The sequence below is a fragment of the Xyrauchen texanus genome, chromosome 21 (genome assembly GCF_025860055.1).
Source record: "Xyrauchen texanus isolate HMW12.3.18 chromosome 21, RBS_HiC_50CHRs, whole genome shotgun sequence".
NCBI classification, from domain to species: Eukaryota; Metazoa; Chordata; class Actinopteri; order Cypriniformes; family Catostomidae; genus Xyrauchen; species Xyrauchen texanus.
This window is the reverse complement of record NC_068296.1, coordinates 14,627,760-14,699,848: the sequence shown is the minus strand read 5'-3', so window position 1 is coordinate 14,699,848 and position 72,089 is coordinate 14,627,760. Positions and strand designations below refer to the sequence as shown.

The window sequence follows — 72,089 nt, the reverse complement described above, 5'->3', positions numbered from 1 at the left end:
GTGGGTGGGACGTGACAGTGAAAAGTAGAGAAAAGTCTAAGGAAATCGTTTGACACCTTCCCTCCATTTTTAATCTGTAAATGTGACAGGCTCACTGACTACGAGGGCAAGATTAGTGAAAACAGTCATTAAGTGTTGCACTCCCCACCCAATTCGAGTTGCTGAGTCTGCTAGTGTAGAGCCAGTCAAGCAGCATATTGTTGCTATAGTAACATGCTCAAGCAAACACAAGTTCTCTTTGTGGCGCTCCCAGAAAATATACACTTGCTACCTTTGTATCTAATCTTTTTTGGTTACTAGAATTTTGTTTAAAAAACGTGAAACGTTCCTTAATTCGAATTTAAACTGTTTAGCATGAGTACTATTTAAGACTTTTGTTTCCACAGGTATAATTTGTAGTAGAAACTCCGCCCACATTCATAATGAACCGTTAGGGCAAGCCCCACCATGAATCCCACCCCTTAAAAGAGTAGCATGCATGCATATTATGCTTTCTAAATCCTAACACCATTGGACAGCAGCCATCATTAATTTACATTTTCGCATTTGGCAGACGCTTTTATACAAAGCGACTTACAGAGCACTTAATACAGGGACAATCCCCCCGGAGCAACCTCGAGTTAAGTGCCTTGCTCAAGGACACAATGGTGGTGGCTGTGGGGATCGAACCATCGACCTTCTGATTAACAGTTATGTGCTTTAGACCACTACACCACCGCCACTCCCTGTGTGAAATGTGTGAATTTGACACCTTAATGACTAATTCATAAAGACCTGATGACTAATTATGAAAAAAAAACATACCTTGGCAGGCCAGTTGGTTCAGTGGTCCAGCTCAGTGTTGTATAGTCATTGGCCTGTCTGCCAAGACCACCACACCCACACAAATCAAAGGTCTCAGGCATGTTGGGTTATTCCTCACATAGGGTGTTGTTACACGTCCAATTATAGAAAAAATATCATCCATCCACGAGGCATCTAGAGTGGCAACTGGCACCAAGTGAAACTGTGCACACTCAGTGACAAACACTGACATACACCAACAGGGGCGTCAAAGTGCGTATGTCAACTGCAATCAACTGCCATACCTAGGTTCAAGGCCGCTGGCAACGGGGGCGATCTGCCTTCAATCTTTTTCAGCACTGACACATACCTGTCTGCGAGGACAAGACAGACAAGTCTGACTCAGAAAAAGAACCAATGAAAACCTTTTTTTCAGACAAGGCGAAATTTTCCAGCCAATCAGGTGTTGCGTTTCATCTGGGGGGCGGGATATTTCCCGAAAGGTAAGTGCGAGAACTTCTGACCGCTGCTTCTTACAAACTCTGATTTTCACTATGATTAATAATAATTAATAATAATATATTATTCTCTATGCTAGTACGCTGGAGTTTTCCCGAAATTGTATCACATTTAATTTTAACGAACATCTTCCAAAGTGTTTCCAAAATGGTGACAGCTAAATTAATAAATGTGTGAAGAATAAAGTGTCACAAAATCTGTCCAGTACACCCTAATGGTGTCTGATAAACACTGCCATGTGTCTGCAGGCTTTATTTTTAACCTTGAGAAAACATATTGAAAAACATATAATTAGTTTAGTGTAGCTGTTTATTTATGTATTCATAAGGATAAAAAAGATCAAGACATAAAATGCAAAACATAGGATAAATCGAAACATGATTGAGTACATATTGGTTCAGAGAAAAGCGGCAACCTGTGCAAAATTCAGCGTAACTCTAAACAGTTCACATTGGATGTAACTATTGTATAAATACATTATGCCTCTTGTGTATCTAATAGCACATCCAGCCTAACCTAACTTTCCCATTAAAACAATTACATAATTTTTAATTCACATTGAACGTCAACAGCACAGGTATATCACAAAAATATAGTTCATTGTATGTTGGCAAAACTATCACAATAATTCCTTTTTATAACAAATGAGAACAAATAGAATAGTATTTAATTCTTGTTTAATTTATGTGTCACCCACAGTATCTCCGCTCTCAGCTGAAGTCTCATTGCTCCCACCTGCAGTTAAGGATCTGCATTATGTTAACCTCTATGTTGACTAAAGATTGCCCCTCATAAGGTTATTTTTTAAATGTGTCAAAAGCAGATTTTATATTGTAATTAGAACAGCTATGCTGCACTAATCTAATAAAAACATCCCTGAGTGCAAATGCATGCTCATTTAAAGGGGTCATTTCATGAGGAATAACATTTTCCCTAATCTTTTGAGATAAACAAGTTAATTATGCTATGAAAACATACTGTAACTGCCTGAACACAAAACTTTATCCTGGGTGAAGAAGAAGAAAGAAAAAATTATTGAAACTAAGCTAAACGACTAGCTTTGTACTTCCCCAACTTTCTGACGTCAGACACATTTGAACACATGAAAACCCACATTAACATGCAAACGATGCCTATTCGTCATTAAGAAACTTGGCCCACCCAGTAATAGTGAAGTAAAAGGCAGTAAGTAGGATAGATACGTTTTCTCTACATGAGTAAATGTGGAAAAGTCTTTCAAATATTGTGCTGTTCATGGCTGTGTATAGCACCTGCTGCTCTGCATATCCTCATGAAGGATCCCAGTGTTAAAAAGAGTTGTGGTGTTTAACAAGGCCACTGATCATTTAAATGTGATCTTAACCATTTTGTGGCCTATAAAAGATTGTTTTCTAAACCACAATGTAATGCCAGATTTGCAACGAGGCTGTTATTGAAGAATTGGAGTTTAATTCTTAGAGTCAGAGAGAGGTTGTAATATGTAATAAAAATGTGTATGTCAACGTAAAATCGTTGTTAACATTATTTGGAAAAAAATGACTGATAATGCATGATATGACCCCTTCAAAACCTTTTACTGTTATTACTATATGTTTTAGATCTGGAATATACATTTATATTAAAGATCCTGAAGATATGGTGAAGACCAATAAATAAGACTTTTACATTCAGAATGATACAGTAGATAGATTTTTGGGGGGCTGGCTTCAGTCATCTAGAGACACAGTGGACACAGTTGTTCCATTGTGATTAGCAGTGCTGCTGGCGGTGGAGAGAGATACAGAGCTTCCATTGACGGCCATGTCACGAGATTTAGGTCTCGGAATCATCATCTCCTCTTTGTTCCTCTCTGGCTTGATAAGCAGAACATAGCACTTCGGGATGAAGATACATGCCAGCAGACCGAAGCTGGAGGCCAAAATCGCAAAGATTTGCACCGCCACCATGAATTTCCCCCGTGTACTCAGGTAGGCTGGCACGAATGAGATCCAAACGATGAAAAAGACCAGCATGCCAAAGGTCACACATTTGCCCTCGCTGAAGTGGTCTTCTAACTTTCGTGCCATGAAAGCAAAAGCGAAAGTCAGCAGAGCCAAAAGAATGTCATAAGCAAAGATGGAGCAGATGAAGATGATGTTTCCAGGGTCGCACTCCAGGATGATCTTAATGTTCTGGGCAGCTGTATTCTTCACTGGTTGTGGGGGAAGCAGAATCAGCCACACGGTGCAGCCCACCACTTGGATCAGTGTGCACACGAACATTATCGCTCTCTGGTGCCTGGGATGTATGGGATCCACGTCATTCATCTGTGGCACAGCTGGGGCGATGACGGCAGTGTCAGGGCTCTGCTCAGAGGCTGTTGCTGCCGCTTTGGCCTTCTTGGCAGCAGTTTTGACAGCTTTTACTGCTCTGGCTCTCAGCATAAGCAGAGCGGATTTTCCCATGAGTGAGGAGAGGACTAGAGCAAAACCCACAGCCAGTGCCACCTGACTGGTCATGCAAGACCACTTTTTAGGCTCTCCCAGGAATGCAATGGAGCAAAGGAAGGTGATCACCAAACCCAGTAGCAGGGTGAAGCTAAGCAGTGGGTCATTGACTTTCACCAGAGGTGTGTTAAGGTGCATCAAGAAGACAATTGCAACTACAATTGTCACAAGAGCCCCAAAAGCAGATATTATGATCAGTGTGATCCCAAGAGGTTCGGCAAAGTCCAGGAATTCAATGGCCTTCGGCACGCACTCATCATGATTGGCATTGGACCAGTAGTCCTCACCGCACTGGATACAACCTCTTGCATCTGTTGGAAATGCACAAGTGATTGAAACTGACTATTTAGCACATTTTCAAAAGAATAACTTCTTTAACAAAATGTTTGGTCTTGGTACAGATGTATCCAAATCTAAACATTTTAATTAAAAAGAAATACAAGATATTAAAGTTGAAGTGTATACATTTTTCAATGTTAAAATTCTTTCTCCTTTCCTAAATTAATATGCATAGTAATAATGATGTGAGTTTGGGGTAGGTCTGTTGTCTATTGTTCATCTACAATAACACCATCCAAATGGTCAGAAACATATAGGTAACCATAGACAACCAACTCAATTTCACCAACCACATTTCAAAAACAGCCTGATACTGTAGATTTGCGCTCTACAACATTAGGAAGATAAGACTCTTCCTCTCTGAACATGCCACACAACTGCCTTTTTCAGTCTATTGTCATATCTAGACTGGACTACTGTAATGCTCTTTTAGCTAGCCTTGCTGCATGTGCAATTATGCAATTTAAGACTATTAACAATTTGACAAGTTGAAAAAACAAGGCAATGTGAAGGGGCCTGTTTAGTTCAGTCAGTATTGACGCTGACTACCACCCACAGAGTCACGAGTACGAATCCAAGGTGTGCTGACTGACTCCAGCCAGGTCTTCTAAGTAACCAAATTGGCCCGGTTACTAGGGAGGGTAGAGTCACATGGGATAACCATTAGTGGTTCTCGCTCTCAATGGGGCACATGATAATTTGTGCATGGATCACAGAGAGTAGCATGTGCCTCCACATGCGTCATGCACGACATGCCATGGGATAAGATGCACGGATTGACGGCCTCAGAATCAGAGACAACTGAGACTTTTCCTCTGCCACCCAGATTGAGGTGAGTATCTGTGCAACCACGATGACCAACTTGTGGGAATTGGGCATTCCAAATTGGGAGAAAAGGGGATAAAAAGAGACAATGTGAATCAGGAGATTTTAAACAGGTGAGGCAATCGTGTCATAATATATGAGGAGTCTCCAAACACTGCCTAGTCCTTCAAGAGGAAGAATCATCTGAGAGACATTTAAATTTGCCAACAGATGCTTCAGCAAATAATCCAGCACTTTGAGAACAATGTTCCCCAAAGACAACTTGGAAGGATTTGGGGCACTTGGAAGGATTTGGGGCATTTCACCCTCTACAGTGCACAATATAGTTAGAAGTACTGGTCAACCGATATGGGTTTTTTAATGGCTCATGACGATTTCCAGGGAGCAGGGTGGCTGATAGGCCGATACATTGCCGATATATAACACAATTTAATATAGTAAATAACATAAACATAAAATTGCTAAAAAAACAAAACTCTTACTTAGTACTTTATTTACTCAATTTCACACAAAAATTTGTGGACTGACTTGCATGAAAAACTTTGGTATCCTTTGGAACTTTTGATCCTGAAGTTTTGATTCTGGCTGACAGAATACGCGCTTCAGAGGATAATATTAGTTGAGTGCTCGATAGGAAGAAAACGCTAGATTTTCATGAGGTTTGTGAATTACATCTGTTTAAATGAGATATCTGCATATTTGCAAACAGTATATAATAAAAGTTTTATTGATATTTGCCTTTTATCATTAGAAAAGAAAGTTAAACGTTACAGGGAACAGCTGAGGAGAGGTTGATACAATACGTGCTTTAGAGGCAAATAAATGAGTGTTCCACATGATGCTGGATCTGCTCAAGTTGTGTGAGGTTGGTTTATTACATCTGTTAGACGAGATATGCACATATTAGCAGATGGTGGATGATATTAGTTTTATTGATATTTGCCTTTTATCATTAGACAAGACAGTTCAAAGTTACAGGGAACTGTTAAGGAGAGGGAGGGAGAATGAAACAGGCAAGCACTTTAACATCATGTGCTCAAACGCGTCTCCTGCGGCTCTGATATGTGGAACGTTTAAATGAGACTATTGTAGTAACACGATGCACGTAACAACAAAACTAACCATGACTCGAGGTTTACATGTCTCAGTCACTTTTTTGGGGCCCTCAAGAAAAAATTTGCCCAAACAGGAAAATGTATCAGCCGATGTCGATAATTAAAAAAAAGTGTGAATATGGGCCGATTATCAACATTACATCAACACTGTCCAGAAGCGTTGCTGACTTCTCTGGGCTCGATCTCATCTTAGATGGAAAATAGAACAGTGGAACCGTGTTTTTTGGTCAGTTGAGTTCACATTTCAAATAGTTTTTGAAAAATACAGCCGTCGTATTCTCCGGGCCAAAGAGGAAACGGACAATCCAAGCTGTTATCAGCATCAAGTCCAAAAGCCAGTGTCTGTATGGGCCAGGGGTGTATCAGTGCCCATGGCATGGGTAACTTGCATATCTGTAAGGGCACTATTAATGCAGAATAAGCAGAGAATGTGGGTGCTATATTGCACCTGTCTGCAGTCCTGACCATCTTCAATTGAGAATGCGTGATGCATTATGAAGCGCACAATACGGCAACGAAGACTCCGTACAATTGTGCAGCTGAAGTCCCGCATAATGGCTGAATGGAGGAAAATTCTACTTTTTAAACTTAACAAACTTGTGTCTTCAGTGCCTAAATGCTTAATAATTGTTGTTAGAAGAAATGGTGATGCTTTACAGTGGTAAACACTCACCTGAGTTTCAAATCATAATAATTTTCAAATCATCTGATTTTAAATTACTGTACATTAAAAAAAAAAGTGATCATATCATGGTTAGTTGTATTGCTTTCAATATAGCAAAAAAATACATATATATATATATATATATATATATTAGGGCTGTCGATTTAACGCGTTAATTCAGTGCAATTAATTTTACAATATAAATATGTATAATCATTATATATTGAGTTATTGTTATATGAGGGGCTTTCTCAGCAAATATTTGTATATGCGATTAATCGCGATTAATTAATCGGGATACCATGTAATAAATTCAATTAAAAATTGTAATCGATTGACAGTCCTAAATATATATATATATATATATATATATATATATATATATATATATATATATATATATATAAAATGTTGCACTCTTATCTCTGTCTTGGCTACTACTTTTCTAATACAATAGAAACTTTGTAATGTAGCACTTTTCATATTACTGTCTCCTTAGGATGAATCACTTATGTTGAATCCTTCCTCATTGTGCAAGTCACTTTGGATAAGTGTCTGCTAAATGAATACATATGAATGTAAATGTCTTTCAGTCATACCGACCAATGGTAGAAGGGGGGGTGCTTGAGGCACAGAAATTACACATTTCACCTTTAACTAAGTGTAGGTGTTCTCCTACCCCACCCAATGATTCTACTTAATCATTGATTAATTAACATAATGTTGTTTTTATTTTTCACAAGGATGCTAAAGAATTTGTTTTAAATGAAAGTGTATTTTTATTTTAGGTATTTAGGTCAACCAAAGTTCTGAAAAGGTTTATAACAAAGATAATGTAAGATATTGTTGTAGTCTGCATTTGTAACTACAAATAAGGAAGACTACAACATTTCTCATTTGTTTTTTCTTTGTCTAAAAGTGTCTTCTAAATTAATAAAGGTAAATAAACTGTCATATAAACACATGTTTATTATGATTGACTCATGACCTGTTGTGTTAGAGATCTCGCCATCTGCACAGGGGATGCAGTCAAAGCAGCAGACAGGTTCTCCCTGCCGGATACCCATCCTGGTGCCAGGCTGGCACCGCTCACTGCACACAGAGCGCGGTATCTATCACACAACAGCAGAAGACCACATGAAGCATCACATCAGTGCAGTGGAGACATACAGTTTGTTGTCAAGATTCAACTGCTGACAATGAGGGGAAAAAAGGGGGAAAAATGATCTCAACACTTGAAACAGAATGCTGTTAAAGGTAAAGCTACATTACAAGTTGACTTTGGTTTATGGTGTATCTTGTTCATGTTCCTTTCATTATTAAAGTACTATTACATGATAAAACTAATTGGCCCAAAACACCACACACATCACAAAACCTCCTCACCTCCAGAACATCATTGTTCCATATGATAGAGGCATTGTCGATTGCCATCCTCTCATCTGGGGGCGCTGTGCTGTTATAGTAACCAATGTGGTTATATATAATCCCTCCGTCTGAATCACTCTGCCAATTTAAGATTTCATAAAAGCCATCCACATCGCCATTATTGAAGAAAATCTCTTCCCCAGTGTGAGGGACATTGAATCTGAGATTTTTCAGGTAATACATCAGCTAAATGGAGAGTGCATAGTAGACATAAATGAGACAAGCCATAAAGTATAATCTATATTATTAAAATAATTATTCTGTATAATTGCAATTATTTATAAACAATTCATATATAAATCAAATTAATAGAGTTAAAAATCAAAACATAAAAATAATTCAGCAATAATGTTTATGTAAATATATAATGACTAATTAATAAATCATTATAAATACATTATACTGTATAAAGTCTGAAATAAAATGTAAATCTGTGGCCATCTGTGCACTTACCTGCCAAGGTTCGAAGTTGGTAATATCAGCACATTTGCCGCTCTCAAAAGGGCTGTTCTTTGGATCACAGTGCTCCAGGTTATGTAGGGCATGTGCCACGGCGTATACAGCCTTATACACATTATATGTAAGCCTTAACTGCGACACATCTGAGTATGTATTATTTAACTTCTTTATAATCTCAAGTCCATTGCAGAGGCCTTCTGGTGCCATTCTCGCAATGTCATGAGCCAACGTAATATTCCCTGTTTCTCTGATCAGTCTTGCTTTGGTGTTTTTCATTGCCTTTGCATAATCCAGAGTACAGTTGAAGGCTGTCTCCCAAAACTCTTCTGTCAGAGGGTCCTGATAGGGATCAATGCGCAGTAGGTGGTCTTCCAGGCCGGGTATTTCTGCACGCTTGACTGCAAACCCTAATGTGCCTCCCAGGACAGGCAGAATGTTGGGGTGGCGGGAGATGGCAGCAGATGTGATCCAGGCCTCACTGGCGATCCAGGTGCGGTTGGTGATGTTGTGATTCAATAGTTCTACCACAAGGGGGCTCAGATCCACATCAGAGGAGAACACAACAATGATTTTAGCAGTGGACTCCAGTACACTCTTCACAATGCCCTGGATGGCCTCTGGGTTGCTGATCTTGGGGAGGGTTTCAGAGAAGGAAATGCACACTCCGGCTTCCTCAACCACCTCTTTGAACCTCTTGATGCCGTATTTCCCGTAATCGTCTTCAGCAGCGATGGTACCCACCCAGGTCCAGCCAAAATGAAGCACGAGTTGTGCCATGGCCACAGACTGATGCTCATCACTAGGGATTGTGCGAAGAAAGGTGGGGTATTGGAACCTGCTTTCTAGAACTGAGCATGAGGATGCGTAACCTACCTGGAAAAAATAAAGCGTTCAGTTTAAACATGGAGAGGGAGAGACGTAGTTGTTGTTGGCTTTCTAGCTTCTACGGCCACTTAAAATACATGTTTTACCCTAATACACTACCAGTCAAATGTCTGGACACACCTACTCATTATTTTTTTTCTTCACATTTTAGAATAATAGTCTACAAATCTATGAAACAACACAAGTAGAAGTATGAAAATTATTTAGTGACCAAAATATTAAACAAATCACACTTTCTTATATTTTAGCTTCTTCAAAGTAGCCACCCTTTGTCTCGATTACAGCTCTGCACACTCAAGGCATTCTCTCATCCATCTTTTAAACAGTAATGTATGCAGGGCACTTGTTTGCTGCTCATTTATTTATTTGAAATACACTAATGAATTCGTTTTAACAAATAAGAAACTTATTTGTAGGTATAGTTTATATTTGTCCATAAAGCTAATTTCAAGCATTTAAGCATAAATCTTTAAATCAAAAGATTTTATAATAATTAGAAGTGTCATTTACAAATAAGATTGTCCGATGTGATAAAAATTTGAAATCTTAAAATAAATAAATAAATATTTTAAAACTGTCGTAAAAAGTTGAATGTAAACGTTTCGTACATTTTTTAAATGTTATGTGGCGTATCCTTGCACCTTGAATGCATCAGAGTGTACACAATGCATTAATCATTAATAATAATAAAAAAATATTCAAGGTAATATTTTTGTTTTTGTTTAGGGTTACTCTATATGTCCTGAACAAAATGTGCATTTTCCAATTAAAAAAAATATTTACATTTTTCTCACTTGACAACAAAATAGCAATCTGCATGTTAATTACAACGCATGATTTGGTGTACAAACATTTTTCAAATATTCTTACTATTTTAAAAAGAATTTTTTTACATCTTATTTTTTAAAGAAACATTAAAAATAATAAGTGTCACGTCATTGACCCAGAAACATAAATTCAGTCAAGTGTGTATAAACGTTTGACTCTTAGTGTACATTAAATCCAACAATGCATGGGATCATTAGTGATCAAACACAGTAAAAACTGAAGGGTACTTGTGGGAAATAGTATAGGCCCAGGATCCTGGCTGTGGCGATGGACAGATCAGAGCTTCCAGCCCCCACCAAAGCAGCAAGAGGGGGCCCATCCCCACAGCGATAGTTGGGCACAGCCTCGTCCTGGCCTGTCAAGAAGGTAAGGGTCCCCTCCACAGCCTTGGAAATGGTGAAGCAGGAATCATAGATGACATAACCCAGATCAGTGTTGGGTAACAGGTCCACCCTTTTGTTGATCTCTTTAATGGCAAACAGCATGGTTTGAGCCCAGCGGAAAGTACGGAAGTTAAAGCTGAGGGGGAATTCACATTATAAAAGTTATAAAAAACACAATGGGCCAGTTCCCCAGACATAAATGAATAATAGTGCTGGATTGACAGTCTGTGAAGATTATTTGATTTTCTTGTTTAATTCAACAGAGACTGAAAACAGCTCAAAGGAAAAGTTCATCTTAAAATTCATTTATTCTTTTCTATCTATCTGTCCGACCGTCTGTCTATCTATCTATCTATCTATCTATCTATCTATCTTTTCCAGTCATCAATTACTCAACCTAATGTAATTCCAAACCCATATGCTGTTATTTATTTAATAGGAGAAGATTTAAAGCATCATCACGCAGCCATCAAAGTACTGATCATAGTGACATGGCTGTCAAGCTTCCCAAAGGACAAAAAAAGAAAAGAAAAACACCATAAATATATCTCTACAGTATATTCCAAGTCTTCTAAAACATATGATAACTGTGTGAGGAACTAACTGAAATTTAAGTCGTTATTCACTGATAATCTTCCCATCCGCTGAAGCTCTGAAATATGACACAATCGTATTTATATTTTTTTTAAAATAGCGCACTGATGCGTTGCACCAGGTTTGACATCATTGGGGACAAATGCCATTGTTCCTCATATTTGTCGTACCCAAGCATAGCATACCAGTTATAATACATGGAATAGAGAAGAAGACTTGATAGCTGCAATCTAGGGGAAGATTTTCAGTGAATATCATTGGATTTCAGAAAGATTAGAATATGAAGCACAAGTTGTTAGGATTACATTTATAATTGATCTGTAGTTTTTCTGTAGCTCAACTGGTAAAGCATGGTCATTGCAATGCCAAAATCATGAGTTTGATTCCCAGGGAACATACAAACTGATAAAAACGGATTCCCTGAATGCACTGTAATAGCTTTGGATAAAAATGTCTGCCAGTTACATAAATGTAAATATAAATGTGATTTTTTTTGTTTTGTTTTTTTTTGTTCTCCTGTTTGGAGCTTGATAAGGCCCATAAGAACATTGCATGGAAAAGTGCTGCATGAACATTCTCTGAAAAGTCTCCTTTTGTGTAGGCTACCTCTAGAAAAAAAAAAAATCTTATAGGTTCAGAATAAGATGAGCGTGTGTAAATAATGCCAGAATTTAAATTTTTCATGTGATCTAGTTAAAAGTAAAACTCTTGCAATGTTATTTAATATTTTTGTATTTATCGCAATATAGTATATATATTTTCAAACGATGATTATAACCTTGTTGATGTGTCTTTCTTTTTTCTCTTAGTAGGTATCTCGATCAGGTAAAAAAAGGAATCCCTTAAGGTGTAATACCATATAATGCCACTAGATGTCCAGGCAGGCTGATTGGCACAATTAATTTTGACAAGCGTACCCACCAGTTTATGGAACATAAAATTCTCTCGGGATCGCAAACTCTAGGCTAATTATTCCTCAGACAACAATTGAATTATTTTATGATGAAAAATTATATTTATTATCACAAAGTGAAGATGCAAGAAATACATTCAAGTAGTTTCTAATTAACGGTTAAGAGTCTTTTTTCTGTTTACTTGCAGAATTATGTATTTCTCTTATAGCGGTAGTTCCGTATCAACAAGCACATCAAAAGTAGTCTATGCATTTAGGCTAGTTAAAAGATGTGAGTGCACCATTGTGACAACAAGGGTAATACAATCTCGACTTCTCTGATGATACTCTCGCTCGCGCGTGACATTAAATTTCATGTTTAAAACATGGAATCTTACCCCTCACATCCAGTAGACTCTGGAGCAGTTGAGGTGTTGCTGTCAGATGAAGCCAGACGTTGATGAACAGGGAACATACCACCAACAACTACTGTCTTCTTCAAAACATCTTTATAACCACTCAGGTTGAATTTGGCCTTGAGTTTGCAACTCGCCTCAGCATCGGTGGAGACACAGAAGAAAGAAATAACACACAGAAGTAACAAAAGTCGTCCTTTTGAACTCGATCCCGTTAATTCCATTTTAGTGTAGGAACATGGAAAAGGCACACTGCTTTGATGTGCTTGTGTTAGGAGAGGTACAGACACTATGGATTACTAACGCCTGAGTTCCCATCGTCTCTCCTGGGAATTCTAAAGATTGCGTAAGACAACTGATCAAAGCATATTTGGAATCATTGTTTTATTATGCTTTATATGTGGTTTGATTTTTTTCCTTAGTAGTACACTTTCACTAGCACAATAAAAAATAGCTCTCAATTTTTCAGTTTGTACAATATTTAAGATTCACACATTTCAATTTCATAACCAAATTACAAATTGAGTAGCCTACTCTTTAAAAAAAAAAAAAAAAAAAAAAAGGAATAATCAAATATTTTAAGTTTTATGTCATTTGTTTAAAATTAAACAATTCAATATGGTGGAATTTTATTTAAGACGTCCACTTATAGCTAGAAATTAAAAAGCTTTAAATCATGACATCTACTTGAATAACTAATTTAGTCCTATGATACTGTATCAAAATTATCACAAAATATGTTTTTCTTATTCTTATTGAGGACTATATATATATATACACATATATATACACACACACACACACACCAATCAGCCACAACATTAAAACCACCTGACTAATATTATGTAGGACTCTGCCATGCCATCTCATTCTGAGATGCTATTGTTCTCACCACAATTGTACAGAGTGGTTATCTGAGTTACTGCAGACTTTGTCAGTTCGAACCAGTCTGGCCATTCTCTGCTGACCTCTCTCATCAACAAGGCATTTCCATTCACAGAACTGCTGCTCACTGGATGTTTTTTGTTTTTGGCACCATTCTGAGTCAATTCTAGACACTGTTGTTTGTGAAAATCCCAGGAGATCAGCAGTTACAGAAATACTCAGACCAGCTCATCTAGCACCAACAATCATGCTACGCTCCAAATCACGGAGATAAAAAAAACTTCTCCATTCTGATGGTTGATGTGAACATTAACTGAAGCTCCTGACCCATATCTGCTTGATTTTATTCACTGCATTGCTGCCATACGATTAGCTGATTAGATAATCACATGGATGATTGCTGGTGCCAGATGAGCTGGTTTGAGTATTTCTGTAACTGCTGACCTCCATTTTATCCACACACAACAGTCTCTAGAATTGACTCAGAATGGTGCCAAAAACAAAAAACATCCAGTGAGCAGCAGTTCGGTGAATGGAAAAGCCTTGTTTGAGAGAGGTCAACAGAGAATTGCCAGAATGGTTCAAACTGACAAAGTCTGCAGTAACTCAGATAACCACTCTTTTCAATTATGGTGAGAACAATAGCATCTCAGAATGCTCTTCTGAGATGCAGGTTGGCACTCTTTTGGCAACACGAGGGAGATCAACACAATATTAGGCTGGTGGTTTTAATGTTATGGCTGATTGGCATATATATATATATATATATATATAGGCCTATATATTGATTTGGGGTATCAGGACATTTTATTGACTGGTTTCGTGAGAAGCATCACCCATTAAAGCTCAGGTTACAGACTGGGATAGTAACTGTAAAGACAAGTAAATGTGTTATGGGTGAACAGTAGCAACAGCACCACCATGTGGGTTGATATGTTACAGGTGTGCATCAGCTTGTTCAGTGACTGTACCAGTGCTTGAACCTCCCCTGCCAGTTAGCTCCCTAATACTGTATCTTTAGCTTCCTTTGGGACGATGCTGTTTGTGGATGTGCTTGTCACTACATGTCCTTCCATCAGCACAGAGTAACACACCTGAACCCCTTTCCCAGGTGGAAATAAGAACCCCACACAAGCTCACTTGACTTCACAAACAAGTGCCTGTCACTATAAAAAATAACTGCTCAGATGGACAGATGAACAATAGCTATACTTTTTTTAACAGTTACATTAAACTAACTAAAATTATATTATATATATATTTTTTTTAAATTAAATGTAATAAGAACAACTTCCCAATACTGTCATTAGTAGCACAAGAAATTACAAAAAATAAAACACCTACAGGTGAAGATCATTCATTTGTCCCGACTTGTTCCACTAATCTGTGCATTTGTACACATTTACAAACATTAAGTTGTAGTATGCCCTGAAATGCAGAGGAAACATGGAAAAATTCCACAAATCCCACATGAAAGTAACAGCGAATGGGAATATCAGGGCACATGTGACAGATTCCTTTCAGGGATGCCAGAAAACAGGCCCACTTGAAAAATAATAAATAAGCCATGAAAAATACAGCATTTTCAGAGAATCTATCAGAACATTGTCTAGAAGGAAACAGTTGTAACAAGCATTATCTGGCTTCATATATTTAATTAAATAAACCAAACAAAATTCAATCTATATAATCTTTAATGAGAAAGAAATCTGAACATGGGAGTCCTTTATTAAAGCTCAGTTTGCATTATACAAATATTGGTTTCAAACTGCATGCGTTGGCTTGGTCTGAGGCACAATACTAAAACAGCCTTTTTACACAAAAATGGGGGCAGAAAAATCAACAGATTTGCATAAATGAAACTGAATATCATTTAATATTGCAGTTTATTTGTATTTTAATAGACAAGTAAAATATACATATGATAAAGGTGACACTGAGAAAAAATACATTAAGAACAAGGTTTGCAATTAAGACAAAGAGGTTGTTCATCTTGCATTTCATTTTTTGCCATTGTGACAACAGAGGGTTTAAAGACAATAAATACCAAGCATGTTATTTATATCACAACAATTCTCTACATCATAAATTAGACAGAGGGCTGGACATAGATCTCCATTAGTGCCCAAATGATCCCCTTTCTCTATGTATTGTATATAAGAACACGCTTCAATTAAAGGAGTGGAATATTAACGAGGCCAAACCCACAGGACTCCTACATTGACACAAACTCATGGTCCAAATTCTGTTAAGCTCAAACTGACTCAAAGGGAAAAGACCTATATGGGTGTTGCCCCACAGGTAAAGAGTCCCATCAATCTCCTATTCCTTATTCCTCTGTAATAATCTCTTTTCTTTTGCCTTTGGAAACACTATTGCTCTACCTAGCACAAGAAAATACCAAGGCCTTTATTGGTGAAAATAAGAACACTGCTGATCTCACTCGTATACAAGACCAGCCCAGGCAAACTCATAATATTGGTGTAAAATGCAGACATAAGTAATTTTTTTTTCTTCTTTTTCTGACATGTCACTATTCAAACGTCAATAATCCTTTTCTTGAAAAATTAAAAACAATGCAGCATAAAATAAAGTTTCACATCCCTGAAAAACAAAATAACCAAAAATATAAAGATAAAACAGGCACAAGTTCCAGGAGGCCTCCTACGTTTGGAGTCTCCTTCACAGCAAAAACCTCTGTGTTATAACAGTGCCTTCCACAGCGTTAGCGGCAATCCAAAAACAAAGCCCTCTGATCTTACTGTCTGAACTTATCTGTACTTGGCAAATAAAGTTGAAAACATTGATTGGTCACGTTTCAATGGGTGTGTGCGCTACTACTGCTATTCTTCCCCTGCCACTTCTGTAGAAGAGATCAGGTAAGAAATCAAAACCAAAAATCAACACTGCACGATCCGGTTTAGTAAAAGCAAGCTAAAAGAAGGCAAAAAGCAACAAGACATTGAACTTCATCCTTAATGCAGAATCAAATTCGATAAAAAAGTTGCGTGTGTGTCATGCTGCGCTTGGACAGTTAACTGCCCTAATATGACCTTAGACCTTCGGTGGCTACAATATAGATTATGGAGTGACCCGTCACAATGCATTAAACACAGAGAGCTGAAAAAAAAAAAATCAATGTGTCATCAATGAGGATAAGAACAATAATAATAGTAATACTAATATTACAACCAACCCTAGAAAATGAGGCGGAACTGAAGTAGTGGAGAAAAATTTGTGGCAATCACAGTACAGCCTGCCATTGTAGGGAATGTTCCGGTCTTAGTGGGACAATGACAGGGCAGCGTGCCTAAAGGGGGGGGTCGCAGGAGCGGATAAAATGGGGTTGGAGGGGAATGTAGCAGTACTGGGTAAGGGGGAGGTAGAAGAGGTGGCGACAAGAAGTCAGAAGGTTGAATAGTCCTCTCTACTCCCACTCAGTGGTTCCTGGTGGTTTGGATGTCAGGTCATACATCACCCTTGAGATGCCTGGGATTTTCTTGATTTCGTTGACCATTTTTAGAACCACCTGTGGCCAGAGAGAACGAGTTAGTGGATGGAAATTAATAATGGAAATGAGGAGCATTATATATATAGATTGTTGACATATGGGAAAATTGTATTATTATTGATACCAATATTGGAATTACAGCAGATAATTTCATGATCCTTGGGGTGTTGATCCATTGCACACTGGGACACTATTACTCAATTACCTGTGACACAATTACGAGACTGCCCAGTAAAGCTTAGCTGGTATTAAACAACAGTGCTGTATTTAAACTCCATCAAACATTTTCGTTGTAGATATTTAAGTGCACCTATTATGGTTTTTAAACGTGCGTAATTTTGTTTTAAAGGTCTTATACAATGGATTTACATGCATCCAAGGACAAAAAAACACTTTAATTTGCTCAATTTAAATTGCAGCATTACCTCCCCCGTGTCAAAAACGACTCGTTCAATGATCCATTCTAAAGGATTCATTCTAAACTCTTCCTTTCAGAGAGCCTACTCTGTTTCGATTGGTCTAATGCTTAATGTAGTGTTTGAGGGCAGGTCAAAGATGTTCACGAGCATCCAATGAAGACCAGAAGAGGGTTTTTGGTTACCAAATTACTAGGTTAGTACAGGAAGTCTGGAATTACTAATGACTCATTTCAGGCGTTCAGAATCAGTTCTTTCTTTTGGAAGTCAATAACTCCATTTGTCCTGCACTTTGATTTTTGAAACTTTGCAGACTTTTTTTACATTCACAAACACACTAAATGAAAGGTAATATTTGAAAAACCATAATAGGTGCTCTTTAAAATGAACAGTGATATTAAGAATTGTTAAGAAATATAAAGAGAGTGTATTTTTAATCTTACAACTAATATTTAAGAGATTGTTTCCCTTTCAAGCACATTATGCATGAAAGAATTGCAAACAAACTATTTTTAAAGAGAAAATAAGGCTTTGACCTCATCGTTTCAGACTTGCGGTCATCATTTAACCAACTGAGAGAGTTCAGAAGACAATACCATGGTAAAGCCCCATGTATACTTCAATTTTGATGTATTTTACAGTCGAATGCGAGCCTGTCGAAGTATACTCTATATAACAGTGTTCGCAAACACAGGCCATTGGTGCATGCATGCTACAACTTGTATGAGACCCTTGACTTTTTCTCTACAGGAGTTTAGACCCATAAAGATGTCTTTATTGTCCTTCAGACATGAGTTATACAAATACAGGTATCTCCTGACCTCCTCACACAAGCACTCTTGATCTCTTCATCTCCTGTTGCTTAGTGGCGATTACATCTTCTAGCACTTCTTTGTGACGGCTTAGCTGTGAGTGTTGGCAACATTTGGACCCACTAATTAGTGCAAATAATTCCAATTGCATGCGCATTCTGCATGTTCAAAAATGCACAGTTCGAAAAATCGGGTTGCACACCGTTCAGTGCTCAAGAACAGTGACAAGATTTACGTCAAGTGTGAGCATCCTGCCGAAGTATACTTTGGGCTTAAGGGAGAGAAATGACCAATGAGTATAGTAAGTAATGAGGTTTCCAATTTTTTTTTACAGTATTTTGTGTGAATATTTAGGGAGCAAACATTTCAATGCACTGGAATTAATTTGTTAATGGGTCAGCCCTAGAAATTGGTGACTCCCTGGCCAGTGCCCTGACTACTGAACTAGAGAGATGGTGGAGCCACACACAGTGTTTTTAGCAAAGTCCTGTTGCTCTGAGGATTATTTCAAGATTTACGCACAATTATGTGTTTGTGCTAATTTTAATCAGGATCACCCGCTGCAAGTTACAAAATCACTTTTTTTGATAGCATTTTTATGTTTGGTGCCCCATCTGTGTTCAAACAGGACATGTTCTCATTTTGGTCTAAGTACACATCCATCAGATTAACACCTTTTGCCATTAAACGATCGTCTATACACAAGTCCTCATATCCACGTAAAAAGTTTAAATTATTTATGGATGGAGGATCTGTCTCTCACCTCTTCAGGGATTTGGATGTCTGGAGTTGCAGCAATACCGGTCATGAAGTCACTGGTGATGAAGGTTCTGATGATGACAGATCGTCTGCAGGATGGCTGCTTCTGCAGCGGGTCACGATCAAAGTGCATTGGGGTGAGGATGATTGGCATCTGACTGATCTTACTCGAGTAGCCTGAGGAAAAGGCAGAACTTGTCACATGCTGATCAGGCCCAAGCAAATCTAATTGAATTCAGTAAATAAATAACTACGCTCAAAGTCCTTTAAAGATGATTTGGTCAACTATTTAGGATTATTCACACAGTGAACAAACATTTGCAGTGTACAAGACTTTAAAAATCAAACAAGGCATTTATAAGAGGAATTTATTGAAAGTCAATAATGTTTGTAGATTTTATTTAGCAAAAAAGCCTTGATCAGCAGTTAGCTTAGATTTTCATTTTGCTCTTGGTATGAATAGTCCTTTATTCAGTTGTTGTGAACTCCAGATAATCAAGATGTCATTATGTATACATGTTCTACATTCTCTTTACAAAAAGCTATACATAACATTAATAAAGCTAAAACTGTGAGGAACATCACAAGTCCAAGTCTTACAATAGTAAAAGAATTGTCAAGCCAACCAAATTTTACTTGGCTCTTTCAGTAGCCATAGCTGTGGTAGGAATGTTTACATGCATAAACGCTATGACAATAAGGAAGCAGACAGAGCAAGTGTCTGTCTACCAACTCTTACCAGACTCCCTCAAAATGGTGTGTGCTACAAAGTCTGCCTGTCTTAGTGTGCTCAGTACACCAGTGGTCAGGAAGGTGGGTGTGATGTCAGTAGGCGGCTCCTTCACATATGACCCAAAGACGTAAACAACTCTGCAAAGGAGCAGATTAATGGGGGACACAAAAACAAACATTTCAATATTTATTTTTCTATTTCATATAGAGAATGTAATAACACATTAAATTAAATAGTTTTTTTTTTTTTTACATTAAACACAAAAGGAGATAAAAGGAAAGGCAGAATATCTGAGCTTCAGTTTAACATACAAGTGGGTGGTGATTTATACTGCCCAGCTCCAAAATAGCACTATAAATGTATTATAAAAGTTGACTTCCAAGTCTTTGAGCCATAGGTTAACTTTGTGTGGGGAACAGACTAAAATTTCAAGGAATATTTCACCCAAAAATGATAATTCTCATCACTCACCCTTATGTAGTCTCAAACTCTTACTACTTACACGGAACAAAAAAAAAATATTTTAAAAGGAGATATTATGTCTGTTTATCCATAAAATGCAAGTGAATGGTGATCAAATGGTCCAGCTCCAAAAAGCATAAAGATAATCCATAAAACTCCATGGCTTTAATAAATGTCTTCTGAACTGATACAATCTATTTTTTGGTGAGTACAGACCAGAATGTAACAAGTTTTTACTGTACATCATGTCATTGTGGTCTCTAGGCACAATAATGACTTCAAGCTCAATTAAGGGTTCTATGCACAGAACCCTTCATGGCACTAGGATGTGTAATCAAGCTTGAAATCATGATCGCCAAGGATACTGCTGATGTCAAGATTTAAAGTTAAAAGGAGTTACATTTTGGTCTGTTCTCACCCAAAAATGCTTGTACCGCTTCAGAAGATATGGTTTACACCACTGCTGCCTCCATGTGCTTTTTTGGAGCTTGAAAAGGCTATCAACATTCACTTGCCTTGACATCATATCTCCATTAAAATATCTTTGTTGGTGTTCTGCTGAAGAAAAAAATCATTCAAGTTTGAGCCGGAATAAGGGCGAGTAAGTGATGAGAGAATTATCATTTATTGATTGAAACAAAGTTGGCATGGTTGTTGGGAAGGGGGCTGGTGGAAAGTGATGATCTAATGATATTACCTGTTGATGGAGTGGCAGATTCGAGGAATGAGTCTGGCCAGGAACATCAATGAATCCCAGTGAGGAGCCTCTTTACTGCTCACACCACAAACATAACTGTATGACCGAGAGTCACCCTGTACAAACGGGATCATATGGAATCAGTGTTAGATCATGTTCTGCCCTCCAACACTCTCCTGCAGATCCATCTTGGGAAAGCTAAAAATATTCATTCTAATTACATCTCTATAAAGTGTAAAGTCTATTAGGTTTGTAGTGAACCTGTACACAAGGGCTGCGTATCACAGACTACTAGTTTAATTCACTTTTATACAATAGTTTGCTCACATCCTCCAATCTGGTTGGACAAACCGCATTCCAAGCATGCTAATATTTAGTATAAATACACTGGGATGCATCACTGTTTGTATCAATCTGCTTGTCTGTGTTCACAGCTTTCCAAACAGGCTGTCAGTCTGTGCATTGCTCTGCAACATGCACCAATTGCTCCAGCTTTGGCTTCATCTGGCAGAATTTTCACAAGCGGAGGAAAAAACAAATAAACTGCCCATATTGTGTCCAAGACATAAGTTACTTGATATTAACTAAAAATGGCAGCTTCACAGCCTCTGCGTACACTGTGACCTGCTTCTTCATGACTTGCTGTTGGAGATATTAATGCACACATAAAAATAAGGATCTAAAGTTTAAATGCAATATAGTGAGAAAAATAACCACTAATATATAAAACACACACACACACACACACACACACACACACACACACACACAGTGGGGGAAATAAGTATTGATCGCATATTTTTTTTCAGTAAATATATTTTTAATGAGGCTCTTATTAAAATTTCACCAGACATCAGTATTAACTCAAGAAATCCGCAAATTTAAAGAATTCACAACATTAAAGTCCATAAAGTTATGTGTAATAAAGTGGAATGACACAGGAAAAAAGTTTTGAAGATGCAAAGAAAAAGCTGTTATACACGGCAAGGAACCAGTTGAAATCAGTAAGTAGTTAGGAAGTAATTATACCTCCTAACTGTGCAAATTAATATCAGCTGGATTAGTAAATTGATGGTCTATAAAAAAGGCTTTTCTTTACCAAGGTGTCACAAGAAACATCTCATGATGGGTAAAAGCAAAGAGCTCACCAAAGACCTTCGCAACCTTATTGTTGGGAAAAATATTGATGAATCCGTTACAAAAAAATATTTCAAAACTTCTGAATCTTCAAGCAAGCACCATTGGGGCCATAATCCGCAAGTGGAAGCAACATCACTCCGTCATCAACAGGCCATGCACAGGAGCTCCTCACAAGATTTCTGACCAGAGAGTCAGTAGAATAGTCAGAAGAGTAGCCCAAGAGCCACTTGGAAAGAGATCCATAAACACTGAGGCAGCAGGTACCATCGACACAGAGAAAACAAAAGGCAATGCACTCCACCAAGATGGTCTCCATACACGCTCACCCCACAAGTCTCCATTACTAAAGAAAAGGCATGCCAAAGCTAGAATAAAGTTTGCTACAACTCATTTGGACAAGCCTATTCAATTCTGAGAGAGTGTAGTCTGGTCAGACGAGAGCAAAATTGAACTTTTTGGCTGTCATTCTACACACTATGTTTGGAGAAGAAATGGCACTGCACATCACCCTAAAAACACTATACCAGCAGTGAGGTTTTGAGGTGGAAGCATCATGGTGTGGGCCTGTTTTTCATCGCATGGTACTGGCAGACGTCATATAATTGAAGGAATGATGAATGGAGCTCTTTACCAGGAGATTCTGAGAAGAATTTGCTGTCATCCACTAGGATGATGAAGATGAGATGTGGGCGGACCTTCCAGCAGGACAACGATCCAAAGCATACAGCAAAGGAAACTCTCAATTGGTTTCAGAGATAAAAAACAATCAAGCGTTAGAATGGCCCAGTCAATCACCTGATTTGAATCCAATTGAACAGATGTGGAAAGAGCTAAAGATCAAGGTTCACAAGAGGGCCCCCGTAATCTTCAAGATTTAAAGACAATATAATTAGAAGAATGGGCCAAAATCACACCGGAATACTGCGGCCGATTAATTTCCTCATACTGGAAGTGTCTTGAAGCTGTCATTACAAATAAAGGATTCAAAGTATTAAATAAATTTCAGTTCGCATGTTCAATACTTTTTTTCCTGTGTCATTCCTCTTTATTAAACATAACCTAATTTATGGACTTTAATTTTTTTGTGTGTGAATTTCTTGAGTTAATACCAAAGTCTATTGAAAATGTCATGTGAAAAGCCTAATTGGAAATATACTTAATGATGCATTCAATACTTATTTCTCCCACTGTGCATACACACACAGTTGAAGTCAGAACTCGATCCACAAAAACACTTAAGTTTAACGTGTACATATTTAAATAAATTATGACTAACCAATTTCTTGCAAGTTCTTCAAGATAAAGTACAAAGTTTAATGCTTGTTTTAATATAGCATGTACTATTATTCATCACAAAATCACAGAAACCTGTGTGATTAATTAAAATGGTTTAATCCATTTAAAACCCTAATAAATATGACTGTATCAACACTACTGTACACCATTCTTTTGGAGAGCACACCAACTGTTAAATTATTAAAGGTTAAACACTACAAATTTTAAATGCAAGGATAAATGCATTATGTAAAACGTATTGCCCCACTGCAGGTCAGCATGTCCCAGCTTAAGAGTCTGGAGACAATGTTAATTTTAGCACAACATGGTATAGCAATAGGCCTTCTGTAAGAGGAACACCCAGCCATGCAAAACCCAGCAATGCGGTGAGACAGTGACTGACTCTGTCTGGACGCGTTCTGTCTAATGGCTTCATCTCACAAAAGTAAACCAGCCTAATCTGGCTGATCATAAATCTGTCTGTAAATACAAACATCATGAGACTCACACACAGCAGCAATAGCAACAAGATATAGAATCTATTAGTCTGTACGCTGTATATACTTTGGCACTATAGCTCCTTAACATTTTCAAAAAAACATTGTCTTACTCAACAACTCCAAATTGTGTGTGTCAGCGAGTGAGAGAGAGAGAGAGAGAGAGAGAGAGAGAGAGAGAGAGAGATATTGTGTGCCAAAGGCTAACCACAAAAAACACAGGTCAAAGAATAAATGGAGCTTAGCAGCCAGACAAGTATTCTGTTTTCCAGACAGAGTTCATCATCTTGGAAACAGTATAAATTTAACATAGAACAGATGAGCCCTGAGCAGTCACACTAACCTTACAATTAAAATGGAAAATGAGGACAAATGGGAGCCGAAGACAGAACTGATAACTGTTTGCTTCACTAAGAACCTTAAATTTAAGGAGCTTTACTTGCTTATTGATGAGGTAGGTCAACAAACACAGCACTTCATAGACCTAGTCAGAGACACGGGTTCAGTCATAACCCTTTTCCACCAAAATGGCAATGTTATATTGCTGAGCATTTGGGACCTATGCTGAACCAGTTTTCACTACTGAATGGCTTTTTCTGCAGTGGAAACGCACAGAACAGTTCAAGAATTCGCACCGGCCCAAGAACCCACACATATCGGTGGAAAAGGGCTGTCAGAGACTTATGAATTGCAAAAAATTCAGCACCAGTAGTTGCACCAAATGGAATTGCAAAACTAATATTTCCAAACAGATTACCCAAAGGCACCTATATACTTATAGCCAAAACGGATCCATTTTTTAGTTCAATTCGGTGGTTCGAAACTGCTCACTTGTGCAAACTCTTTAGAAAAACTTTGTAGCTGCTATTAAACACCTTCATATTGACATTGGTCCATGTCAACAGTAGGTCTGACCTGGAGTTCCACCTACTTTGTGGCTAACAGCTAATTGTGTTTCCATTCTTCAGTCAGTAATGATCAGTCAACATGAACACTCTGGCGTAATTAAAAGAGCAAAGTTACCTACATCTGTATGATTGTTCGCATAGAGACATTTTCCAAGACCATGTCATGTGATTTTTTTTTAATTTGTATTAGTCTACAGACTAATTTGGCCAATTCTACTAAAATTCTCTCAAGTGCCCATTCACCCTGTTGTTTGTTATGCTGCTTCATTCATGTGGCTTCTGCCTAAAGTTAGATATGCAAAAGTCCCTTTCAAGGCAAGTCAGTCAAATAGGCGGCCATCTTTAGAACGCTCATAGGCAGATCTTATCTATGAATACAAGCAGCATAGAAGTACAGCTCCTATCTACTTAAATGGGGAAAGCACGAAATGTCCAAGATCTTGGTCAATATTATGATGAACACATTTCAAATCAGCGGTTAAATCTGACAATGGTAACATAAATTGTACTTCTTTGGCTCAGACCATACTAGAAAATGCTATTTTTCAGGCTGGTCCAGCTAATGCACGTGCGTTCTTGAGTCTATTGTTAGGTTATGTCTGTATCTAAAAGGTGATTGGCTCTACAACCTGTAAATCTTTTCTACATCTGCCATACAGGGCATTCCAATTTCTCCCATTCATTGTCCTTCTTGGACTAAACAGTCTTTGGATATGCCTATAAATTAATACAAAATATTTTCTCTATGCTTATTTATGCCTGTATCAGTGTCATAATGAAATACAATAACAGATGTTTAACAGTGCATATTATGGCTGCGTATAGTGCATTACATGAATGCAGAATGTAAACATGACAATTTACACATTATCTCATTTGAATTCTACTCAAAGAACGTGACATGTAGTCAGTGATAACATGTAGGTGTGTGAGTCCTCATAAAAAATTATATGCCTGATAATAGCTACACCATGAGCAAATGTTACATGAAAGCAAGGGCAGAAAATGAAGCTCACCTGGACACCAACAGTTTTGATTGGCAGCAGAAAGGCATTTAGTGAATGAAGGCTGGTGATCTGCATCAGTTTATCTTCCTCCTCATCTGATATGCAGGACTTCACTCTCTGAAGAAGGGTATGTGGCTGAACGAAAAAACATCTGAGATTTTATAAATGGCATGATATAATCCACAGGGTACTGTGAGCTTCAAGTATCTACTTTTAACTATCAATGAACATACTGACGTACATTTTGGATAAAGGTCAGTGCCAATAATTCAGCAAACAAGACAGCACAATTTAAACACCTTTTTGACACTGGCAGAGAAGTCTGTGATGATTTTCAGGATATTACTTGTTTCAGCAGAGTCTTTACTGTTATAAGGCTCATCAGCACAGATCACTCTAATGGCCAGGCCTGGACCTGCAACACGCATTACAAACAAAATGACAGATAAGTGTGATGGTCTACACAATCCCATGAATGACTTGTATCTTACATCAGACTTTCTGCTGTGGAACACAAAAGGTGATGTTATACAGAATTACTAATGCCCAAGTTAACATTCGCTTTCATTGTATGGAAAAAAAAGATGCAATGAAAGCAAATGGTGACTGAAGCTGTAACTTTGCTTAACGTCTCCAACTGTGTTCCACAGAAGAACTTGAGTCATATGGGTTTGGAATGACAAGGTTAGTATATGATGAAAGAATTTTCATTTTTGGTTGAACGGTCTCTTAAATCAAAAGGCTAACAGGACCCAAAATGCACTACCCAAAAATTTATGTAATTACTTTTTACTGATAACTATTTGAATCACTATTCTTTAATTAGAAAGAAAAAAGGTTTTTGAACTCTTTAATGGTCTCACCAGGAAAGGGGTGTCGAGAGATGATCTCTTCAGGAAGCCCTAGCTCTCGACCTAGAGCTCTCACTTCATCTTTATGGAAATCTTTCAGCGGTTCAATTACTTTTCCCTGAAGGGCACAATGGTCACAAGAAACAGCAAATAACAGTTAGTATGAAGAAATCATTTAGTTTCTAGTTTCTCTAATGTTAAGAGGGAGAGACTCCCTACTGCGCTCCTCTATTCTGTTACACCGCAGGGGGTTCTGAATACACTTCAGCCAAATGCCTTTTAAAAACACTTTCCCTGCTTGAGTTCACCAATATTGACAAAAGGAACGCATTACAACTATTCCTTCGTTTATGTGCTTCAATGCTAAAATTAGACATTTTAATCCAAGCATACATACACCTTTTAAAATAAAAATACAGAAAGCAATTTCCAGTTACTTTGATAAAAAAAAGGGAACAGGGATATTTATATATACACACTCATTGAGCACTTTATTAGGTACATTAAGTACCTGATGTGGTCTTCTGCTGTTGTAGCCCAACTACCTCAAGGTTCAATGTGTTGTGCATTCAGAGATGTTATTCTGCTCACTACAACAGTACAGAGTGGTTATCTCAGTTACCGTAGCTTTTATGTTAGCTCGAACCAGTCTGGCTATTCTCTGTTGCCCTCTCATCATCATCCGCAGAACTGCCACTCACTGGATGTTTTTAGCACCATTCAGAATTAACTCTAGTTGTCCGTGAAAATCGCAGGAGATCAACAGCTACAGAAACACTCAAACCAGCCTATCCGGCACTAACAATTATACAACGGTCGAAATCATTGCAATCACATTTTTCCCCCATTCTGATGGTTGATGTGAGCATTAAGTAGGTAGGTGTACAGGTTTTCCTAATAAAGTGCTCAGAGTGTACAGTATATTTCTATTTATATTCTTTTAAAAGTCAAAAGTTTGGATATATATAACAACTATTCTTTATAACTACTATTTTCCACATTTTATAATTAAAGACATTTGAAAACTTTGACATGACCATAAAGTGTATATTTTGGGAATAGGATTTGCAGAAAGGGCTCAAACCAGCATCATCCATCTGAGCACCATGACTCCACAAGAACTTGGCCGAAATTAATCTTTACCTCATCTCGGAGTTTGCGGATAAGCTCGGTGTCGTTGTGGTGTGTTTTGATAACTTCTGCCTTCCCGCTAGCAAGGTGAGAGGCGCTCTCAATAAGGTCTGGTCTGAGCGTGCCTTGTGCCAGGAACACATCCTCTGGCTTCAGATTCATCTCTCCAATCACCTCATTGGCCACCTGAGAGAGACAGCACATTAGAGCCCCGCCATTCTGTTGCATAATTCTCCATATTACATAGTCCATCGTCTGCTACACATCCTCTTAGATCACTTTGCAACTTTGAGACTTTAATGCACTATAATTGGTTTATTCTCCAGGCAAAGTCTTGTTTGATGTGTATACACAAGATTTTAAGGCGAATCAATATTAAAGTCAGCTCCCTACTCTAACATCATTACTGGACCATCTGATAATAATGACGACATCAATTCAGTTAATGCTACAGGCGGATGTTAATGGTTCCAGTACTTGAGGCAGAGAATTGGAACAGAGTTATTTGCAAAGCAAAGCTACACACTTTTACAAACGTATCCCCAATGATCTTTCTCTTCTCCTCTGGATTTGTGGTCATGTTGAGCGTCTTGCTGATGCGTTTCCTGGGTGTGCGGTCCTCCTCTGATATTGGCAGGGTCGTTGTGCCATTGTAGAAGGTGTGTGCTGCATTTACCACTGTGAAGTAGAAAGAGAGAGAAACATATTTAAGTCACATTGATGACTATTTCACTTCATATTGACACAAAACAGATTTAGATTATATTCAGATCAAAATTGAGAGATTAAGAAAACCACGGGTAAAACACTGAAAGACAATAAGTAATTGTTGTTTCTGTCCAAATCCACTGATGAACCTATTTATAATACATTTAAATGCAATTTGTGAAGACATTGACTTGACTACACCTCTTATAAGATTAACATTTTCAATTTCTAAATTAAAATTAATGAAAATTTGTGTCAGTCATTTTGTGTGCCCAGATCATAACGAATAAGTCTCATTAAAAGGATGACATTTTTGAAGAAAACAAAACAAACATTATAAAAGTCTATCCCAAATTATAAAATTGTTATTTAAAATAGGCAATGAAACATTTTTGTTTTAAAATTCACCAAAGCAATTTGTGGTGTAACCAAAACGCATCAAGTCAATTTGTTGTCATGTGACAAGAAAATTATAAAACAGGAAATGTAAAACAAAATATGTTTTTAAATACGTATATGAAAACCAACCGTAATATGAACATTTCATTTCTAAGAACTTGACACATTTTTATATTTATTGAATTTCTGTAGGTTACCTTTGAGATTGATGCCAAGTTTAGTCAATGCTTCTTCAACACTCTGACTCTCTCGCTTTCTCATAAAGCCATTATCGATGTGAACAGCAATCACTTGCTCCTGATTCAGGGCTTTATTCAGCAGGGCTGTGCATACAGTGGAATCTACACCACCACTCAATAACACCTGCACACATTCATACAAACACAGCACATAACAGAGATCCAGGTTTAGTAAGGACTCATATCAGATTGTAACTGCAAACAAGATACACAAACCCAAATACACAGGAAATGCTTGGGAATAGCTTTTTTTTAATACATAAAAATTTTCTAGAAAAAAAAAAGAAAGAGAACAGAGTAATTCGAATTTTCTATTTACTTACCCTTACACACACTATATCCCACCCAATAACTGCCTGGAGTGAAAATTCAACAAAGAGTATTCTGATAACATTCTGATAATGTTCCTTCAACCAAATAAAAAAAATATTTAGTAAATCAAAGTAGATCTATATATATTTGTGCCCACAACAATAGTAACATTTACACCACGCACACCCTATTAAATCAGAGTTTTCACTCTGTATTTTTTGGTCCTTTAATTAGACAATGATTGACCTTAAACTGATTAATGGAAACCAAAAGGAGATGATTGGCAGAATATTAGCCTCAGCCACCATTCAATTTGTTTGTATGGCAGAAAGATGCAATGAGAGTGACCCTGCCTAAACATCTACTTTAGTGGTTCATGAAAGGAATTCAGTAATTTAGGTTTTATATTTGGGTTAACTATCCCTTCAGTTGGCAGGTATAGGGGTACTGTACTCACCAGAACTTTGGATTTGTCCACTTTCTCTCTGATCTCCCTGATGCAGTTCAGTTCACGGTTCTGTACAGTAAAGTTACTGCTGCAGCCAGCAATCTCAAACAGGAAACTGCGGAGCATGTCCATCCCTCTTTCGGTCAGATCCACCTCTGGATGAAACTGAGTCCCGTACAATTTTTTCTGCTCATTAGCAATGCCTGAGACAGTGATGGGCACAGGAAATGTCTTAAACCACAAAACCCACAGGCTTGATGAAACATTCATCTACAGACAAATGAACATCTGGAACAGGGGCGTCAAAGAAACGATTTCAGAAGAAAACAAAAGAACATGCTCAAAAAAAAATTATTCACATCCATTTAAGCTGATGTAACATTTTCAGTGTTAAAATACTTTCTTTTATCTCAGCTTTAAGGTATAGTGCACCCAAAAATGAAAATTCTCTCATCATTCATTACCCTTTCTTTAGCAGAACACAAAAGATTTTTAGAAGAAGGTCCTTACAAATGGAAGTGCACGGGTGCCAGCACTTTGACGGTCCAAAAGTCATATTTAGGCAGCATAAAAGTAATCCACATGACTCCAGTCAATCAACGTATGTCTTCTAAAGCAAATTGCTAAGTTTGTGTAAAATAAAGATAATTAAAACGTTATTAACTTTTAAAAAGCGCATTACGCTGCTGACACGACACAACAGAATTTACAACGAAGAACGAATGTCACGTGAGAGTTTGGCCATTTGAAACCGCGTTAGAGCCCTGGATGGAAGCACCGATTTAAAGTTAAAATGTTTGAATTAATCAACTTGCTCCTTACATAAATCTATCGATTCGCTTCAGAAGACATTCATTGATCGACTGAGTCACATGGATTACTTTTATGCTGCCTAAATGTGACTTTTGGACAGTCAAAGTGCTGACACCCATGTACTTCCATTATAAGGACCTGACAGAGCTCAATCTTCTTCTAAAAATCTTCATTTGTGTTCTGCTGAAGACAGTACAACACATCTGGGATGGCATCAGGGTAAGTGAATAAAGAGAGAACTTTCATTTTTGGGTGAACTATTCCTTTAATATACAGAGAAAACTGTAAGCTATTCATAGGTTAATTCTCAAACTGTAAACAGTGTCTCTGTGGCACTATAAAAATATTTTGAGAAACCTGCTTAGACCGTGAATCAACCTATAGCGCAAGTTGGGGGTGGGGCTATCTGACTGTTTGAAAAATAAATAAATGCAGGTGAGGACCGTATTCGGAAAGCTGATTTGAAAACATTGTTTATTTTTGCTTTAACTATATTGCTTTAACTTTAACTATATTGGCACAGTGTAATCATAACATTCTAATTTTAGCTAAAGCAGGACAGGTAAACTATTTAATTTGTTGTGTAACAGTAGCACAAAGCTTGTGTCTTAAAGAGATAAACTTTAATTACATGTGACATTCAACACGTGCTTTTCAGCTGAAGCTGGATCTGTGGTTAACAATGTCCCAGGTCAACACAGTTCATTTTCCTACTTTGAAGTTTGTTCGAGTTGCTCAAGGTAATTATAACAAGATGGACAATATAGGGAAAATATTAAGGGTAGAAAATATATTTCACAGCTGTTTCCAAGTCTCAACTGCATTATTAGTATTGATATATTAATACTGATTCACAGAGTACAGAAAAAAAACATGCAATTAAAGTTCTCTTTTTACGTTGTGTTTGGCCTTTAAATGGCATATTAAAGCTAAAGTTACACTGCCAAGAGCAGCAAGTGGTTTTCTGTCAATGTTGCTTGATTAATATTCCCTAATTTCCTATTTAAAATGTATATTTAATCTAAAGGCCAAAATGAAATGGGTAAATTCCTGCACAAAGTGACATTTTGGTCCAACTTTGCCCAACAGTATGTTCTACCTGCAATAATGTTTCCAGACTGGGCGACAACTTTGAATCCATCTGCTACTTTGTCGACACTGTCACCATGTGTCAGCAGAACGGGTTCTTCCTTCTGCAATCCCCTGGAAACAAGGGTTTAAGCAAAAGGAAACTCAATTTAGAATTACACACATACATTTTAGACCTTTAGGAAGTGCATGCGCATATGCTACATGGTGAAAGGCCTTATTGAGGGGACTTCTACCTGAAAAGAGAACAGGAGTTGTCCAACACAATGTTAAAAACACCATCCTCCCTCACGCTCTTTCTGTGCACTGTGCCACCAAAAACTTTATTCATCATCTGAGAAATGCAAACACAGCTAGTTAGTGTTTTGACAGATTATGTATTAGATCAAGTATTTGTTTAAAAGAGAATTCCAATGACACTATTCTCATTTCAGAACTGATGGGTTTCATCTCATGAAAAATATATGCTAGTTGCAATAAATGTGAAATGCAAACATACTGTTGAGCTACAGAGCAAAGCATTTCTCACCTGCATTCCATAGCAGATTCCAAGAACTGGTTTTCCGATGGTAAATATGGCTGGGTCAAACCAAGGTGCATCCTCAGCATAGACAGAGTTTGGCCCTCCAGATATAATAATGGCCCTAACATCAGAGACAATAATTCAATATACAAAATACAATCCATCATGCAACAGCTAGTTCACGTCTTACAATTTGACCAACCAAGTGGTACTCCAAGAGTGCTAATATTTAGTAGACTTTAGTAGCCACTGATATTCAGTATAACAGCACTATTGCTTGTAAGATATTGCTTAAATATAGCTATATTAACCAAAATACACAACCCAAACAAGAGAGAGAGAGAGAGGCTGCGAGAGATAGGAAAAGCCTGTCTTGTATCACTGGGATGGAGAAAGCTCTTATGCAGTGGCAAGATCACGTGAGCCAGTTATCTAAACAAATGTTGGGTTTTTCTATCAGGCATATTCTCTCATTGCTCAACGCTCTAGGAAAACATAACAGCTTTGTTTCCTTTTATGTCCTCACAGGTGGGATGCACAGCACTCCACAAACTCACACTGTGTTCTATCAAGGTCAGAATATGAAAATAAACCAACCCGCCTGTTTATCATCAACTCTAACTGGTGTTTTACAAATATCTAGGACATTTTAAAAGAGCTTGAGATTTCAGAACACTTTACACAGAATTGAAAAAACAATACTTTGCCTTTTAACTTTTACAACACAATGGCATTTTCCCCAATTAAGGACAAAAATCAAAGTTTCAAATATGTAGCAACCTGATCAAAGAAATCAAGTTTAATTCTTACAAAGTTTTCTGTTTTTAAGGGAGAGGGTCTTTGATTAAAAAAAGTGTTAGTTTAGATATGAATTCCTGTTGGTTACCATTTCAAACATTTGCTAATTCAATTAGGCTTCCCTGGCACTTTTTAACATGGGAACCTTCTAATGAATGAAAAGATAAGCAAGACTTGGCTCTCTTATGGGCTCACCTGAAACCCTGTTCTCTGATGGCGAAGGCTGGTGTCTCCAAAGGCAAAATCTCTGACTGGACAAAAAGCTCTCGCACCCGCCTGTCAATCACCTTCCCATATTGTGCACCTGCATCCAGGATCGCCACGGCACCCTCATAGGAACATAAACCATCTTTAGGCTCTCCAACGATATCCAGCTATAGACAAACACAAAAAAAAAAAAAACACTATGAATAACACAAACCTCTAAGTTCTCCAAGTTGAGCAATTAAAATGGCACTAATTGAATTTGGGATGCATTTAAAGGCATGTGTGCGCATGTGACCAGAGACTGCAGATGTGCTGCTTCTGATCATTGTAGTCACATGAATCCCAGGGAAGGAGGTGGACATGTGCACATGTAGCACACATAACCATTTCTGAAAGTGAATGGGGCCAATCCATAAATGCTAAAATACTCACCGTTTCATAATTATAGCCACAAAAGTACCCGGATTGGTATCAGCTCCGATACTGAATCTTTTAGATGAATCGGTATCGGTCAGATTAGCCCGATCCAAATCTGATACGCCGTGTTAGTCATGGTCGTTACTGTCAAGCTCCAAATGACTTAATAGAACCATAAAAACACCATTGAAGTAGTTAATATGTCTTGTGCATTTTATTCAAAGCCACTTGAAGATGTGCGATAGCTCTGTGAATCACAAAAGGCTGTGTTTAATAAGTAAATATATAATATTTAGTTAGTGAATGGTGCTGCTATGTTGACAAACTCACACACAGGCTGGAGATACACTTGCAGCTATTTGAGCGCTACTCAAGAACAGCATCTCAGATGTAGATGCTCATTAGTTCGGTTCACTTATAATATGCATTTAGAATGGCACCGGAGGTGAATTTTACCAGAATTTGAATAGAAGCGAATTAAACTACTGTCAAACAAACACATACAGGACTTACTGTAGAGTTTAGAATGTCAAAATAAAATTGTGAGGGCTTAAAAAGTGCACGATTTAAACATACTACAGTTGTATTTCAAATTAAAAATCAATAATATTAATAACAATTTATTATTATTATCATCATCATAATTAGTAGTATTTGTTTACAATTTATAACAATATTTAAGTTGAATGTGTTCCAAAAAATAACTGTGTTAATGTGTCTTACAACTAAATTGACCAAAAAAGTCCAGAAGCAAGGTGAAATATTTTTGGAAAATAATGCGAATAAAAACAGTGAATAAAACACTGGTTTCTTTTCTACTAAAACTTGAAGACTGGACTTACTGTTAATTTTGCTGCTAAATTATCTAGTATACTAGTTAATAATAAAGTGTTTATTAATAAGCTATTCATTTATATTGAAATAATGTGTAGTTAGAGGTTTGTGTTTCTTTACATATTAAAGAGTACACCCAATTAGTTCCACACAATAATGTGAAGATATTCTAAACTGATTATGCAAAAAAAACAAAAACACTAGTATGGCTGATACTGAGATTTCCGATATCGGAACAGAGAAAAAAAGGTATCTGTGCATACAAGAGACAAACAACGAGTGTTAACGTGATTTTAGTGTGATAGTCACACACTAACCTTTTCTGTGTAAAGTTACATTCAATTTTACAACTTTGTTGCCATAACGCCATAAACCTTAAAACAACCATAAAAATGACGATTTAAACAACTTTACACCTCAAATTCATTGGGTTTTAATAGAATTAATTTGTAGTGCTTTTATAACATTATAACCTTCACAGTTCTGCATTTAAACCCTCCAAAAATTGGCCCCATTCTCTTTGTTCTCTTCCCACTCTAACCTCGATTTTTGCTTCAAAGAAAAAGAAGGATGAGTAAAAATAGTTTGTGGTAATCAACATTATGCCAGAAATACTGTCGACTGAGCTAAACTTGTACAGAACCCAGAATATTCCTTTAATACATAATCAATAAAATGGCCTAAACCTTCATTGACTTAGTAGTATATATCATAAAACAGGGCAACAGTGCTAAAGGGGTACAAAAAGGCTCCAGGGGGTATTGGGTAAGTGATAGTACAAAATTGGTCACATATGCAAATAATAATATATAACACATATGAGCAACATTTAAGCAAATACATATTTCAAATCACATTTCAGAATATATCAATTAGTCTGCATCATATCTATCAAACAAAACTTTGCCTACTAAAATCAAGTAGGCAAATATATATATATATATATTTTATTTATATAGTCATCAGGCTTTTACTGCGATGAATCCAATGTGGTTTGTGAGAGCATTAAACAGTAGTCACTTACTCAACTCCAGCACAACTGGTACAGCAACCAATCAACAAAATGACAAAAGATAGTTAAGCAGTGCAAACAAACAAAACCTACAAACAAACAAAATATAAAAATCACACCTACAGCTAGCAAAACCCTATATCCACTGAGAATATGCATTGGATTGCAGAATGTAAACACAAAGCTCAACTTTTCAGTTAGCCCTTGTTACATATGTACCAGAGGAAAATACTTAGTATCTGCTAACAACTTGTCGCTGTTCGTTTCAGCCAAAGCTCGGAAACCTCACTAGCAACGGAGGTTCAGCATGTCACATTGAGTGTGCGGCTAACTAGCATTAGCTTAGCCTCATGGACAGTCCTCGCGAGCCCGGCTCAGCGCTCGAGCTTGTGTTTCTCAAGATTGCCGAGCCCGCTGTGCTCGTCTCGCCCTGGGCATCTAACGCTCATAATTTATCATACACCACGGCATGAAATAAGTCAGGTGGAGTGCAATAGCACGAATAGCCAGCATGCAATTTCCAACATGGCAAATGTTTTAAAGGTACAACAAAACCACCTAAATAAATACACGCTCTAAGTTTCTCAGCACGACAGGCCGCATGTGAACTGGGACTCTCAGAGGCGAATACAGGTGATACGGACAGAACATGCTTTTAAACACATTATGGGATGTATACTTAGGCCGGTGTACTGACCTTGCTATCCCCGTTACACAGCGCCATGGATGTGAGATGTGGAGTAAACACTCCTGTCTTGCTACCGATGGTGTGATTCAGTATATCAGCGTGTTCGAGTAGCCACAGATTGCAGTCTGGTCTATGGGGCAGGGCGTCGCCCCGCCCCTAAATACCGAATAGCTCCGACAGAACGGGCAGATAAAATTTAAAACAGTGGAACGATTTAGGAGGAGGTTGTCGTTGACGTGAGAGAAACGGGTCGGTGTAAAGTTAATAAATATATATATATTATAATTATTTTTTAATAACACGATATTTGAGAATCAATTGCGGCTTAATAGCTGAAGCATAGCTCAGTGTCATTCACAGCCAGGATTGGGGAGTACGTATTTAAATACAAAATTTAAATATGTACTGTATTTAAGTTACTGTATTCCACTACAGATACAGTTTAAATCATTGATAATTAGAATACAGTTACATTCAAAAAGTATTTTGATTACTGAAGAGATTACTTTGCATTTTATTGTCATTTGTTTCATTTAATATTTAGTCCTTTCAGATGGAAAACATTTATACATATTAATGCTGCGATCCAAAGTGCATTTGAACAGCGGTGAAACACTTTATTATGATGTGTTACATTCATATGAGCAGACAGAGAACTTTGAATTATATTTGGAGCAGAAGAAATAGAAACAAACCTTGGGTAAAAACGCTGAGCTAAAATGCTATTTCTAGCCATTTTACATGCACATGTTACCAGACATGATCCTATTTTATAAAGAAAACTCACGTTGGATCATAATTAATTTTTTTGTAGTAAGACCTTTGATTTTAGGGTAAAAAATCTTATTCTTGATGATAGTTTTTGAATTGTTTTCCTGTAAAAATATCTAAAAACAAGATCAATTAGATTTATCTAGTTTTAGATACAACACTGCATAAGCTATTTAGGTTTTTCAGAGAATGTATTTTTAACAATTGTATATTGTCTTACTGTTACTGTAGTCAAAACAAGTGAAAAAAAAATCTACCAGTGCTGAAAATGTAATCCAAAGTATTTAGAATACGTTACTGACCTCGAGTAATCTAATGGAAAACATTACAAATTACATTTTATAGCATTTTTTCTGTAATCTGTAGTGGAATACATTTCAAAAGTAACCCCTCCCAACCCTGTTCACAGAACGTAAGCAGTAGGAGGCATATTATAAGATGGTTTTCAATACATTGGCAGCTCTATTAAATTGATGAAACTCACTCACAGGGGTAGAAGGAGAGAGACCAATGCCTTTTTCTTTCTCCATCAGCAGCAAGAGGCATATTAGATGTCCACTACATTGCAAGCCAAATAAAGTTCACTTGCATTGCAGAATAAGGGCTAATAAAAAGTTATGTCAAACTTATCCCATGTGTCCCCCATTTACCTTTTAATAAAATATGTATGTGGGCCCTTTAATTTTTAAAGCGGTGTAGAGAGTTATTTAGCTCACAAAAACTGAAAATTCCTGCAGGTTCGTGGAGCCAGAGAATCTTGTCCAAATTTTAGAAATTGCGGCCCGCACAATGAAAAATAATCCAGACTAGTAAAGTCTATCAATAATTATAATTGTATTTATTTTATTCAAAGTTCCATACGGAGAGAAATAAAAAAAAATATGCAGTGCTCACAGAAAGCCCCCCCCCCCCCCAGAAAATGACAACTGGTCATTATAATAAAAAGATGCAGTGTTTTCAGACCTTGAATAATAAGAAAAAAGTTAATACTCATTTTTAAAAACAATATTAATTTTATAATGAAGAAAGAGTTCAGAAATCAATATTTGGTGGAATAACCCTGATTTTCAATCACAGATTTCATGCGGCTTGACATGTTCTACCAGTCTTTCACATTGTTGTTGGTTGACTTTATGCCTCTCCTGGTGCAAAAATTCAAGCAGCTCTACTTTGTTCGATGGATGGGGACCATCCATCTTCCTTTTGATCACATTCCAGAGGTTTTCAATGGACTTCAGGTCTGGACATTGGGCTGGCCATGACAGGGTCTGGATCTGATGCTCCTCCATCCACACCTTGATTGACCTGACTGTGTGGCATGGAGCATTGTCCTGCTGGAAAAAACAATCCCCAGAGTTGGGGAACATTGTCAGAGCAGAAGGTAGCAATTTTTCTTCCAGGATAACCTTTTAAATGGATTGATTAATGCGTCCTTCACAAATACAAATCTGTCGATTCCAGCATTGCTGAGACCCCAGATCATCTCTGATCTGCCACCAAATTTCACAGTGGATGCTAGACACGAGACAAGAGTTGGCAAACCTGTAATCCAGTTAATGAAATAAGATTGGGGTGTGGATTAGAGCTACTCTGACTTATAAAAAGCACTCTGACATTTTGAGTTTGCTAATCACAAGAAGCATCTGCTGATGTGGACCATGCCTCACAAAAAAAAAAAAGAAAAGATATTTCAGAAGACCTACGATCAAGAATTGTTGATTTGCATAAAACTGGAAAGGGTTACAAAGTTACAAAAGGGTACCCCATACCAACATGAAAACATCATCCCAACGGTGAAGTAGGGTGGAGGCAGCATCATGATTTGGGGTTGCTTTGCTGCATTGGGGCCTGGATCACCTGCCATCATCAAGGGAAAAATACATTCCCAAGTTTATCAAGATATCCTAAAGGATAATATCAGGCTGGCTGTGCCCCAGCTGAAGTTCAGAAGAAGTTGAGTGATGCAGCAGGACAGTGACCCTAAACATAGGGTCAAATCCTTTACAGAATGGCTTCAACAACAGAAAATCCACCATTTGGAATGACCCAGTCAGAGCACAGACCTTAACCCAATAGAGATGCTGTGGAATGACCTCAAGAGAGCCATTCACACCAGACATCCTTAGAATATGGCTGAGCTGAAGTAGTAAGGAAGAGTGGTCCAAAATTCCTTCTGAAAGTTGTGCAGGTACAGAAATGTTTGGTAGAGGTATTGTTGCCAAAGAGGATAGACCAGCCATTAAATCACAGGGATCACTTACTTTTTCCACAGCACTGTGAGTGTTTAATGGGATGTGTTCAATAAAGACATGAAAGATTATAACTGTTTGTGTGTTGTTAGCTTAAGCACACCGTTTTTGTCTATACTTGTGACTTTGATGAAGATGAGACAAGATTTTATGACCAATTAATGCAGAAAACCAGCAAAATCCAAAGGGTGTGCATAATTTTTCTTTCCACTCTACCCTCTTCACTCTCTCTCGTGTTGACTTTGCACCCCCTGTACAACACCTATATTTCAGAGAATATTAGGCTACCTCTTTCAGACCTCACCTAGCAGAGTCTTCCAGTAATCTGATAAACATACAAGCTTTTTTAGATATAAATAATTACACTGCAATATCTGATGTATAGTATTGGTCTTTTTGCACAGACGTAAGAATTAATTTTATTGTACATTTAGATTAGATTTCTTTAATGTTTACTGATAATCGTTCTCTTTTTTTTTTTTGCCTTTATTAAATAGGACAGTTGAGAACTGACAGGAATGTGGAGGAAGAGAGGGCGGAATAGGCCAAACTCAGACCATGGCCCAGGCTGAAATTGAACCCAGGTTGCTGTGAGCACACAAGCTCCTTATACTGCGCTCCAACTTGCTTACGCGCTTTTAGACACCATAAAAGCTTATCCAAGTGGCATCAAAATCAAACTAACGTTTTCTGGTTCCTTAAATAAATCATGACTGGCTTGAATGAGTACTATTCAAAGCCACAAAAGACTGTGACCATGGCTGCAAATGGAAAAAGATTTAGTTAGTTTACGCTCGTGCATCTTGTCACATGTCTTTATTCAACACCATCTGACTCTGTCACATGCATTTAAACCTTTTTTACCGATTCCACGTGGCTCCACACACTCCACATACAGTCATTCATTATGTATGGGGCATCCTCTTTCTTAGTGCAAGCATAATACAACCTCCACAAGGATACAGATGAGAAACAATATATTAGTTTGTACTCTAAGAACATTTCATTTATTTACAGAATTGTATGTTGTTTTTAGAGATATAATATGTATAAATTATTTAAACAATCATTGTTTAACTAAATTCATTCATCATACTAAGCATATGCAACATATTTCAGGCATCTTATACACAGCATCTGTAGTTTCTATTGTGAGAATAGAACAGCTATTTCAGGCCATAGTCACATGTGTTTGTTTAGATTATTGTTTGATGATTTTAGTTTGGTGTATAGAAATTCATTAAATATTCATAAGAGCCAGATATGTTTTGAGATGCACCACAAGAAGAGTGATTTATTTATTTATTATTGCCCAAGCACACAATCTACCAGTGATATTCATTATTGTCTACTCAGTAGACAACAGTTACGGATAGAAGTTTTCAATTTTTTTGAAAAGTAGTTTTATTTTATCCAACAAAAGCAACAACAACTACCACAACACTTGCCTTAAAGGAATAGTTCACCCCAAAATAAAGTTTTTGCTCAACATTTACTCATCCTCATGCCATCCCAGATGTATATGACTTTCTTTCTTCTGCTGAACACAAACAAAGATTTTTAGAAGAATATCTCAGCTCTGTAGGCCCTTACACTGCAAGTAAATAGCAACCAGAACTTTGAAGGTCCAAAAAGCATATAAATACACCATATTTTTTTTTTTTTACCATATATCTCCACTTTCACTTTCCTCTTCTTTTATTTTTGCTGATTAGCATTCTTTGTGCATATCAACACCTACTGGGCAGGTAGGAGAATTTCAAATAAAAAAATATTTACATATTGATCTGTTTCTCAACCACACCTATAATATCACTTCTTAAGATATGGATTTAAACACTGGAGTCATATATGTTGCCTTTACATGCTTTTTGGACCTTCAAAGTTCAGGCAACAATTCACTTGCATTGTATGGACCTACAGAGCTGAAACATTCTTCTCAAAATCTTAATTTGTGTTCTGCAGATGAAAGAAAGTCATACATATCTGGGATGGCATGATAGTGAGTTAATGATGAGAGGATTACATTTTTTGGGTGAGCTATCCCTTTAACACCTATTTGTCACTGTGACAAATTGTACTGCAAAATTTTCCTGAACCATGAGATCATTGCATGCAACGTCTCAGGTTTGATCTTGAGGTAATTAAAAATAAATAAATAAATAAATAAATCTTGAGGTAATTTGATCTAATATTTAATAATATTTTAAATGTTGCAAATTTGTGTAGCTAATGAGAATACATGAAATTATAACATTTATTTTTAGACAAAATATTTAATTACCATTTACGGTTTTGTTCAAGGTGATTTGATAAAAAGTTTTTAATAACTATCATAGTAAGTGAAAAGATAGTGTTTAGGTTAAAAAGCCCCACATTGCATGGGGTGAAGGACCACACTTGGTGGTGGGAATAGATTTGTTATGAAAAACATTCAAAGTGGGCTCATTTTGACTGATTCAATTACAAATTAGATTAATTTGTTTATTAAAATACGTGAGATGTTATGAAATGTTAAATGTGATTTAAGATAACAGAAAATGGCTAACACTGTCGTAAGTGGGTTTTTTTTTCTTAATTTGTTAAGAGAAAGGCATCTTGCTGTCTCAAAAGTTATTGACTCATAACTATCGTCCCTATATTTGTATTGATGAGTTAGCAGAGTTGAGATCCAGAAGCAGCTTTTAATAACAATACACGTAGTAATACAGGCAGGGGTCAATCACCAGCAACAGTAATATCCAAGGTAATCCAGAGAGGTAGACAATAAACAGGCAAGAGGGCAGGCGGTATACAACAACAGGTTATATCCAGGGAAACAAGGCAGTTAGGCAGGTAGCAACGGTCAAAATAGTGTGAACAGTCCAGAGGCCTGTACAATGAAGGTAGCTGAACGAACTCAAGTTTTCAGGTTGACAAATTCAAACCAATCCAGTCAGGCTTAATTGGTACCATGATGCAGCTCATCAACTTTCTCTGTCAAACCAGGCTTCGATCCTGACTTTAAAATTAGATTACGCGCTCTTGCACGTTAATGATTGACGTTAGCTGTGCACAACCAATCGTGTGAGAGAACGCGATTCACTTCTCGCGAGAGACTCAGCGGGATTTACCTTTCTGCTGAAAGCTAATTATTATGAAAATAACAATTTAAATTCATTAAACTGTGCACAAGACATTTAAAAAAACTGCTCAAGAGTTCTGCATTAAACCATGATGACTTAAAACACATGATTTACACAGTAAATGGGATAACTGTAAAATTATGAAAATATGATTATGAAAAGTGAATTCACATAGGCCCACAACAAGAACACACAGGCTTATTCCTTTTTAAAGCTTAAATTGATTTTAAATATAAAACCTTGTGTATTTATTTGAATCGAAAACTTTATATATAATTCAAAACTATTACAAATAAATATAGGCTACTGTTGATTACTAAACTATTGGAGACAATAAAGATGAATATTCTAGATAATGCATTTAAGTTTTGGGCAGATAGAGGTCTGAAAATATATCACCAACCGTTCACTGATAAAAGAATTAAAACCTTTTCAAACCTAGCAAAAAATTATGAGCTTCAAAACTCTCTCTCTCTCTTTTTTTTTTAAATTTATTTACAGGTAAGAAGATATTTATTAACAGAAGTTAAAGTAAAAGAAATAAAAAGGAAAGGCATCCATAAAAAAATTATATATATATAATTTATATAAATTATATAACTGATACATACTATGAACTAATCCAATAAAAATGATAAAGAGTGCACTTGCAAGAGATATACAGGACACATTGAATAAAATTACATGTAGGATGAATTAAAAATAAACATTTATCCGCAAGACTGCGAAGAAATATCATCCAGTGTTTGGAGGGAATCTGCTTGGAAGATACAAATGAGATTTTGTACAACACCTGCTATTCAAAGTAAATACAACAGCATGATAAAAGGGGATTGTTGGAGAATTGTTTTTTTATTATAGTCAAATTCTATAGGAGTGCTCTATATTGACAACTTATTGGAATGAAGCAATTAGACAGGTTAATTTATTGTTTAACTGCACAATATAAATACATCCAGAAAACATGATTATGGGTAGAATGCCAAGAAATAAAATGGAATAAAATTTAAATTGTGGGGTGTCTGGTTTAATTTTTTGTAATGTGTTTCATGGCTGCTGTTCTGATTACCCCAAATCAAAGACGGAGAGAAACGATTTTGGAAATATAACAAATAACATTTATAATTAATAATAAAAGTCTGGAATGTGAACATAAAAATGGGATTTGCTTGGAAATATTTTTAATATTAAAATACTTTAATAATTATAAAGATTGTTTCCATCAGATTCTTGATTTTTGAACAAAATTAGTTAAAATACGAAGTATGATGCCCTATCTCATTTAATATTTGAAAAAGGAGGTGATGCCTTAACTTTCTTCACACTTTATTTGAAATTAAATATAACATGTAAATGAATGAATTACATGTCACTTAGCAAATATGTTGTGAATGGTTATTTGATATGGTTATTCAAAATAACAGTGTTTTTATTTTATTTATCTTTCTTGATGTACAATTTGTCTATTGATTTGACTGAAAGAAAAAAAAAAGCATAAAAAAGGCTACTACGGATTAATTAAAAAGTGAGCACTTAGAATACTTTATGCAATAAAATGGTATGCAATAATATATGCATGTTATTTGTATTTTTTTAAACTTCAAGTAAAATACTGTATGTTAATCTGGAGTCCATGAAAGAAAGAAGGGGTTTGGGCAGCATTCACCCCTTTCCATAGCAATCTTGAGCTTTTAATATTTTAAAAACGATTATTTTTTGCAGGTATCATAAATCCATTTACTGGCTGTTTTATCGATTACCTAATATATGTTTATATTTTCAAAGATTTTTATTACTATGGCTAAAGAGGGTAAATTAAAAGCAATTAAATAAAAAAATAAAAAACACAACACTATCTGCTGAAAATCTACATTTAGATTCTCAATTAAATAATTCATCATGAAGGGTAAATTTTGTGGATTTCTCAGATTTTATTTGTAAAGTGCACTTTAAGAGACGTCAGAATGTAATTTTACTCACAGCTGATTGGTTCAGCATCTCTTAGCGATCTGTAATCCAGAACGAAACCTGCTACAGAGCAGGTTAGCCATATAGCATAAATTACTATGGAGATGAACACTGCTAAAAGCCGACCAACTTTCATGGTACCTAAAACCTGGGGTCAAGGCAAACTAATCTAAAACATAGCTGGCTAGCCACCGAAACCAGCTTCATGGTACAGGCCTCTGGATCATACACAGGTAATGCAATAAACACAGAGAATGCTCAGAAATGTCAGCCTGGGTAAAACAAGGCTTCGCAATGAGAGAGAGTGTGTGTGAGTCTTATAGGTGAGAGGATTGGAAACAGGTAAACAAGTAAACATTGACAAGTACGGGGATTATGGGAAATGGGGTCCAGAGAGTTAAAGTCAATCCCCACGTGATGGAGCCCTCTGGTGGTGAGCGGGTGGAACAAAGCCATGGGAAGCTCGAGAAGCGGACCCATGGAAGCCAGAGCTGTTGCAGGCTCATGGGGTAGCCATGGCAGGCGGAGTCATGGGAGGCTCAAGGGGCGAAGCCGTAGAAGGTGGAGCCGTGGGAAGTTCGAGAAGCGGTGCCATGGAAGGCAGAGCCTTGGCAAGTTCGAGGCTAAGAATCCAGGATGACTGGAAAATGAACTCAGTGGTCATGAACATGAATGGAGTCTCGGAAACGACCTCCGTGGTCGTGGGCAGAGACCCGGGAGCGACCTCCGTGGTCGTGGGCAGAGACCCGGGAGCGACTTCCGTGGTCGTGGGCAGAGACCCGGGAGCGACCACCGTGGTCGTGGGTGTGGGCAGAGACACTGGAGCGACCTCCGTGGTCGTGGGCAGAGACCCGGGAGCAACCACTGTTGACGTGGGCAGAGACATGGGAGCGACCTCCATGGACGTGGGTAGAGACACGGGAGCGACCTCCGTGGACGTGGGCAGAGACACGGGAGCGACCTCAGTGGTTGAGGTGGGGCTGTGACCTGGCGTGGAGCAGGCTGAGTCGGGGCTGTGACATAGGTTGGAGCAGGCTGAGGCGGGGCTGTTAACAAGCTATTAACCTAATCATCTGAATCAACTAATTAACTCTAAACACCTGCAAAAGATTCCTGAGGCTTTTAAAAACTCCCAGCCTGTTTCATTACTCAAAACCGCAATCATGGGTAAGACTGCCGATCTGACTGCTGTCCAGAAGGCCATCACTGACACCCTCAAGCAAGAGGGTAAGACACAGAAAGAAATTTCTGAACAAATAGGCTGTTCCCAGAGTGCTGTATCAAGTTACCTCAGTGGGAAGTCTGTGGGAAGGCAAAAGTGTGGCAAAAAACGCTGCACAACGAGAAGAGGTGACCGGACCCTGAGGAAGATTGTGGAGAAGGACCGATTCCAGACCTTGGGGGACCTGCGGAAGCAGTGGACTGAGTCTGGAGTAGAAACATCCCCGCATTCCCCAGGTCAAGCCACTTTTGAACCAGAAACAGCGGCAGAAGCGCCTGACCTGGGCTACAGTGGTCCAAAGTACTTTTTTCGGATGAAAGCAAATTTTGCATGTCATTTGGAAATCAAGGTGCCAGAGTCTGGAGGAAGACTGGGGAGAAGGAAATGCCAAAATGCCTGAAGTCCAGTGTCAAGTACCCACAGTCAGTGATGGTCTGGGGTGCCATGTCAGCTGCTGGTGTTGGTCCACTGTGTTTTATCAAGGGCAGGGTCAATGCAGCTAGCTATCAGGAGATTTTGGAGCACTTCATGCTTCCATCTGCTGAAAAGCTTTATGGAGATGAAGATTTCATTTTTCAGCACGACCTGGCACCTGCTCACAGTGCCAAAACCACTGGTAAATGGTTTACTGACCATGGTATTACTGTGCTCAATTGGCCTGCCAACTCTCCTGACCTGAACCCCATAGAGAATCTGTGGGATATTGTGAAGAGAAAGTTGAGACGCAAGACCCAACACTCTGGATGAGCTTAAGGCCGCTATCGAAGCATCCTGGGCCTCCATAACACCTCAGCAGTGCCACAGGCTGATTGCCTCCATGCCACGCCGCATTGAAGCAGTCATTTCTGCAAAAGGATTCCCGACCAAGTATTGAGTGCATAACTGAACATAATTATTTGAAGGTTGAATTTTTTTTGGTATTAAAAACACTTCTTTTATTGGTCGGATGAAATATGCTAATTTTTTGAGATAGGAATTTTGGGTTTTCATGAGCTGTATGCCAAAATCATCAGTATTAAAACAATAAAAGACCTGAAATATTTCAGTTGGTGTGCAATGAATCTAAAATATATGAAAGTTAAATTTTTATCATTACATTATGGAAAATAATGACCTTTATCACAATATGCTAATTTTTTGAGAAGGACCTGTAATCTCAGGTCTCTGGCAATTCCATCCTCTGGCTTGTTGTGAGTCCGATTCTGTATATAGATTTCAGAGCGGCATCATCAAAACCAGTGTGGGTGGCAACGGTGGAAAATAAATGGGAGTACTCCCTTATTGATAAATTCACCTAGCTTAGTAAAACAAAGAATGATGCTAGATCCATGGTGAGGTGAATTGTTCTAGAATTGTTCTCAGAAATGTCAGGCAGGGCAAAACAACACTTTGCAATTTGAGAGAGAACATTAGAAACAGGTGAACAGGTAATCATTGACAGGTACGGGGATTATGGGAAATGGAGTCCAGAGTTAAAGTCAATCCCCAGGTGATGAAGCCCTCTGGTGGTGAGTGGGAGGAACAACAAGGGAGGAAATCGTGACAATATTTACACGATATTACTTTAACCTCCATGAGGGCCTTTAAGTAAATATGTGGGTGTGCTCCTTCACCAACTTTTTTAATTTTATTTTTAATATATATACTGTATATATTTGTAATGAATTTGAATCAAAATAACCTTCAGTAAATATTTTCTTTTACTCAATTGATGTCTATAATCTCACACTGGACTGTCAACATATTCTCCTCAGTACAACTACTGTATATATATATATATATATATATATATATATATATATATATATATATATATATATATATCATATAGCCTACTCTTTACTTATTGTATTGTTTATTGTGTATTCTATATTTTGTGTATTTTTTACTGTAGGCTACATTGTATATCATTATTGTGTTGTGTAAGTATGTGTACATTTGATATGTAAATTGTGTTGTGTAAGTATGTTGTTTACTGTAATTGGTATATGTCTCGTCACTGTCATGACTGCTATGTTGCTCGGAACTGCACACACGAATTTCACCTACTGTTGCACTTGTGTACATGGTAATGTGACAATAAAGTGATTTGATTTGATGTTGCTCCATCAATAATCAATACAAATAAATAGATATTTTTAAGTCTAGTTGTACTTTGTGACCAGAATTTTTTTTCCCCTCAAGGTGTGTTATCCCCGTTGTACCCTACTGTACATAACCAATAAAAGTCAGTTTTACTACAGTTATATTGTTACTACAATAAATCTATCAAACAAGGCAGAAAGATTCTGGGAGTTTCTTACACTGCGTCACTAACACAATATCTCAGTATACAGTAGTAACAATAAGAGCAGCAACTACAGATTGTAACACTTATAAGTTAACCACAGAAGTTGTAATATTCGTCAATAAGGCCATTTGTTCCTAGCTTAATGTGCTAGTAAATTATTAAATCATGGACATAATATTTCTTTAAAATAAGGTTCCATTTGTTAACATTGTTTAAACAACTTTAGCTAACAATGAACTATATATTTTACAGCATCTTACATAATGCTAACTTCAACATATAGTAATAAAACAAGTAGTTTAAAATCAAATGTTGTTTGTGGTAACCCAGGGAACGTTCCAACAAATCTGGTTTACATTATTTAAAGGTTTGTAGCAAATGTTGGCAGTACGTCACTATAGTTAATGCACTACAAACCAACTTGAACTAACAATGAACAATTGTATTGTTATTAACACGCGTTAATGAAGATGAATAAATCATTTAAGAAATGTATCGTTCATTACTAGTTCATGATACCAAATGCATTAACTAATGTTATTGTAAAGTGTGACCAATATGTATTCTCTTCCTACAAACTGCACATGTATAAAGCAACTCCCGATGAAAACCGGGCGGAACTGAAGATGGAAGCTCTAATACACGTCAGCTGAAACACTCGGATGCATATACATGACGCACCACTCCGGCTTCCTTCTCATTTCAGCAGTCAGGTGTACTTACTGCGTTTCCTACGTCTTGCAAACACTAGGTATATTGCATTTATGTGGATGTTCTTTTTTGATAAAACATTGCTCGTCTGAAATCACAGAACAGGGGTCCTCCATTGGTATTCATACCAGATTTATCCATTGATTCTCGACCTATCATGTGGTATGTCATCATAGTGCAAGGTAACCATGAATCAGTATTTTCTGCTTCTTTATAACTTCATGCCAGTGTGATCCTCGCGTTTTGAGTCTGTCAATTAATGAATGTGTCGCTCGTTGTTTTCATGTCAGCTGTAATGATAATGTTTATTCAGCTTTATGTGGCTAGAATCAAAACCTACTCATCGTTTTTGTTGTCTTTACGTGTTTTGTCTTCAGAGAGCTTCTCTTGAGTGGAATACACGTTCTTTCTTTCACCTCTAGTTGCAGTGCTTTGAAATATAATCTGGGTACTAATTCTTTGATTGTATTTTGCGTTGCTATTGCTGTTCTCTACTTTTATCCCTCAATCACGGTTCATTGCATTTGTTCTCATTGTTTTTTTCCCCCCTTCTTCGAAATGCAGGTCTTTTGAGGACATATCTGGATTGATTCCCAGTAGATTAAGATGGAACCGTCTGAAACTATTACACACAAGAACGGAAGGCAGCGGAAGCCTCTGGTGTCCAATTCCATCATCATGGGTGAAAGGGAGCCCAAGCTGTCTGATTTAGAAGTTTCTGGTGATGAGGAAGCTCTTTTGCAGAGCTCGGACCGGAAAGATGGACAAGCTGTTGTGCATAATGGAATTCACGGAGAGCTGGGCAATGTGGCCCTGCTACTGTTCTTGTATGTACTTCAGGGCATTCCCTTAGGCTTGGCTGGAAGCATCCCTCTCATCTTGCAGAGTAAGAGTGTCAGCTACAAGGACCAAGCTTATTTTAGCTTAGTCTTTTGGCCTTTTAGCCTAAAGCTGCTCTGGGCTCCCCTGGTGGACTCTATATACCTGCAGAAATTTGGTAGGAGGAAGTCATGGCTGGTGCCCACTCAATATCTGCTGGGGCTTTTTATGCTCTATCTGTCATTCAAGGTCAACACAATGCTTCAGACAGATGGACAGAAGGGACCTGATGTGATCACCCTGACTGCAGTCTTCTTCATTCTGGCTTTCCTCGCAGCCACACAAGATATTGCTGTTGATGGCTGGGCTTTGACCATGCTCTCCAGGGAGAATGTGGGTTATGCCTCCACTTGTAACTCTGTGGGCCAGACAGCTGGATATTTCCTTGGCAATGTGTTGTTTCTTGCTCTGGAGTCTGCTGATTTCTGCAACAATTATCTGAGGTTTGAGCCTCAGGAACAGGGAATTGTAACTCTTTCAGGTAAAGAAGCAACAGCTAATTTTCTCACACATTGTTTGGACAGTTGCATTGTTGAATTGCATTTGGGCTAATTGTCAAACAACTTTTAGTCCTTGAAGGGATAGTTCACCCAAAGATGAAAATGATCTCATCATTTACTCGCCCTTATACTATCCCAGATGTGCATGACTTACTTTATAAGTAAGATTTTTAGAAGAATAATTTGGCTCTGTAGGTACATACAATGCTATGAATGGTAACCAAAACATTGAAGATCCAAAAAACACCTGATAAGACAGCATAAAATTAGTTTATAAGATTCTAGTGGTTTAATCCATGTCTTCTGAAGCGATCCAGTTGGTTTTGGGTGAGAACAGAAAAAGATTTAACTCCCTTTTCACTGTACATCTTGCCATTGCAGACTCTAGGCACAATCATGATTTCAAGTTCGATTACACTTCCTAGTGCTTGATGCATATGCTGAGCACTAGGAAGTGTTATTGGTCTTGAAATCATGATCACCAAGAAGACTGCCGATGTCAAGATTTATAGTGAAAATGTAGTTCAATTTTGGTCTGTTCTCACCCAAAAAAGATTGGATCACTTCAGAAGACATTGATGAAACCACTGGAGTCATATGGATTACTTTTTTTGCTGCCTTAATGTGCTTTTTGGAGTTTTAGTCACCATTCACTTGCACTAGCTAAAATATTCTTCTAAAAATCTGTGTTTGTGTTTAGCAGAAGAAAGTTATATCTGGAATTGTATGAGGGTGAGTAAATCATGAGAGAATTTTAGTTTGTGGGTTAACTATCCCTTTTTTTTTCATACAAAATTTCCGGGTTTAGTATAATGTTGATTACAACAAAAAATAATTTGGACATGTGCCTCGTTTATTTAAAATAAAAAATGCAAAGATCGTGGTTACAGTAATGCACTTGCAGCGGAAGTCATTGAAGCCAGAATATAAATGCTAAAATACACACCGTTTTAAAAATGATAGCCACAATACATAAACATTATACATGTTAAAATGACAAAATCCCAGGGCCTTTGTAGCCCAGCGAGTATTGACGCTGACTACCACCTCTGGTATGGAGTTCGAATCCAGGGCGTGCTGAGTGACTCCAGCCAGGTCTCCCAAGCAACCAATTTGGCCCAGTTGCTAGGGAGGGTGGAGTCACATGAGGTAACCTCCTTGTGGTCGTGATTAGTGGTTCTCGCTCTCAATGGGGCACGTGGTAAGTTGTGCATTGATCGTGGATGGTAGCATGAGCCTCCACATGCTGTGAGTCTCTGCGGTGTCATGCACAACAAGCCACGTGATAAGATGCTCGGATTGACGGTCTCCGAAGCGGCGGCAACTGAGATTTGTCTTCCACCACCCGGAATGAGGCGAGTGACTGCGCCACCACAAGGACCTACTAAGTAGTGGGAATTGAGCATTCCAAAGTGGGAGACTAATATGACAAAATCCCTTACAGGGTTTACCAGAGTTGCGTTGTCATGGCAGCAAAATTGTAATATTGGAGATAGCATTACACAGATAAGGTTAGTACAATTTTTAATAAGAGTCCAAATATTTTTTTGTTGTAATCAACATTACCACATTAATGTTGATTGAGCTTAACATGTATTAAACTTGGAACATTCCTTGTTTTAACAAGTCCACTTTAAACTAAAATAGTTGTGCCAGTGTATATACTGCATAATGTCAATTACTAACCCAGGGTAAAGTATGTATGATGTGAAACATTGAACCCATATCCCAGGATTACATAAGCTCAACATTAAACATATTTCTGGGTAAACAATTTCAAGTGTGAAAAGGCATTAAAAAAAGTTTGAAGAGAGTTTAGTTACTAATTATTAGGAGACCAAAGACAAATGCATTCAAATATATCAAATCTAATGTAATCTTTCTTCTAATGATCAGTTCTATTGATACATTTTTTAGAAATATTAAATAGGCCTAAATAAATGAAATAGATTCCTATGCAGATTTGCTGATTTTTTTTGTACTTTGTTCTGTTCCCTCTCTCAGATTTCTTGTTTTTCTGGGGGATTGTTTTCTTGGTGTCGACCACTCTGGTTGCTGTCCTGAAAAAGGAGAACAGCAGACAGCACCGTACCAAGAAGAAGCCCAGAGAGGAGGCACAGGGTGTTATGGAGACTTACAAGCGTTTGTTCTCCATCATTAAAATGCCCACTGTCTTTACCTTCTGTATCCTGCTGATAACCGCAAAGGTAATGCCACTTAAGCCAGGAGTCTCTTTCTGTTCTGGTTAACCTGTGACTTGTCCCTATTTTTAGTGTTGGATTCCAGTACCGTTATCGTTCTATGCAAATCAATCCAATTTATCTCTCTTCATCTTTACTTTCAGATTGGTTTCTCTGCTGCGGATGCTGTGACAGGACTAAAGCTAGTGGAAGCTGGGGTTCCTAAAGAGCAGCTGGCTCTGCTGGCAGTTCCCATGGTGCCCCTGCAGATCCTACTGCCTTTAGTTATTAGTAAATACACAGCCGGTCCTCGTCCACTTGATGTATTCTACAAAGCCTTCCCATTCAGGTAAATACAAAATCCACAGACATGCCTAAGTACTTCAAGTTAATAGTTGTGATGGGAACAGCAAATTTGTATGTGCAAAATGTTAATTCAAATTCAGATTTATTTAAACTACCTGTACATACTCTTACCTCTTCTATACATTATAAAAAAGTTTTTTTTATAAATCGGTGTCTCTGTCGTTTCTGTATGTACTGCAAGCTTTTGTTAGCGAAGACAAATTCTGTGTGTGTATTAGCTTACTTGGCAATAAAGCTGCTTCTGATTCTGAAATGGCCAGTCAGATGTCTAATCATGAGAGGGAATGCACGCATTGGCAAGAGTAACAAGGTATATGTGGATTGTCTTCTTTTCAAGGCTCCTTGTCGGTCTAGAATATGCCCTGCTGGTCTGGTGGACCCCAAGTGTTCGACAGGAAGGGGGCTTTCCTGTATATTACTATGCTGTCGTGCTGCTCAGCTATGCTTTACATCAGGTTAGAATGTTGCTTGTTTGATCTACACCTTTTAAGACATTTATTGTTCACACATTTGTATATTATTTTGCGTGCAAGCTTGAATATGACTTAAATATGATATATAAAATGTACACTTGGAGCTGGTTGGAGTTTTAGGAGGCTTTCACACTAGCACTTTTGGTGCACACCCCGGTTCGAATGACGTCAGAGTTCGGTTCGTTTGGATGATGTGAACGCTGTCTTCCGAACTCGCCGTACTCGGGTCCGCTTAAAAAGGTGGTCTGGGGTACGGTTCATGTGAACTCCAGTACGGTTCGCTGCTGATATGAACGCAATCGAACCAAACCGCGGAAGTGAACCGCTATTGATGACGTATAATGTGGACGTCAGTCTCACGCGTCACTTTCAAAATGAGTGGAAAGGGTTTACTTTCGTGCGTTCGTGCGTGTGTGTGTGTGTGTGTGTGTGTGTGTGTGTGTGTGTGTGTGTGTGTGTGTGTGTGTGTGTGTGTGTGTGTGTGTGTGTGTGTACACTTACCTTGACGAAAAGCGGGATTGACGCACACGCACACGCACTGCAAGCAGAGAGATGATTTCTGCTTGCCTTCGCAAAAATTGTCTTCGGCGGTCAGCCCGCTGTCTTTTGAACGATTTCAGTATTTTTGCGGCAGACAGACGCAAGTGTGTTTCTGTATCTTGATGTTGAAAACAAAACCAAAGGTTAAAAAAAAGAAGAACAAATATGAACCGAGCAAGTCTATTCATTGAATTTTGACGCCTTTTCATTTCGCGGTTATCAAGCAACACGATTACGCACCAGCTGCAGCTTGATGACGCAAGTGTACCGCGGTTCGGATACAAATATATAATGTGAACACAGTCCATCGGGGGCAGGGGGGAGGGGGGAGCAATCGAACTCTGGTTCGGAACAGGCAATCGAACCAAGTGTGAAAGCCCCCTTATTCATTGTCAATTTTGTGTTTCTCCACTAGGTGGCACTATATAGTATGTATGTTGCCTGTATGGCCTTTCACGCTAAAGTCAGTGACCCTGTGATAGGAGGGACCTACATGACTCTTCTGAACACTGTGACTAATCTAGGTGGGAACTGGCCTTCTACACTAGCTCTGTGGCTGGTAGACCCTCTCACTTTTAAAGAGTGCCAGGGAGCACCTGGGCAGACCTGTAGTTCCCTTGAAGAAACAGGGGTAGGTTCTTTTATTTTTTTATTTAGTTTTTTTATTTGTGCTAATTGATGACACTAATTATGTCTATACTATTCCTATAGTGTTAATTTAGCAGCATAAATCTAACTTTTTTTTTTAAATTCTTATTATTTTTATAGTATATATAGTGTGTATGTATGTATATGTGTGTGTGTGTGTGTGTGTGTGTGTGTGTGTATATATATATATATATATATATTAGTGTGTGTGCATACACACACACATTACTGTGCAAAAGTCTTAAGCAAATAAGATGTTTCACAAAAGCATTTGTCTTTAGATTTATAAGGAAATATACATGTTATATTACCATACATTGCATTTGCAAATAGAAAAGATTATAATAGAAGAACAGGGAGCCCTGCAGAAGATGTCATGCCCCCCACAAAACCCCCCACTGAACATTGTGTCAGTCTGTCAGTCAGACTTTGTATGACAATAAGAGATAAATGAAAACTATTTATGTCATTGTTTTTGAAGACATTCTCACTATTCAACATTTTTCACAAGTGCCTAAAACATTTGCACAGTACTGTGTATATATACACCGATCAGCCACCTGCCTAATATTGTGTAGGCCCCCCTCGTGCCACCAAAAAAGCGCCAACCAACATCTTAGAATAGCATTCTGAGATTATATTCTTCTCACCACAATTGTAATGATTGGTCATCTAAGTTACCGTAGACGTTGTCAGTTTGAACCAGTCTGGCCATTCTCTGCTGACCTCTCATCAACAAGGCATTTTCAACCGCATTTTCAGGTCATTGGATGTTTTTTGTTTTTGGCACAATTTGGAGGAAACTCTAGAGACTGTTGAGTGTGAAAATACCAGGAGATCAGCAGTTACAGAAATACTCAAACCAGCCCATCTGGCACCAACAATCATGCCTTGGTCAAAATCAATAATATACATTTTCATTTATGCATTTGGCAGACGCTTTTATTCAAAGAGACTTACAGTGCACTTATTACAGAGACAATTCCCCCGGAGCAACCTGGAGTTAAGTGCCTTGCTCAAGGACCAGTGACCTTCTGATTAATAGTTATGTGCTTTAGCCCACTACGCTACCACCACTCCGATGGTTGATGTGAATATTAATTGAAGCTCCTGACCCGTATCTGCATGATTGTATGCACTGCACTGCTGCCACACGATTGGCTGATTGGATAATCACATGGATGATTGTTGGTGCCAGATGTGCTGGTTTGAGTATTTCTGTAATCGCTGATCTCCACTGAACTTTGTAGCAAATGGAAACTCAAAAATAATAATTGCTATGGTATACTATGTACCTCAATAGACGTTTACCCTTGTATAGTTTACTTGTGTGTTCCAAACCAGGATATTGATCAAATTTTCTATTTAAAGTGTTTTTTTTTTTGTTTTTTTTCTTCCTGGGGTTGAGCATTGTAACAATCACATACATGTCCTTTGTGCAAATGAATGCAATGGCAATTTAGAGATCTATCAGTAGTGACATGTGGTCCTAATGTGCATATTTTAAGCAGTCTCATCCACAGATGCTTGTTTTTTTTTTCTGACTCTTAAAAAGTAGCTGAAGATTCAATGCAAAACAATTATTTTGGTTTCATTAAAAACCCACCCACATTGAAATTGTAAACGCAAATAAAATGTTGATGATTGAAAGTTGTGATTTTTGTCATAATTGTGCAGCTGTACTTTAACCTGTTCTTATATTGTCTGCAGCTCTGTATCAGCGAGGGTGGCGTGTGTGTGACTGCAATGGACGGTTACTATGTGGAGTCTGTAGTATGTGTTGTGATTGGTCTCTGCTGGTGGATCTTCTTTGGGAAAAAGATGAAGCGATTACAAGAAGAGAGCCCCTCAGCATGGCATTGCAGGGTTCCCAAATAACATAATCTCAGCTGGACAGAGGACGCTACTGTCTCTCTAGTTTTGAAGTTACCTCATGATTTGCCCCCTCTCACCCTCTCTTGTACACACAGTTACTCAGTTACTTGTTATGTTTTTGTTGCACTTCAGGCCCGTGGAGAGACTTGAATCTATTTGAGGACTCAAATGGTAAAATATACTGTACTGATAAATCATTAGCATCTCTCCTTCATTATCCTTTCAGAATCATTACTGTAAAGCCAAATGGAAGGTCAATACAGCTTGTGATTCATAGCAATAGTTTTACTATTGGTGCAAAATATTTATTCACTCATAACATTATATTCTCTGCGCAGTTGCCTGCTTAATCAAGCATTTGACTTGTGATTACTTGAGTAACCTGTGCCTTGTTCTTTGTTTTTTTTCTGTTTCTAATATGGTACAAAATTTAAAAAATGACTGCAAATGTTTTGATATAATACAGATACTGTTTATAATGAAATAATTGCTACAACATTCAGTATACAAAACAATTTCAGCTTTCTATGCCTTTATTCCAGAAAGATTTAAAGGTGCACTCCTTTAAATCTAGATTCTTGAGAATCACTGTTGATATTTGAACTCCGCTGCCAAAACAAACTTACCCCTCCCTTCAGTGCTCCTTCGGATGCTCCGCCCCACAAATCCATGCACTCAAATGTATTGCTTTTACCTCTCGGATGTCTCTCCGCTGCTGAAAAGCCTCGCCGATGTTGACGCGGCTCCTTGCCCTCGACTTATCATAATCCTTTTTTAGTTTATATTCGTCTGACCTTTTTCTCTTGGTCTGTTTCTCAGCCATTTGTCCTCTTTGGAGTTTAGAAAGTTTGCATTATCCAGATTTGCCGTTGCTCTTCTAATGAATTTCTCTGTCGCTCTGCCCCCACCCCATCCTGTGCACGTGCAAGAACCATCCCACTGTTACTGATTGGCTGGAGTAATGTGTGGATCGGTCTGTTCCACTTTGTTTTTGTCCCATTTGAGAGACTAAATGAGACTAATGCTAGATTTTTTTTCAGCCCACCCACAAAACGGACAGCTAGCAGACTGTGAGGAGATATTTGCAGAATTTTTAATTTTTTTGATGGCCAGTAGTTCCAAGGCTCTTTGAATGTGTGTGACTGAACTAATATTCATGCGACCAGTCGAGTCTTTTGTAAAAACACATGTCAGAAATGTTAATGATTAGCTTTTCTATAAATTATTTTTTTAGACATTCCAGCAATGGAGCAGTAGATCCAGAAATTACAGTAATGTCTGTTATTGGATGTTTATGCAATCATCAGGACTAGGGAAAATGTGCCTGTGTAATGTAGATTGCAGTAAACTCTTTCTTTTAAGCTCAACATTTAACTTGTTTTTAAATTTGCCTTGTGCTAATTTATTTCCTTTTTGTTTGTTAATTAAATGTTCATTTTTATGTCATAGAGTGAGCAGTTTGGGGAGAGGGTACAGTCGCAGTGACTTTTGTAAATACTTGTAACCCGTTCTAAGGAACGTTTTTATCAACATTACCAAAGTTTAATGTTAAAATATGAAGAGCATATCTTATTTGAGAATAAATGAAAGCAAGATTTGACAGTGGTTTACTTCTCACGAGTTTTGTTTCGCATGTAATAGCTAGTAAACGCGTTGTTCTGTTTTGTCCTAACTTGCTTCCCTTTATCAGTGGGCGGGTTTTTTTCTCTGTAAACAACATGGCGGGTTTGGATCCTGTACATGTGAAAGAAGAAGAGGGCAAAACATCCCAAAATATTATTGCACTGGTATCACAGTTTGCCGACGATAACTTAACTTTTGTCCGGGTAAAGAACTGATTCCAGTATATTGTGTGTATTTAGCTGTCATGTTAATAGTGCATAAATATATGAATATGCATTCTGATAACGGGTTGAATTACAATCTAACTCGATATACAAGAGCTCTCTGCACCGCGTACTTAATATTTTGTATTATGTTATTTCCTGCATTTCTTTAATATATTTGTATATACTTTTTGCGTTTGCGTGCTCTCCTGCAGAACATCAGCACTGGTCTCGCGTTGGTTGGTTTTCTCATCATAGCGAGGAGCATCAGACTGGTAAATTATACAATGCGCTATTACCAAACAAAAATATGATCTATGGCCGTATATGTAAAGCAGATATATGCTATTGAATGTTCATTGATTTTTTTTATAGGCTATAAAAGTTAGAAACTTCTATATGCAACATCTTCCAAAATAGCCTACTACAAAAATAACCGTTTTGTGTTACCGTGTCATAGTAGAATGAATATGTACATATATGTCTAGGTATACGAACTACAATTGTATGCGTTTATATATACACCGACGAGCCAAAACATTATGACCACTCACAGGTGAAGCGAATAACGTAGATCAAATCATAACAAGGTCACATATCAAGTTCTGGGATGATTAGATGGCAAATGAACAATCAGTTCTGTAATGATGGTTACGGGAGGAATGGGTCACAACACACAGTGCATTGCACCCTGCTGCGTATGGGAAATATCGAAAGTGCCTGCAATGGGCACGCTAGCGTTAGAACTGGACCTTGGAGCGGTGAAAGAAGGTCGCCTGGTTCGATGAGTCCCGTTTTCTCTTACATCACATGGACGGCCGTGTACATGTGTGACGTTTACCTGGAGAAGTGATTTCACCAGGATGCACTGTGGGAAGATGACAAGCCTGTGGAGGGAGTGTGATGTCCAGGCAATGTTCTGCTGGGAAACCCTGGGTCTGGCCATTCATGTGAATGTCAATTTGACACATACCACCTACCCAAACATAGTTGCAGGCCAGGTACATCCCTTCATGGAAATGGAATTCCCAGATGGCAGTGGGCTCTTTTAGCAGGATAATGCACCCTGCCACACTCTACACATTGTTTGGGAATGGTTCTGATGCATTTCATGGAATCCTGAGCATCTGTGGGATGTGCTGGACCAAGAAGTCCGATCCACGGTGGCTCCACCTCGCAACTTGCAGGGTTTGAAGGATCTGCTGCTAATGTCTTGGTGCCAGATAGGTCGCCACTGTTTTTGCGGCACACCGAGAACCAACAGCATATATGGTAGGTGGTCATAATATTTTGGCTCATCAGTGTATAGCCATATCAGATATCTGATGGGTGTTTAGCTCATGCAGTTCTGTCAATCTGTCAAACTCTTTGTTTAAAAGTTGTGTTTCTAATACTTTCATCTTGTGAACTTGCAAGAGTGCATTTAATGCAGCACATGGAGTATTTTAGTTTTTCCTTTAGCCTAACTGCACTGAGAAAAATGTAATTTTCCTATATGTTTCATTCTCTTGGTCATATAATGCCATGTCTTTTTGTAGATTACTAAATTTGGCTCCGCTGCTGATATTCCAGCACGTTTCATTGAGAGAAACATCAGTATCAGAGGAAGAGTGAGAAATATATCGGAGAAAGGGCTTGAAGTGGAACACATTCCAATTTATGTCCCTTTGCTCAGCCCCCTGCTTACTAAACGTAAGAAAACACATGACCCAACATGCAGCCCCCCAGAAAGACACCCCCTATACACAGAGATTTAATTAAAGTCCTATCAGTAGGCTTACACATTTATTCAGCTGCAGTCATAGGGACCACTTTGTTCATCTATATGGCTGCTCTTAATTATGACTCAATCTTTGCAAATCCTTGCCTCTTAGAGACAAAAAGGTAGACATTTCCAACTGTCAATGAAGTTTTTTTCTTTCTGTCAACTTTCCTAGTAGTGATGTTATCTTTGAACTTGTACTGGAGTCAGTTTATTAGTCATTTTATCTTCAGTCATTCAAGCATGAAAGATTCTTCTCTCCTGTTGTCCTATTTTTACAGTCCAAAACACTTGTTTCAGAACTGAATTGAACTGCCACTGAATTGTTAACGTTTGTGCATCTACAAGATTGTGTTCCAGTCCTTTTCAAATGAATTATCTTTGTAAACCAGTTAGTGGAAGGAGTCATTCAGTGTAATTCTATTATGGACCAGCCAAGCCTTCAAAATTAGTTTAGACAAGTTCTAAATGTGCTTTTTCTAACACTATACTGCTGGGCACAGATCAAGTCACGTTTAGATAAGTAGATTATACCTTTTTAGTCTCACTGTGATTCCCAGATGGGCATGTAGCTTAACCTCTGTGTGCTTGTGCCATATGGACCCATATAGCTTTCTCTCATATACCACAAACACAGCATTGCAGGAAAGACTAGCTGCTTTACACTCCTTGAACTGTTTTCCCATTGTAAAAGCACTTTGAAATAGTCTTGTTGATCTAGCAGCTTTAAAGGGTCATTGGCTTGATGATTTACTGGCTGATTCACCCTGGCTTAAGCAGGTCAGTCCGTGACCCTCCTGGATGTGCGACTTGCTGGAGTGGAGCTGACCTCTGAAGGGCAACACTGGATTGGTCAACAGCTCAAACCAGCTGAGAAAGTGTGGCTCCGACTCATCACTCGACAGGATGAGACCCTCCACTGCTTGGTGTCAGTGAACAGGGTAGGTGAGATATACCAGTTTAGAACAGGGTCAGATGTCACCATGAAATTTTTAGCTCACCAATTAAAAATGCTTTCATTGCTAGACAAAAAACACAGTTAGACTATTAAAACACATCGATTAATATAAACTCAGCAAAAAAAGAAACATCCTCTCACTTTCACTGCTTTTATTTTCAGCAAAATTAACATGTGTAAATATTTGTATTAACATAAAAAGATTTAACCAAGACATAAACTGAACAAGTTTCACAGACATGTGATTAACAGAAATGGAATCGTGTGTCCCTGAACCAAGGTGGGTGGGGGGGGGGGGGTGGTGTCAAAATCAAAAGTAACATTCAGTATCTGGTGTGGTCACCAGCTGCATTAAGTTCTGCAGTGCATCTCCTACTCATGGACTGCACCAGATTTGCCAGTTCTTGCTGTGAGATGTTACCTCATTCTTCCACTAAGGCACTTGCAAGTTCCTGAAAATTTCTGGGGGAATGGCCCTAGCCCTCACCCTCCGATCCAACAGGTCCCTGACATGCTCAATGGGATTGAGATCCGGGTTCTTCGCTGGCCATGGGAGAACACTGACATTCCTGAGCAGTATGCTAGTGGCATTGTCATGCTGGAGGGTCATGTCAGGAAGAGTCTGCAGGAAGGGTACCACATGAGGAAGGAGGATGTCTTCCCTGTAACGCACAGCATTGAGATTGCCTGCAATGACGACAAGCTCTGTCCGATGATGCTGTGACACACCGCCCCAGACCATGATGGACCCTCCACCTCCAAATCGATCCCGATCCAGAGTATAGGCCTTGGTGTAACACTCATTCCTTTGATGATAAACGCAAGTCCGACCATCACCCCTGGTGAGACAAAACCATGACTCGTCAGTGAAGTGCACTTTTTGCCAGTCCTGTCTGGTAATGACCTGACTTACAACGGGCCTACAAGCCCACAGTGCAGGGGATTGTGCGTTCCTGGTGTAACTCAGGAACATGTTGTTGCCGTCCTGTAACTGTCCTACAGGTGTGATATTCAGATGTACCAATCATGTGCAGGTCCGTGTATACTGCCACTGCAAGGACGATCAGCTGTCCTTCCTGTCTCCCTGTAGCGCTGTCTTAGGCGTCTCACAGTATGGACATGGCCACATCTGCAGTCCTCATGCCTAGATGCAGCATGCGGAACATTCATGCAGATGTGTAGGGACCCTGGGCATCTTTCTTTTGGTGTTTTTCAGAGTCAGTAGAAATGTCTCTTTGGAGTCCTAACTGTGACCTTAATTTACATTTATGCATTTGGCAAACACTTTTATCCAAAGTGACTTACAGAGCCCTTATTACAGGGACAATCCCCCTGGAGCAACATAGAGTTAAGTGTCTTGCTCAAGGACACAATGGTGGACCACTAATTGCATGTTCATTAATTGTCTGGTTCAAGCATGGAAAACCCTTTACAATACAGATATTTAAAGTTATTTGGATTTTTACAAAATTATCTTTAAAATTTTAGTGTCTTGAAAAAGGGACTTTTTTTTTTTCTGAGTTTATATAAAAATATTAGAATATCACTTGATTTCATTAACCAGGAGTATATTCTATGCATGTACTTTTATCTGGTATGGATAATAGTTTTGGTCTGAAGAGGTTAAAATACCTTTTAAGATTTTATTGCATTCTGTTCTCCTGATTATTATTATTATTATTATTTTTTTTTTGTAGGGCCCTCTCTTAAGCACTTGTATAAATGAGGAGCTTTTGAGGCATGGTTTGGCTAGGACTTGTCCTCTGGTGGGTCTGGAACCTCAGTCTCGGATCTACTGGAGGCTCTATAAGCGTTTGCTGAGGGCGGAGAGCAGAGCAGAGAAGAAAGGGAAAGGCCTTTGGAAAGAAGAGAGTCGTTGGGAGAGGGCTACTTCTGTCCTGAGAAACAATACTCTAGTCATGTCAATCAAGAGACTTTTTAAATGGACATCTGGGAGTAGTAAACAGTAGTAAACTATTACATTTTCAAAAGGATAATGGTGGTTAATCATTGTGCAAAGTTTATTATTTTGTATATTTATTCTAAATGTAGTGTTGTGTAATCTCAGACAGGCATGTCTTAAAGGGATAGTTCAACCAAAAATATAAATTCTGTCATCATTTACTCTCCAAACCCTAATGACTCTTTCTTCTGTGGAGCACAGGAGTAGAGTCAGAATGTTAGGGACTGACAGCCTTAGTCACCATTCACTTTCATTGCATCTTTTTCCATACAAGTGCATGGTGACTGAGACAAGCATTCTGCCTAACGTTTCCTTTTATGTTCAACAAAAGAAAGTCTGGTGACTATAAGAGCATTTATTTTTTTATTTTGTCAAATAAAATCTATAAATTAACCACAATACACCACTCACGCCCACACACTAATGCATGTACGCATAAAAGAAACAAAGTCTGAGACTTCTGCTTTATACACATTGGATTTTCACAGTCCATTGCTGTTTATTACTGTTAATTTTCTTGACATTATTAATAATTTACTTGAAGTTATTACATTTGGATGTTTGAAATAAATGATTGGCAATAAAATTAATATTTTGTCTTTTTGTAACTTCAGGTTAGGTTTGACTGTAAGCATAAAGTGACATAATTGCCAAAACTGACACTTCAAAACAGTAAAAAAAAAAAAAGAATGCTACAATTTGGCAAATAGTAGTTTAATAATGTCTAAATGTATATGTAAATGCATAACGGGTGTCAAAATGTAGAAATTCTATGCAATAGGTGGTGACTTCATGCATAGAACACTGCAGCCATCTACTTGATATTATTTCCGTAACATGATTTTCAAGTCATGTCATTTTCCTTTTTTCACCAGATGGCAGCAATCTGCTCTCAATACAGGACACATTCTCATATTTTCTTCATGTTTCAAATAGGTTTTTACTTTAGTGAAGTTACATAAATGTTCCTTATTTTTATATGCAAGTGAATGGCAAAATGTAAATAAGAAATAAGTTCATCATTTTATTGTTCTTACTTTAGGGAAGATAAATATTATAATTTCTGTATCCAATCAAAAATGGTTGCACAGCAAAGTGGACCTACTTGTTCATAACAGGAGGGTTAATGTTCTGACCTCTTAATCTGAGTGTGTCTTTTTGCAGATGCCCTTATTTACCCAACATGAAGACAGACAATCCTAACACCATCCCTGATGGGGCAGTGTGTAATAATCAATCACATTATTCATGCTGTCTTTTATCTGTATCATTTGAACCCATCACGAGATGTTTGACAACTGGAAAGCATTTGTACTCCTCCAGTCCTCCCATAAATCCATATCCCTCAGACCTCTCGGCTTTCTCTTTGCCTGGGAAGTTGGGGGAGTGCTTTGTTACTGTGACATGGCAGTGGGGGTCTACCGATGCCCCTATGGAGACAATGAGGAGGGGGGGGGGGGGGATACCCATTACTATAGAAACATCACACTCAGAAGACAAAGTGCATCAAGGGTGCCACCATTCCAGGGTCCTAGAGGCCAAAGGACATGTGGAAAGGAGGATAGCACAGACATAAAACATGGAGTGGGAGCTTTTAAAGCTCCAGGCTTAAATTAAGAAATATCATATTCATAATAATTAGATGACAACACTAATAGGGTCTTTATTAGGAACACCTGTAGAACTTCATGCAATTATCTAATCAGCCAATCATTTGGCAGAATTGCAATGCGTAATATAATGCAGATGCAGGTCAGTAGCTTCAGTTAATGTTCACATCAACCATCAGAATGGAGAATGTTTTTTATTTTGACCGTGGCATGTTGTTGGTGCCAGACGTGCTGGTTTGAGTATTTCTGTAACTGCTGATCTCCTGGGATTTTCACGCACAACAGCCTCTAGAGTTTACTCCAAATGGTGCCAAAAACAAAAAAACATCCAGTGACTGGCAGTTCTGTGGATGGAAACACCTTGTTTTAAATTAAGACCATAGAAGTGCTTAGTGAGTGTATATTTCTGCTGCTTGTACTAAATACAAATAGTTGGTGTTTTAGCATTGTGTTAATGCAAAGAGTAATTCTGAGCCAATCCAGATTGCTTGAATTGTAATCATGGAATAACTTGTGTTAGTTTCATTTTGCGTTGGCAATACCCTATGGAAATTAACTAAGTAAAACCAAACAAATAACAAAGGTAGACTAAGACTTGTTGGGCTTTATGGACATCCAGTGGCCCTCTCAGTTGGTTGTTCAATGTTGTAAGCCCAGATTCTACAGTACTTCTGATAGGGTTATTGTTTTTGCCTCCGCTCTCAATGGCAATAGTCTATCAACTCTAATGGGCACATGGGAGAGGGAGTGACCAGGGAGCTGCCAGCCCCCCTTTCCGTCTTTGTTGTGCAAATGTCCCCTGCGACTATAACAGAGTTGCTGGACTCTTATTGGACAGGCGGTTTGAATTGTAAGGTGCATGACTATGATCATTGGGTCTGAGTTTAGCAGACTTTGAACTGAGACTCAGCACATGGGCGGTTACACAGAAAGAACTGTGGAAACTGTGGACGGACTGATGGATGAGAGATGTGGGAGCTGAGCCTTGAGAAAATATGCTCTTTGTGTTTGTGCAGGAAAGAGAACAGAGCTCCACTCTCCTCATTGTATCAAATTCTAAGCCTGGAATTCTGAGCACCTCAACCGAATTTTACAACTCACATTTATGTTTTTGTGACAAAAAACTGAAACGTACAAAAGTTCACTGCGATTTTGCTAACACTTTTCAAAAAGTTGTATTCGTTAACATTGGCTAACTACACTATTTAACATGAATGAACAATAAATACCAATACCTTTACAGCACTTATTATTCTTTCATTTCTGCATATAGTAGTAATACATTTTTTAAATTATAAGTATATGTTAACTGTAGTTAATGCATTATAAACTAACATGAACTAAAAATAAATGGTTGTGTTTTCATAAATAATTATTAATCAAGATTAGAATTGCTGTTAATATATAATATTGTTAAAAATAGGTTTCATGTTAAAGTCACAAATGATATATTTCAGCCCAGTGATGTTGATATTTTTCATTAAAATACATTAGAAACAAATTAACAACTGGCAAACCTTTTCATAAATGAACATTAATCAAGATTAATAAATGTTGAAAAAACATATTATTGTTAAAAATAAGTCAATTTATTATAAATATATTAATTGTTTATTCATGATACCAAATGTCTAATCTATGTAAAAAACATTAAATGCTATATTGCAAAGTGGTACATTAATTTTATTCATAACTAATGAATAAAATAATGAATCGGTTCATGCTTTTGAGACATTTTAGTACCACATATTTGTGCAACCTTAGGGACAATTTTGTCTTTTTGTTTTTCGATCATTTTGGCTGGCCAAAGGCCTGTATTTTGGGGCAATTTTTATATTTCAACCTCTTTTCCTGTAATGCCAACACCATAAATTATTGCCAAATGTGTGTATTTTGGGGGAAATTTTGATATTTCAACCTCTTTTCCTGTAATACATCTATACTGTGTACACAAAATAGTTACACTCGGGACATTAAGGAAATAATATCCCTATTGAAACCCATTAAAACTGCAATATTTGATCCCAGTGCCATTAAAGCATAAAATCATGAATTCTATGATATTATGCTTTCATTCTGGATTCAAAATTTAAATATTTAATATATTCCACCAGATGGTGCCATTTTTCTCATATTTAGCCTATGGAGCAAATACATGCTTTTTCCCTATTTTCTGTTTGATGTATTATAGAGCAATCCAGGCCAAATGAATAAATGATGCAGCTACAATTGTGTGGGTGTGTTGGTATGGATGCCAGAGTGTTATGCATCTGTGTATTGAGAAATTTGTGTGTATGTGTGTGCAGTGTTGGGAAGGTTATTTTGAAATGTATTCCACTACAGATTACAGAATACATGATGTAAAATGTCATTTGTATCATATTCCGTTAGATTACTCAAGGTCAGTAGCGTATTGTAAATACTTTGGATTACTTCTTCAGCACTGGTAGGCTTTTTTCACTTGTTTTGAATATAAAAACTGCCAGTACAGTAAGACAAAATACACATTAAAAATACATAATCTGAAAAACCTAAATATCTTATGCAGTGTTGTTTCTTACACAAGATAAATCAAACTGATCTTGCTTTAAGGATTTTTAGATATTTTTTTATTTTTTTTACAAGAAAACAATACAAAAATGATTATCAAGAATGTGATTTTTGCTCTAATATCAAATGATCCAACGTGAATTTTCTTGATAAAAAAATATGATCATGCCTGGTAACGTACATGTAAAATGGCTAGAAATAGCATTTTAGTTTAGCATAAAGCTGACAATTTACACAAGGTTTACTTCTATTTCTTTTGCTCCAACCTTAATTCAAACTTCTCTGTCTGCTCATATGAATGTATCACATTATAAGAAAGTGTTTCACCGCTGTTCAAATGCACTTTGGATCGCATCATTTATATGTATAAAGGTTTTCCATCTGAAAAGACTAAATATTAAATGAAACAAATGACAATAAAATGCAAAGTAATCTCTTCAGTAATCAAAATACTTTTTGAACATACTGTATTCTTATTACCAATGATTTAAATTGTAACTGTAGTGGAAAATAGTTACTTATATTTAGTATTTTAAATACATAATCCCATTACATGTATTCCGTTACTGCCCGTGTGTGTGTGTGTGTGTGTGTGTGTGTGTGTGTGTGTGTGTGTGTGTGTGTAAAAAACAACAGTGGCATTCTATAAACAAACTGGCATTTATAGGGTTCAAATCCTGAAAAAGAATGCATTTTTGGTAGTTATGTTCAGGACTGATGTTGGTTAAAAAAATCATTGAAAGTGGAAAATAATATTAATATCTAATATTATTATGCCAGTTTATTTGACGCAGACATTTTTGTCCTCTAATGAGTAACTTTTTTAGATTAAAATCACAGATTAGTTATTTAACATTATTAACATTATATAACATTATTTCAGTCAAGTGACGTTGAAAATTTGCATGAAAATACATTAGAATAATCTAAATAACTGGCAAACAATTTTATACAGGAACATTGATCAAGAATAATAAATCATAATTTTTGATTAAAAATAGGCCTATGTAATAAACATTTTCATAGTTAATTCATGAAACCTAATGTATTTAATAATGTTAATGAACAAAACGCTATTGCAAAGTGTTACCTTATTTCCTTTTATATAAACGAATAAATTAAAATGTTTTTTTACTTTTTTACACATTTTAGATCCACATATTTTAATTATGCAAATTATGGTTCAGGATGAATTCACAGATGTCAAATTTCAGCCACGTGATGTTTGATAATTTCCATAAAATACATTTAGGAACAAATGTATAATTGGCAAAATTGTATAACTTTTTTAACGGCTGACTGAATGAATAAACTAATGATTTAAGAGTAACTGTCAGCCTAGAGGGTTACTCCGTCAATCCATTCCTAAAGTCCGCACCTGTTTTTGCCGCTGCATTTCTCGACTCCGGTCAGTTACGAGCTTTTGAATGGGAGCAGAGACTTACAATTAAACAGTAAACACTGCTTTACATAAACTGGCGTTAGGGAAGAAGAATCCTCCAAACGCTTTCCTGTGCCAGAGAAAATTACACGCACAATGTTTCAACGAAAAGAGTCAAGGCAGCTTTTGTAAGCAAAGCGGAATTACAACTAAACTCTTTCTTCAACTGAAGTAAGTGATTCGTCTCCGTTCTTTGTTGAGAGCAGGTGCACGTTTCAACGTTCACTTCTCGCTTTCTTTTGCTAGTTCGACTTACTTTGTTCAACTTTTTATTTATGTTTTAAACTAATTTCTTTCTAAACCAGATTTGAGTTAGGATTGTACATTGGGTATATATATATATATATATATATATATATATATATATATATATATATATATTCTAAAAAGTCTACTTGGTCTACAGTTTTGAGAGATGGTTGTAATGACACAAGTGCATTGTAGCTGCATTGTAGCTGTAAACAGCTAGTGTACAGGTGGTTTTGAGGTCCAGTCAGTTTGTTTTATATCCAGGGGCACTTGTTCAAACAAACTCATGTGCAAAGGTGACTGCTCTGCGGTGTGTGTGTGTGTGTGTGTGTGATTTTCTGGGGTTATGTTATAACACTGGCAAGTGTGTGCTTGGCCTGAAGCCTCAACAATCACTGTCACTCATTTTAAATATTTCCCCAAATCCATATTAATAATTATTTTATCCATTATTAATAGACTTCATCTTTTATCAACACAAAGGTTGACCAGTTTGTCTCTATATTTATCTACAATTTGCCTGTATTAATTGTAAAAAGTTAACAAAATGATGCTCTCATGTGTCACCCCAATGATATTTTAGCTCAGAAAGCAGAGGATTTCACCTTTACACCCTCATATATACACTCACTGAGCAGTTTTGGAACACCTGTACACCTACTTATTCATGCGATTATCTAATCAGCCAATCATGTGGCAGCAATGCAAGATATAAAATAATGCAGATATGTGTCAGAACCTTCAGTTAACACACCAACCAAAGAATGGGGAAAAAATTTGATCTCAGTGATTTCAACCGTTGCATGATTGTTGGTGCCAGATGGGCTGGTTTGAGTATTACTTTAACTGCTGATCTCCTGGGGGTCTCCACACACAACAGAATCTAGAGTTTACTCCGAATGGTGCCCAAAAAAACAAAAAACAAAACATCCTATGAGCAGAAGTTCTGCGGATGGAAATGCTTGTTGATCAGAAAGGTTAACAGAGAATGGCCAGACTGGTTCTAGCTTACAGAAAGGCTACATTATTTCAGATAATCACAGTTGTGGTGAGCAGAATAGCATCTCAGAATGCATAACATGTCGAACCTTGAGGTGAATGGGCTACAACAGCAGAAGATCACGTCTGGCACTTTATTAGGACCATAATGTTCCTAATGAAGTACTCAGTGAGTATATATATATATATATATATATATTATACACCATGCTTATATTACTGCAGTGTTTCCATGATCTGTATTTGATCTCCCACATAGTCATATACAGTACAGAGAGAATTGTTGTATAGGCAGATTCATTTCTAATCACTATGCCATCACAGACACACACTTGGGAAAGGTTAGGGTTGGCAAGTATGAGACAGTCTTGTATTTGTTGTTTCAGTGATCTGCTATTCAAAGTGCGTGCATATTTTTGTGTATTGGAACGTGTGGGTAAAATGACTCCAGTATTTTCCAAGCACAGTGTATCAGTTTGCTCCCCTGCTTGGGTGTAGCGTGGGGCTGCAAACAAGCTTCTGTGTGGAAGCAGAGACCCAGTGAATTATTTAGCCTTTATTCTCCAGAAACAAGACATGTTAACTGTATTCTTTGTGTTCTCAGTGCGGCTGTTGTAGTTCTCTGCTGCCTTGAAACAGATCCCACTGTCTGTCACTTATTCTGGGTCACAGTAAATATGCTTGCCACTCTTATTTAGACTGGCCAAAGCCATGAATGTTTCAGACTAGATTTGTTATTTATTTATAATTTTCTGAAGTATGATTCAAAAATTTGGTGCACACAACAAAGCCCCTCTCTATTCCAGCATTGTTGTTAAAGAGTGATTATAATCATGTAAGAGAGCCATTATAAAGTTAACTTTCAGGGAATTCAATGCACAATAGATGGTGTAGTGGGGTAGGGTGGGGGTGAGTACATACCATAATGGTGATTGGTCAAAGATGGTATACACTAGGCCCAGGGGTCATAGATTTATTTTTTTAGCAGAACTATTCTTAATTTCAGATGCAGAACATAAGACAGAAACATGAGCCAGCAGTTCAGCCAAATTGGCCTGCTATGTTTGACAGGGAAAGTGAGACAGGCTGTCAACTCTTTCTACTGGATAAGGGGGATTGGGTTGGGGGAAAGTGTCTTCTACAGTGTGAGGGGGTGTGGGGTCTGGTCGAGGGGGTAACCCCCACCTCCATCTTTTAATCTATTTAAGTGCTGTCACCCCAATCCCTTGTGCTTAAACTGTCACAGATTTACCAATCGGTGAGATTTATGCACAACTGTTCCTTCTTCTAATACAATTACACACACACAAGAAACAATGGATAAAGCTTCCATTTACTACTTTTATTCTTTCTTTATTGTCTTCTGTCTGTGTACTTTATCAATGTTAGTCCTTATCAATAGTAAACATTTATTTTTAGATTTAGCTTCAAAATGTCATCAATTTTCACCATTAATTACATGCTAATACAAGAATTACTGTTGCTAATATTAATAAAATATTTGCCGCAATGCAGGGTTGTATCAGTCTAAGCCACTAAGGACTGAATTGCTTTATTTGTCTGGTGGGGCATGAGCTGTTAGATGATATGTTGCGAGGCAAATTTCACTGCTTAGTTTAATACATTTATCAGAGCTGAAGTAATATTGCCTGTCAGTCTAGTGCTGAATAAAGTGGAAAACCTATACATGCTCTTTCACTGGAGGTATTGACTGCCTTCAGAGATTAAATAAATGCCTTTAAAATGCTAAAAGGCCTTTTCACATATGCAGTGGCACCTGTTAAATAAGATGCTGGTGGGCTGGTTATTGGCTTCCTGCTGGCCAAAGCAAGATTATTTTCTTTAAAAGGTCATTTGAGGCTAAAATGTAAATTCTAACAATAAATTACCCCATAAATAAGAGCTATCTCTTTTCATATTTCCCTATGTGATTGTCTGATTATGCCAATTCAAAAAAGTGTTTCTAAACTCACTTTAGGAGAGACATCATGGAAACGTGATGTATGAAGTCTTAGTTCTAGCCTACGCTATGCATAATTTCTTACGTCATAAGATACTCACAACATTGATGACTAAAGGAGCATTCACACTGAGAGAGATTTGCTGCGACACTGGCGATTTGAGGTGACATGAGCCACAAATACCATTCAAGATGTGACAAAGTTGAGTAGATTTCAAATTTACATGTAACTATGTTATGCTCTAACCCCCAGTGGGAGTGCAGACAGTGTCTGATGCGCAAGGTTGACTGTTGAGATAGAAGAGTCCACTAGGTGGCAATAGGCACAGTACTGTCAAGTAGTAGTCAAGGAACATATCCTTCTCCATTGTTTTGTTTTTGTTGTTCTTGCTGCCTCTAATGCCGGATCCTCAGTTGTATTCTTCTTTATTCTTCAGAGCGTATGTCCTGTAAATTACACAACTCTGTGCTGCCCTCTAACTTCTGATGAACACCACCATTCGCACTTATCCACGTGATGTATACTTTCAAAGCTGTGCGAACACAACTTTGTGTGAGAATGTTGTTTCAGCTGAGCTGTGTTTGGGAGAGTGGCCATAGGCTGTTCTTTCAAAGGTATGGCAGCTTATACACTCACCTAAAGGATTATTAGGAACACCATACTAATACTGTGTTTGACCCCCTTTCGCCTTCAGAACTGCCTTAATTCTACGTGGCATTGATTCAACAAGGTGCTGAAAGCATTCTTTAGAAATGTTGGCCCATATTGATAGGATAGCATCTTGCA

General features: G+C 37.6%; 5 protein-coding genes across 6 annotated transcripts in view; 2 read left to right on the top strand and 3 right to left on the bottom strand.

The window, feature by feature from the left end:
- The window catches only part of kcnab1a (potassium voltage-gated channel subfamily A regulatory beta subunit 1a), a 133,178-nt gene extending 132,240 nt beyond the window's left edge, over positions 1-938 (bottom strand). Inside the window, exon 1 of the mRNA XM_052152250.1 lies at positions 805-938. Within this exon, the coding sequence (XP_052008210.1) occupies positions 805-905 (101 nt within the window). The 5' untranslated portion in view covers positions 906-938. The remainder of the gene's footprint in view (positions 1-804) is intronic.
- Positions 939-3,008: 2,070 nt separating this feature from the next.
- Positions 3,009-12,840, bottom strand: LOC127661377 (vomeronasal type-2 receptor 1). Its single transcript, XM_052152033.1, has 6 exons — positions 12,599-12,840; positions 10,559-10,850; positions 8,613-9,491; positions 8,118-8,345; positions 7,720-7,843; positions 3,009-4,099 (listed from the first exon to the last, which is right to left on the bottom strand). The coding sequence occupies exons 1-6, from the start codon at positions 12,838-12,840 to the stop codon at positions 3,009-3,011; spliced, it is 2,856 nt and encodes a 951-aa protein (XP_052007993.1).
- A 2,367-nt stretch (positions 12,841-15,207) lies between these two features.
- On the bottom strand, positions 15,208-36,330 carry gmps (guanine monophosphate synthase). Its single transcript, XM_052152034.1, has 16 exons — positions 36,197-36,330; positions 33,225-33,403; positions 32,238-32,352; positions 31,945-32,042; positions 31,719-31,822; positions 29,816-30,009; positions 29,005-29,170; positions 28,227-28,378; positions 27,713-27,886; positions 26,582-26,687; positions 26,018-26,133; positions 25,728-25,853; positions 20,892-21,007; positions 19,739-19,869; positions 19,004-19,176; positions 15,208-17,030 (listed from the first exon to the last, which is right to left on the bottom strand). The coding sequence occupies exons 1-16, from the start codon at positions 36,221-36,223 to the stop codon at positions 16,929-16,931; spliced, it is 2,079 nt and encodes a 692-aa protein (XP_052007994.1). The 5' UTR covers positions 36,224-36,330; the 3' UTR covers positions 15,208-16,928.
- Positions 36,331-48,500: 12,170 nt separating this feature from the next.
- Positions 48,501-57,583, top strand: slc33a1 (solute carrier family 33 member 1). Of its 2 annotated transcripts, none has more exons than XM_052152036.1 (7): positions 48,501-48,563; positions 49,088-49,883; positions 51,907-52,109; positions 52,247-52,431; positions 52,786-52,903; positions 53,877-54,092; positions 55,820-57,583. In XM_052152036.1, the coding sequence occupies exons 2-7, from the start codon at positions 49,130-49,132 to the stop codon at positions 55,985-55,987; spliced, it is 1,644 nt and encodes a 547-aa protein (XP_052007996.1). In that variant the 5' UTR covers positions 48,501-48,563; positions 49,088-49,129; the 3' UTR covers positions 55,988-57,583. The 2 variants fall into 2 exon arrangements, with proteins under 2 accessions (XP_052007996.1, XP_052007995.1); XM_052152035.1 differs by having other exon boundaries at positions 48,504-48,705.
- A 119-nt stretch (positions 57,584-57,702) lies between these two features.
- On the top strand, positions 57,703-63,068 carry c18h3orf33 (c18h3orf33 homolog (H. sapiens)). The gene is made up of 5 exons (XM_052151939.1): positions 57,703-57,810; positions 58,026-58,085; positions 59,349-59,502; positions 60,353-60,513; positions 62,228-63,068. Exons 1-5 carry the CDS (start codon positions 57,703-57,705, stop codon positions 62,498-62,500), a joined length of 756 nt encoding a protein of 251 aa, XP_052007899.1. The 3' UTR covers positions 62,501-63,068.
- Positions 63,069-72,089: the final 9,021 nt, after the last annotated feature.

Coding starts and splice junctions, on each gene's coding strand:
- slc33a1 (XM_052152036.1), top strand. CDS start 49,130: ATGGAACCGTCTGAAACTATTACACACAAGAACGGAAGGCAGCGGAAG. Junction 49,884..51,906: donor GGGAATTGTAACTCTTTCAG/GTAAAGAAGCAA, acceptor TCCCTCTCTCAG/ATTTCTTGTTTTTCTGGGGG. Junction 52,432..52,785: donor TACAAAGCCTTCCCATTCAG/GTAAATACAAAA, acceptor CTTCTTTTCAAG/GCTCCTTGTCGGTCTAGAAT.
- c18h3orf33 (XM_052151939.1), top strand. CDS start 57,703: ATGGCGGGTTTGGATCCTGTACATGTGAAAGAAGAAGAGGGCAAAACA. Junction 58,086..59,348: donor TAGCGAGGAGCATCAGACTG/GTAAATTATACA, acceptor GTCTTTTTGTAG/ATTACTAAATTTGGCTCCGC. Junction 59,503..60,352: donor CAGCCCCCTGCTTACTAAAC/GTAAGAAAACAC, acceptor TGGCTTAAGCAG/GTCAGTCCGTGACCCTCCTG.
- LOC127661377 (XM_052152033.1), bottom strand. CDS start 12,840: ATGGAATTAACGGGATCGAGTTCAAAAGGACGACTTTTGTTACTTCTG. Junction 10,851..12,598: donor GAGTCTACTGGATGTGAGGG/GTAAGATTCCAT, acceptor ATTCCCCCTCAG/CTTTAACTTCCGTACTTTCC. Junction 4,100..7,719: donor CGAGATCTCTAACACAACAG/GTCATGAGTCAA, acceptor CATTTCCAACAG/ATGCAAGAGGTTGTATCCAG.
- gmps (XM_052152034.1), bottom strand. CDS start 36,223: ATGGCGCTGTGTAACGGGGATAGCAAG. Junction 31,823..31,944: donor AACTCCTGTTCTCTTTTCAG/GTAGAAGTCCCC, acceptor CCTTGTTTCCAG/GGGATTGCAGAAGGAAGAAC. Junction 17,031..19,003: donor ACATCCAAATCCCTGAAGAG/GTGAGAGACAGA, acceptor CTCTGGCCACAG/GTGGTTCTAAAAATGGTCAA.